At 37.3% G+C, this 71,836-nt stretch overlaps 1 protein-coding gene and 2 long non-coding RNA genes across 3 annotated transcripts; all 3 read left to right on the top strand.

Moving 5' to 3' along the window:
* Positions 1–20,997: 20,997 nt before the first annotated feature.
* Positions 20,998–35,989, top strand: LOC145132084 (GDSL esterase/lipase At1g28610-like). Its single transcript, XM_079066738.1, has 5 exons — positions 20,998–21,322; positions 21,872–22,105; positions 22,281–22,429; positions 22,560–22,836; positions 35,367–35,989. Exons 1-5 carry the CDS (start codon positions 21,061–21,063, stop codon positions 35,693–35,695), a joined length of 1,251 nt encoding a protein of 416 aa, XP_078922864.1. The 5' UTR covers positions 20,998–21,060; the 3' UTR covers positions 35,696–35,989.
* A 7,968-nt stretch (positions 35,990–43,957) lies between these two features.
* On the top strand, positions 43,958–44,849 carry LOC145132926 (uncharacterized). Its single transcript, XR_013718296.1, has 2 exons — positions 43,958–44,219; positions 44,647–44,849. It is a non-coding gene; the product is annotated as an uncharacterized LOC145132926 (long non-coding RNA).
* A 21,873-nt stretch (positions 44,850–66,722) lies between these two features.
* On the top strand, positions 66,723–71,332 carry LOC145132927 (uncharacterized). The gene is made up of 2 exons (XR_013718297.1): positions 66,723–67,333; positions 71,176–71,332. It is a non-coding gene; the product is annotated as an uncharacterized LOC145132927 (long non-coding RNA).
* The last annotated feature ends 504 nt before the right edge of the window (positions 71,333–71,836 follow it).

Below are 71,836 nucleotides of genomic sequence, written 5' to 3'. Positions count from 1 at the left end.
TCTGTAACTGTATTTGGTATGTACTTGACCCGATTGTGCATGGTCCTTTTGGCTTGCCTTCACCAAAGCAACTTGATAAGGTAATTTTAAGGAGAGAGAGAGGATATTATGGTTTATTAATATATTAGAAGAATAATATATTAAAGGAGAAATCATATTTGTTTAATTAGTATTAGTCATAAATTAATTAAGAATTAATTTGGTGACTAAAAGAGATTAATTAAGTAAAGGGGCTTAAACTGTCAAATGTGTGATAGTTGAGTTTTGGACTGAGAAACCTAATGGGCTAAAGCGGGAACGAAATTATGATGAAGGATCATCATATTTTCATCCAAGGCCTTATTCCAGAAGGTTCCTTGGGCTGCTTGGTGGCTAAGCTGTCCATTAGGGTTTAGACTGAAATCCTAGCAGCCTACAGTATAAATAGAGATCCTAGCCTTCAATTTTCGGCCACTTGCTTCCAAGAGAAACCCTAGGGCCAAAAATTAGCATCCTCCCTCCTCTCTCATAATTGCCTTCTTGCTTCTTGGTGTTTGTGAGCCATTAGAGGTACTACATTTGTGGTGCTTGCTTTCAAGAGTCTAAGAGATCAAGGAAATTAGTTGTTATTGAAATATAACAACAAAGGTGTGTGTTCTACTCTTCTATATGATTTTCGAAAATAGTAGGAGCATGCTAGGGTTCCTTATGTGTTCATAAAGTTGTATGTCTTATAGTGAAAACATAGATCCAATTAGGGTTGCATGCACACATAGGATTGTTTGTATAAAACCTATCAGTGGTATCAGAGCCTTTGGTTTTGTTTTCAATTGGATTTGATACATAATATGAACTTGACAAATTAGGGTTTATAGCTAGTAAACCCTAAGGCTTGGAAATTTTCGCAATTAGGGTTGCAAAACCCTAGTTGGCGATTTTTGATAGGGTTCTTAAACCTTTTTCCCTTGCCTCTATATTTTCGAAATTAGGGTTGTGTAACCCTAGGGTTTTTCGAAAATCACATGTCCCCAAGATAAGATCCCAAAATTTTAGGGATTTGGATAATGACATCTTTGTAATTATCAATTTCATTGTTTAAACTAGATAATTAAAGATTTTGAATTATCCCTTTCCATAATTTTCGAAATCTAGGGGATAAAGGGATTAGGATAAATTAATTGTTTAATTTAAAGATAATCCTTCAAGATTTAATAGTTTAAATTAATTGTTTAATTTTGGATAATTATTAAATCAAAGTTTTGGTGTTTAAAATTTTAAAATTAAATAGTTTTAATTTTCGAAAATTTTAAATATGATTAAAACACTAGTATTTTGAAATGTTTAAAATACACACTTATACAATTGTGATATTATAAGATTAATTATTATATATGTGTAAGAATAAGCTAGTCTTATCGCTAGTAGGCCTCATTCACGAAGCCGGTCTATAAGGTGGGTATAAGGTTGCTGCCTATAAAATGGCGCTTAATGAGTGTACACTCACACCCACCGCTTGCTTGACTGGTGGAGAGTCATTAGCCGAACGGATAGGATAGGGCACTTAATTCCTCATTATAAGTATAATGGAAATAATAAAGTAACTACAATGTTTTATAAATTCCCAATCTTAGTTACTTAAGGGTAAAATGTGAAAATGATGCTATTCCGTGGAATTACACTTTGTACCCTTGTCAAAAGTTAGTGGAGCGTGCGTGGCTAACCGACACACTAATTTGGGATTGACATTGGTGGCAAAGGTTTCTCGATGTTTATCATAGATCAATGGAGCGTGTGTGGCTATCCGGCACATTGATTAGGTGATAGAGACATTGAGTGCACCATGTTGATTCGCATGGTTATTCACAACTTGTTTGCGATCCTCGGCATCCCAGTCGCAAATTTGAAGTGCATATCGACATTTAAACATGCCATTGAAATGTTCAATGAATCTCAAAAGAAATCTAGGAATTTTCAAATACATTTAAGACTTAATCTATTTTCGTTTTTCATGGTGAAAATTAGTGAATCGTCATCCACTTACCTCCAAATTATTTACTTTTAGATTACGGCATCCCTTTTCTAAGTTGTAAATAATGTTGTTGGATCCTAGCCCTAATTTCTCATTTGGGTGTTTAATTGGGGATTCACTTCTAATCAAACTTTGTTCCTTTCTATTTCAGATGTCTAAAGGAAACGCAAACAACAACGCTTCAAGGTCATTCTCGTTGATGAACCTGTGTCAAAAGGTGACATTTGATGGGTCGAATTTCAACGAGTGGATAAGATACATTCGCATGATAACTCGCTACGAGGACAAAGAATATGTCCTCGATGAGAAACTAGAAAAGATCGACCTAGAAGTTGCTACTCCTGAAGAAATGGCCGCCTTTGAGGCTCACGAGCGTGATGCTACGAAAGTTCATTGCATCATGCTGGCCACCATGAACCTCGAACTCCAAAAGTCCTATGAGGACATGTATCCATATGAGATGCATCAAGATTTGCTGGACAGGTACCACCAAAGCGCGAGGCAAGAGCGCTATGAGATCATTACTAACATGATCACCGCTAGGATGGGGAGTGGAGAATCCCTAACCGCTCATTTGCAGAGGATGCAAAGGTATGTGGATCGTCTTCTCAAACTTAATGTTAAGTTTGATGAGGATTTGGCTATCGACATTATCCTCCACTCCTTGCTTTCCTGCTACAACTAGTTCAGACTGACCTACCACATGAACAAGGAAGAGGTCACCCTGAGTAAACTTCAAGGGCTCCTGAGGACTGCTGAGAGCAACCTCAAGGACAAATCTATTGCATCATCCTCTACTGTAGCTGCTCCTGTGTTGGCAATTGGCCAAGGAAAGTGTAAAAAGAGGAAGGCTCCTTCTAAGAGCCACCAAAAGGGTAAGACCCAAGATGGTTCCTCTTCTAGTAGGACCAAAGCAGGTTCTGTTAAGCCCTCTTCTGACCCCAAGGAAGCAGAGTGCTTCTATTGCCACCAAAAGGGCCACTGGAAACGAAGCTGCCCTAAATATCTGCAAGATATTAAGGATGGGAAGATAAAGCCGACCTTTGCAGGTATGTATTCAATTAAATCTAATAACTCATCACTTGCGACTTCATGGGTCCTTGATACTGGATGTGGTTTCCACATTTGTTCTGATTTGCATGGGCTAAGAGAAAGTAGGGAAGTGGAGCATGGGAGAATAAACTTGATCATGGGAAACAAGAAGTCATCACCAGTAACCAAGATCGAAGTTTATTCTTTAGTGTTGAGTAATGGGTTAGGACTAGATTTAAATAATTGTTGTTATTCGCCAGATATGGCAAGGAACATCATTTCTTTTCATGGATTATATAGACAAGGTTTCAAATATTCATTTGATAATAGCAATGGTTCTATTAATGTTTATTTGAATGGTGTTTTTTATTTCAATGCATTACCTTGTAATGGGATTTATGAATCTGTGTTGATTGTAGATAATTTAGGAAATGATGTGTTGAATATTGATTCGTCCAATAGTTTGGACAAAGCATGCTTGTGGCATTGTCGCCTTGGTCATGTTAACAAGAAACGCATAGCCCAACTCCAACAGGATGGAGTCTTGGAGTCATTCGACCTTAGGGACGATGACGTGTGTGAATCTTGTTTACTTGGGAAGATGACGAAGTCACCCTTTACTGGTACATGTGAAAGGGGTGAGGGTGTATTGGATCTCATACATACTGATGTATGTGGACCCTTTAGATCCACCACAAGGGACGCTTGTCGCTTCTACGTGACTTTTACAGACGATTATAGCAAATATGGATATATCACTTTAATCAAGCAAAAGTCAGAAACCTTTGAAAAGTTCAAAGAGTTTAAGAATGAAGTAGAGAATCAGCTGGGCAGGAAAATCAAGATGCTTCAATCTGATCGAGGGGGAGAGTACCTAAGTCTTGAGTTTCACGACTATCTAAAAGAATGCGGAATAGTTTCGCAATTGACGCCTCCTAGAACGCCACAATTGAATGGTGTGGCTGAGAGACGTAATCGAACCTTGTTGGACATGGTTCGTTCAATGATGAGTCGTGCTTCGTTATCAATCTCATTCTGGGGGTATTCCTTAGAGACTGCCGCCCATATACTTAACTTAGTTCCCACCAAGAAGGTTGCCAAAACACCTCACGAGATGTGGACAGGGAAAGCTCCCTCGTTGGCACATATCAGGGATTGGGGTTGTGAAGCTTTCGTAAGACGAGAGACTCACGACAAGCTAGAACCTCGTAGTGAGAAGTGTTATTTCATCGGCTATCCACAGAAGTCTTTTGGCTATCTCTTCTATAGACCAAGTGACAATGTTGTCTTTGTTGCTAGGAAAGGGGTTTTCAGAGAAAGAGAACTCATAAGTCAAGGAGATAGTGGGAGTCAGATTGACCTTGAAGAGCTTCAAGAGTCAGGAGATGAAGGAACCTCTGACACTGGTGTTCAACCTGAGGAGGAAACTCATGTTGAACCAATTGACCAGTCCTTACCTCTTAGACGTTCGAGTAGAGTTAGTGATCCACCCCAGTTGTATGGGTTCCATATTACTACTGAAGGGGATACGTTTATTAGTGATAGTACACTAATAAATCTGGACGAACCTAATAGCTACAAGGAAGCCATGGCAGGCCTAGAGTCTGCTAAATGGAAAGAGGCAATGGACAGCGAGATTCAGTCCATGTATGACAACCAAGTTTGGAATTTGGTTGATAATGTACCAGGTCGTAAGACAGTCGGGTGCAAGTGGATCTTCAAGAAGAAGACAGACATGGATGGGAAAGTGCACACTTATAAAGCACGATTGGTCGTGAAGGGCTTTACTCAAACTCCTGGAGGTGACTATGATGAGACCTTCTCGCCAGTTGCCAAGATAAAGTCCATTAGGGTAATGCTCGCAATAGCTGCGTTTCATGAAAATGAAATCTGGCAGATGGACCTAAAAACCGCTTTCCTAAATGGGAAGTTGGCTGAGGATGTTTACATGAATCAGCTAGAGGGGTTTGTCGATGAGAAGCACCCAAATAGAGTGTGCAAGCTTGAGAAATCCATTTATGGATTGAAGCAAGCATCTCGCAGATGGAATCTTTGTTTCGACGAGAAGGTCAAAGAGTTTGGTTTTATGCGAAGCGAAGATGAGTCATGTGTATATGTCAAGGCCAGTGGGAGTATAGTGAGCTTCCTCATATTGTATGTCGATGACATACTACTCATAGGAAACGATATCCCAACCTTGCATGAAGTTAAGTCCTGGCTTGGGAAGTGTTTCGCTATGAAGGACCTCGGAGAGGCTGCATATATTCTGGGAATAAGGATAGTGAGAAACAGAAGTAAGAGACTGATAGGACTCAGTCAGGATACATGCTTGGAAAAGGTACTAAAGCGTTTTAGTATGGAGAATTCCAAGAAAGGGGAGTTGCCAATTCAATGCAATACCAAACTGAGTAAGACTCAGAGCCCGAGTACAGAGGCAGAGATAGCTGATATGAGCCGAGTACCTTACGCTTCTGCAGTTGGCTTGATTATGTACGCTATGACTTGTACTCGCCCTGATGTGGTCTTCGCTTTGAGCATGGTCAACAGATATCAAGGGAACCCTGGTAGAGCACATTGGATTGCTGTCAAGAATATTCTTAAGTACCTACAAAGGACCAAGGAATGGTTTCTAGTCCTCGGTGGGAGTGATGACTTAAGGGTACGAGGGTACAGTGACGCTAGTTTTCAGACGGATTGGGATAATTACCGATCACAGTCGGGCTGGGTCTTTACCCTGAACGGAGGAGCAGTGACTTGGAAAAGTTCCAAGCAAGAGACCGTAGCTGATTCAACGTGCGAATCAGAGTACATTATGGAAAGCGAGGCGTCAAAGGAGGCTATATGGTTGAAGAACTTCATTGGAGACCTTGGATTTGTGCCATCCATAAAGGAGTCCATGGAAATTTTCTGTGATAATGAAGGAGCGGTTGCCTTAACCAAGGAACCAAGGGATCATGGCAGATCTCGACATATCGACAGGAAGTACCATTTTATTAGACATCGGGTAGAAGAGGGACTCCTCTTTGTGAAGAGGGTATCGTCGGAAGATAACCCAGCAGATCCCCTTATGAAGGGACTGAGTAGGGTCAAACATTTGCAGCACGCTAGGAGCGTTGGGCTAAAAGACGATATTAGTTTAGATTAGATAGGTAGGAAACTTGTAATGGATAATTTTGTATTCAACATTTGATGATTAAATAAAGGTGTGTTATTTATAAGAAAGTTACTATCTTGTGTTGATTATTTATCTATTGTTTCGATTTTGCATGTTTTGACTTCCTGAATAATAAGATTATTCGAACCGTCCACAATCGCTCATATGTTGGAAGTAGATATGAAAGAAGATTGTCATGTTTGTAGATTGTCTAAAAGGTTTTAGACATAGCAAAGGTTTGCTACAAAGTTTATGAGTGCTTATGAAATATGTTTTGAGCATTGGAATAAACCCGCACTTGCTAGTATCACTTCATGAAAGTTATCACAAGTGATCGCAAGATGATAATATCATATAATCTTTAAACCTAGAGATATGGTTATTGTTTGCTAGCTGATTATACATTGATAATGCGAAAACGCATCAGTAACTTGATGTTATAAAACGCATTATTGTGTGTGACTTAGCTAGTAAATGATAAAAGCATATAAGTCGAAGTTTTTCTGTTCCTTTTATTCTAAGAGAATAAAAGCGATATCTTGGCCACTCGATGATTTGGTTTGACTTATGTGTCGGGCCCAGTCAGGATGAAGTTGATGTGTTCAACTGAGTTCTATGTCGAACAAATTAGAGATCGAGGAACAAATGCTGAACAACTAGTATTGTCAACATGATATCTAGAACAGAGGATTGTACGATCCCTTATCTGAAGGACAGATTACTGATCAGAGTTGACAGCGGCTATTGAAAGCTACGATTGCTAATCGGATCCTGAAGTCATATGTGAGATATAGTTACTAGACTTATCCAAGTGGGAGACTGTTGGATTAGTGTTTAAGTCCGTAACTATATTTGGTATGTACTTGACCCGATTGTGCATGGTCCTTTTGGCTTGCCTTCACCAAAGCAACTTGATAAGGTAATTTTAAGGAGAGAGAGAGGATATTATGGTTTATTAATATATTAGAAGAATAATATATTAAAGGAGAAATCATATTTGTTTAATTAGTATTAGTCATAAATTAATTAAGAATTAATTTGGTGACTAAAAGAGATTAATTAAATAAAGGGGCTTAAACTGTCAAATGTGTGATAGTTGAGTTTTGGACTGAGAAACCTAATGGGCTAAAGCGGGAACGAAATTATGATGAAGGATCATCATATTTTCATCCAAGGCCTTATTCCAGAAGGTTCCTTGGGCTGCTTGGTGGCTAAGCTGTCCATTAGGGTTTAGACTGAAATCCTAGCAGCCTACAGTATAAATAGAGACCCTAGCCTTCAATTTTCGGCCACTTGCTTCCAAGAGAAACCCTAGGGCCAAAAATTAGCATCCTCCCTCCTATCTCATAATTGCCTTCTTGCTTCTTGGTGTTTGTGAGCCATTAGAGGTACTACATTTGTGGTGCTTGCTTTCAAGAGTCTAAGAGATCAAGGAAATTAGTTGTTATTGCAATATAACAACAAAGGTATGTGTTCTACTCTTCTATATGATTTTCGAAAATAGTAGGAGCATGCTAGGGTTCCTTATGTATTCATAAAGTTGTATGTCTTATAGTGAAAACATAGATCCAATTAGGGTTGCATGCACACATTGGATTGTTTGTATAAAACCTATCATAAACATGTGTTGATTTTATTCGGCCCAATAATCATGAAAGTGGGTCACAAAGGCCCAATAAGCATGATCGAGAATGTTGGGCCCAATCATTGTATCGTTTAGCTGTTTATTGATGTAAGTTTGTAGTATAAGAGTTGTTGTGTACCAAATGTTTACTTACCACGTTAAAATGTTGGACGATTGATTTATAACGACACTTTGGTTGTACATACGTATATATATATATATATATATATATATATATATATATATATATATATATATATACTTTTGAAACTACACGTTATAGATTTAATATCCTTGACCCAAATGTTTAAACATTATCATATTTGTCCCAAAATATTGATTTGACCATTTCAGCCAATTTTGCACATAAAGTTACGATTTCAGCCATTTCTTAGTAAAAATAACATTTTTAGTCCTTTTTGGTGAAAATTGACATTTTCTGTCCTTAAATCATTTTTCTTGACATTTTACAATTTCAGCCCCAAAATACAATGTTTGATACTTTCAGCCCAGATTTGTAAAAAAAAAATTGCACTTTTGGCCCAAATTCCGTAAATTTTACAATTTTGGCCCAAAATCCTAAAAGTTTGCATTTTTAGTCCAAATTTGAACTAAAATCGTTTTCAGCCCCAGAAATAGTTTATTTATGTTTTAGACCCATATTTTGATGAATTCTCAACTTTAGTCCTAAAAAATCTCTATTTTTCACCACTTTGGGCCCAAAAACCGTGAGGCCCAAATCTTTAGCCCATTAATCATAAATTTATGTTTTTAGCCCCTTGAGAAGTATTATTTCCATAAAATCCGATTTTTATATAAACAAATACCATTTTGTCCTTGTAAAACCGAAAAACATTTTAACCAAATCTTTGTTATTTTGCAAAAATGGCACATAGGAATATTTGGCTTTGTTTTTCACTTCTTAAACATAAAAACTCTTGGATCTTTGAAGTATGTTGTTTATTAGGTTATTTATTTATGTATCTTTCACACTTTAGCCATAGATTTCGAGATCTAGCAAATAATATCATGTTTTCACAACACAACCAAATAAATCACATATAACAAGCATACACACATAGATCAGCACATAGCACTTGTATTCTCCCCCAAAAAAAAAGTAAAAACCAAAAACAAGGGGGTATGAAACTCACCTTTGCTTTGATGTTTCGGTTTTGAAGAGAAATAAAGAAGATTTTTGGTCCTAGCAAGTCTCCTTGAGTTGATTTCGAACTTAAGGAGCTTCTAAGGTGTTCATGGAGTAAAGCTTTGTAAGAAAGAGTTCTAGATGTTGAAATGAAAGAAGATGTCTGTGTATGCTAGCACTTACCAAATATTGACGACACTTGAAGAAGATCCTTGAATCCAAGCTAATTTTCAAGATTTCTTTAAAGGAAGGAAGAGGATGATCTTTGAGAGAAATGGAGAGAATTTGTGTGGTGTGTGTTTGGTGGTTCTCGGCCGAAAAGAAGAAGAGAGGGGAGAGAGAGAGAAGTGAAGTGACTATTATGGATGCATGTTGGTCCATGCATGGATACATGGTGTGTAAAATGGAGGTTGCACCTCCCAAAGTCAACCCTCCCCATTTACTTCTTTTTTTTTTGTTTGTTTTCTACTTGGGCCAAAATTTTGAGCTAGGAGGAAGGAAATGAATTAATTTGGCCCACTTCTTATCTTGGTTCGAAATTATGAGTTCTATAAAGAAGTTTTCGGCCTATTGGGCCCTTAGGGTGGTTCACGGCCCAATTTGCATAAAAGAATGGATTCTTGGCCCATTAGAGCTAATTAGATTTGTTATGGCCCAACAAGGCCCATTAAAGATAAACTAATTCATATTTGATCCATTATGGCCCAAAATGTTAAGTTTCATGAAAGGGGGTCCAATTAGAGCTCATTTAAGATTTCTAAGCCCAAAATAGTCAAATTGGAAGCTTATTGGTCCATTAGGCCCAATAAGGAAATCCTAGTCCATATTGGACTTAACCCGAGATTTTTTGGGTTTCCAATCTTTTGTTGACTATTTGAAGTGTTTGTATAGAATGTTTGATGGAATTTTGTTGTCATTGGATAAACATCATGCATGCATTCAAGCTTTAGTTACAAATGTTATCCTTGTTAAAGTTTACAAAAGCATTAGAATTTTCTGGTTGTGACATAAGGAATCCAAGCTACAAGAAAGGTATGTCATTCTACTAGTTTTATATTACAAGTAGCCCATGCCATGCTAGTTAGGATGAGAAACCTTGAAAAATCAAATTTGCCTGTATATTAGAGAAAACATATATCCAAGGTCTCTAGGGTTGCATGTACACTATAGGAGTCTTAGAATGCTCAAATCCCATCAGAAGTCCCCTCAAGACCCTAGATATGAAGGGTTTGCCCACATGGGACGTCCAAATCCCAATAACCAACTTTCTTGGACCAAAACATGAAGAAAGCATCCTAAAAGTAAATCTAAGCATGCTAGAGGCATGGTAGAAGCTTTATACCTCAAATGAACCAGAAATGAGGCCTAACTTCTGGATCTGCAAGCTCTCTTCAAATCCTTGCTCCTTCTTCAAACTCATTGCTTTTCAAAACCACCAAACAACACCAAAATGCTCACAGTAAGCTCACAATCACCAAAAATGTCTTAGGGTTTCGTGATTAGGGTTTTGGATAGTGGGGGCTGGAAATGAGGCCAACTTAAGGTATTTGAATAGGGTGCAAAGTCCCAATTCTAGGGCTGGAAATGAGGCCAACTTGATTTCCAACACGTCGAGTTCTTCCCCATGGTAAGCAAGGTTGAAAATGGTATTTAAGTTTTATAGCATAGAGTTGAAATAATTTTATAAAAGAAAATGTTTCTAAGTTTTTCAAAAACGTGCCAAAATGGTAACCAAGGTTCAAAATGGTTTATATGCCCTTAAAAGCACATCTATCCATTGAAATGTAATTGAAATAGCAAGGTTAAAACCAATATTGGTTAAATTGAGTTTAGAAGAAAGGTGTTAAGTTAAAGCAAGTTGTCAAAAGATTTTAGCGAGAATATGGTATACATTGTTAGGAATTGTCTACTAAGTTGTATGAAGTGGTTATAAAATATTTTATCGATGATAAACAAAACCGATGAAGCGAAATAACTTTTCGATGGAAGATTAAAACTAAGGGATAGGTAGATTAGTGTAGATGATCGTACCTAAATACTAAGGCGAGTATAAGGCAAGTATAAGGCGAGTACTGATGTCTTTTCCCCAAGATAAAGGACAAGAAAAATTGTTTATGAAAATTGTTTGAAAAACGTTTTACGGTGTCAATGTAGTTTATGACCTTTTATAGAGGTCAAAGGGATATCATATGTTAAGTTTTAAGCTCAAGGTGGAAAAAACCTAAAGCTAAATTCGTAGCGTAGTAGAGAAGTCTCACATATGGGTTAAACCTCCGTGTCTCCTCGTGAGTCGAACTCAGAATGCCTGCAATGGAATCCAAGTGATTACTTAGTGGAGACTTATCTACCTCCTTACGTGATGCTCCAATTTTCATCTATGTCGGTATCAGAACGCTTTCCTAGTTGTAACTATAGTACGAAGACGATGAAGAGGTATTGAGGAATAATTGGAATAGGTTTCGACTTAAGATTATTATTATTATATATCTAGCTACTAACCTTACATCTAAAGTCAACAGATACCGAGGAATACTCAGACTCAGTACTAAGTGCATTGCTCCTAGAGTGGCTAGTGATATAACCTAAGTGGTTAACCTAGCACTTGATAATGGATAAGATTATTTCTAAATAAAGGCATTGTTATAAAAGTGCACGTAGTTTCTAAGTGTATCTAGATGAATGCCTATAATATGCAATGCCTGTACGCACACCGAAAATTTTTTGTTTTTCAAAAGATTAAGTTGAAAATTGTTTTGAACATAATTCTACTATAACCGTTACCAGCCTCACATTAACTTTCCTTAATTAAGCATAGTTGACCAGGATATACTTAATTAAAGTCTAATAATGTGTACTCGATTAGTTATACCAGTAGTATGTTCAATATTTTAAAAATGTTTTGAAATTTTTTGGCTATAGTTGTGGTTCTCCAAAGGAAAACCGGTATTCTCTATAACCTTCGGCTCTGATACCATTTCTGTCACACCCCGCTAAAGCTGAAACACGAGGCGTAGCAGTATAAAGGTTTTCATAGCAAAAGTTAAAAGACAACACCAACCATAGTATTAAAAATCATTACAAATTTACAATGGGTTTGAACAACTTTTAAAAGAAATTACAATGAAAATTGAAATACAACACATGCAAATGCTCGTAAAAGTGATGTGTCCCTAAGTGCCACTTACTCGATGATTCCTGAAAAAGCATGTAAAACGAGCGTCAACTATAAAAATAGTTGGTGAGTACTCACAGATAAAAAAAATAATATTGTTTTCATGAATCGAAATCAAGTTTTGATAAAAGTTTCCATAAATGAAAATATATTGTTAAAATGAGTATAATCAAGTTCATTGTTGTAAGGAGAAAACAATTTCATTGCTACAACATGTATATAAGTTTCCAATAATAAAATTTCTATGTTGTAATCAGAAACAAAGTTCATTCCTATAATGAGAAACAAAGTTCATTGCTATAATTAATAAACAAGTTTATTGCCATAATTAATAACAATTTTGTATGTGTATGAGCAAAAAATGAGTTCACAACCAAGCCTATGACTGATGCCCTATCAAGATCTATGCTTATCGTTCCATAGATTATATGGTATCATGCACTCCAGCAATCGGGCGAGTGAGGAGGTGTCAATTCCTAATAGCGCTATCCAGAATGACCTTTGGCTCAAAGAGTTAATGGTTGGAGTAAAGTATAAGGGAAGGGACTTAAGACGATAAGTTCTCATGTTTCGTGTTGCATAGACATACATAGCAGAATATAGCAAAATATAGCAATCGAGTTTGATACGAATCAATTTAAATACAACGAACAATAAATAGTTTTTCAGACATGCTTTTCCACCCCAAAACATAAAGACTGAAAATAGGGGAGTGCGTGAATACTCACAATATGTATTGAGATGATGCAAATGGTGCCTTGAACTACGCTCCACTCGTGCCACTATCGTTTTCCTACAATAATGGTATTCACTAGTGAGTCTCTAATCGAAATCTAACACTGGTATACTTACTACTACAATAGAATTATGCCAATATTGTGTCAAAATTTAATATTGATAAGTTACAAACATTTTTCTGTGAAAATTTATAACTTATGTGATTAAGATAATTTTGGATATCATTTTCCATATTTTTGTAATATTAATTGAGGGTATTTCAATACATTTAAAGGTATTTTAAACTCCTAAAAATCCAAAATATTATCAAACAGTTTCCAAAAATTGTCAAACTTTTCATTTTCATTCTAAATAAAGTAGAGGTCTTCCAGAAATTTTCCTTTGAATTTTTGATATGATTAACTATTTTTCCAAAATTTTAAGCATTCATATAAATATAATTCATGAAAAATAGCATCTAAATGATAAAAATTCCCAAACTTTTTATGATACTTCCATTAGACATACTTAAGCTGGGAAGAATATAAACATCAATTTCTAAACTGTTTAACCTAATTTTATGATTTTTGTGCTTTTATAATACTGTTATTAGACATTCTTAAGCTGGAAAAAAAAATATAAAAATGGATTTCTAAACTGTTTAACCCAATTTTATGATTTTTGTGTATTTATTCTAACAAAAATGGATTTAAGTGTATTTAATCTTGGGAAAATAGAAGAAAAATAGCTTACTAAAGAGAAAAATCATCAAAATTTTTATGTAGCATCCTAATATAATATAAGGTGTTCTGGTAAATTTTCATGAATTTTGGATGAGTAAAACTATTTTTCCTGTTTTTAGTCCATTATAAATACAAAAATCGGAGAAAAATAGTAATGCATTATGAAAACTTCTGAAAATATTTTTCTTAGTCTTCCACATAAGGTTTAAGCTGAGAAAATTATTAGATACCCTTTTAAAATTGTCTATAGTGGTTTTATGATTTATTGGGGCTAAACATAAAGAAAATTCAAAACCACGCTAATCAGTAACAAAATCGATGAAACTTAATGAGAAGTCATTATTTAGCATAGGGGTCATCCACGAATTTACCTAGGATTTATAGACCTCAGAAAGTATTTTATATGATTTATTGCCCTATTTTATTGGAATAATTATAATAATTCGAGAAAAATGAATTAGGTTCTGAAAATTTGTAGAGCATCTCATGTTGTTGGTGGAATACAGGGAAAAATCGTATTTGATCAGAAAAGAAGTTTTAGATATTTATTTGGGAATAAATCCTTTATGAACATATTTGAAACCTTTTAACAACAAACTTTGATCATCTCGCATCTAAGCTTGAAGATCTTCACATGCATGTTGGTTTGAAACGCATTCAAAAATTGTTTTTGAAAGAAAACTTAGGGTGCAGGTGGTGATTTTCCATAAAAACGTGTAGAAAAGTGCATTTTGTTGATTTTGACTTAGGTTTTGGTCCTTGGATTTCACCATTTACAACATGCATGTTGTTTTTGGGTGAAATCCTGCCACCATCATCATCCAAACTGAAGTGAATGAAGATGCTCACAAATTTTCTAAGAGAAAGGTGTAGAAGAAGAAGGAAATGCAAGAAAAACCTTGAAAACTTGAAGGAAAATGAAAGGAAATCGTGTTCTACGTTAATGAACACCACTAGATGATGAAGATTTTGAGTTTGAGGTGTGTTCTTGGACTTATTTTCTGGAAAATTTCGTGGGTATAGAGAGAGGAAGAGAGAAAATGGAGTGGTGAAGGTAGAGAGAAATGAGAGAAAATGAGATAGAAACTGGAGTGTGAGAGAGAAAGAAGTGATTATGTGTTTTGGGAAGAGGGGAGTGTCTTGGGAAGAGGGTGGCCGGTTTTGGGGGATAAGACATGGTTTCCCACTCTTCCATTTTTATAAAATTCAAATCTTTTATAAAAATATCAAACTCTTTTATAAAATGTGCACTAAAATCGAGTTTTTATTCATAAACCTTGATTTTTGATTCATAAATTAAGGGTAAATGTTAATGAATTAAATTTTATTATTTTCTTGAATGCATTTTCATAATTTTAATTATTATAAGAACATATTCTAAGGTTCATAACTATTTTTATAGACTTTTTAAGGTTAAATTTTATAAATTTAGGTTTTAGGGCATTTAAGGGTTTTGGAGTTTAATAAACTTTGAATATCAAAATAAATTGAATCTTTGAGACTTCAAATTATCTTATGGTATTATAACTCTTTTATGGTTATAAATAATGTTTGTAATTTACTTTTAGTGGTCATTGGCATTCTATGTAGTGATTCCGAGATTTAAGCGAAATTGAGGAATCAAGTATACTAGTCCTAGTCTTCAACTTTGACTTAAGTTTCTATGAGACTTTGACCTAATTTCTACTTCTAGGTCAAGTGCATGATGTGTGTATATGATTCATGAAAAGGTGTTCGAGTCAAAGAGTGACCCGAATTTGGATAGTCTCTACAGATAAGTAGTTGTAGAATTCACATACCAATGTGAAATCTAAGTACACTATCCTTCGATCTTACTTGTTTCCAAGTTTCTAGTAGGTTATAACTTAGCTTCTAATTACAAAGTGTAGTATGTGTCGTGCCTATAAGTGCAACTAAGTTTAGTCAAATCAAGAATCGACTCGAATTTTGACGATTTTCACATACATTTATGTGATGATCTCAATGGGTACCACAACTCTCGTTTAGGATGTTTTGGCTAGTTTTGACTTTCATTTTCATGCTAGCTAGGTTAAAAGTAAATTATTTTATAAAAATCATATCTCTCTCGTATGAACTCCATTTTCGGCAAACTTTTTCCTAAAGTTTATATCTTGAGGAGTACTGAGAAACTCCTTTTTTCACTTTTAGTCAAAATTCGACCGATCTCTAAGTACCGTTTTGACGTAATTAACTTTTATTATGTGGCTGATTTTCTATTTTTATAAAATCTGTTAACTCTTTGCTTTGGATTCGGATTTTTACGAATCATATATCATTGAGATCACGATAACAAGTGCTATCCAAGTATGTTAACCATATTAGGAAATGTTACAACTTTTTGGACGCTAATTGTTTAGCCTAGTGAACGTTTTTAACAATAAATGTAATGTCACATTTTATTCTTATTATCTCAATGATAAAATATTTCAATTTTATGCTATTACATCTGTTTTCCAACTCTTTCCTAATGGCGATTAGTGACAGAAACCTCTCGGTTGTCACAGTATAAGAGCCTTGGTTTGAGGGATTCCGGCACACAGTCGGGTATACCTGAACTCAAACCGAGGAATTTGAAATCTTTTTGAAAGAAAATGGATTTTATACATGGATTTTTTAAAGAAAGGGGTGTGATAAGTGTAATCATTCGTGCTCAAGTAAGGATATCCTAAAATACCCATGCATGTTTATAGTTTCAACATATGTGTATATGTGTAGCATGCAAGATTAGGGTTGAGGATTTGTTCGTAATTGGATGATAGAATTCTTGGAGAGATGCATTATATTTCAATTATATGAGCATTTAGTACTGCATCCTAATGTAGATTTAAGATGAATAGATGGAATGGCCGGATTAGGGGCAGTGCATTGGTTTAGAACACAATGCTCGAATGGTGCTAGGTTTGTGCTTCTAGGGACTCCGCTGCTGTCGAATAATTATTAAGTGAATGCGTTAAATTACATGTTATGGGGATAGGATAATTTTTGATGGTTAGATTCAACTATATTGAATAACTCTTTTTTTAGTCCAACCATTATAGGGTGGGATCTAGCATTCAAAAATTATCTGATGTTGATAACATGTAACTGTACTTGTGAGGCGGTTAGACGTGTTGGAGGAAGTCTCTCTTGCAGTTAATGTCAGTAGGTGATGGAAAAGGGAATCCTAGGAAAGGCTATGATAAGTCTTAGCGCATAGGGAGCTATATAGTGTGAGTGAAGTAATGGATAGTAGGAAGTGAGTTGGAGAATTCGAGACAGTCCTTGAGGAAGTTATAGATAGGTATGGATGGTAGTATTGGGCCCATACTACTGAAAACATAGGATCTATACCTAAGACAAGGAAGGTCTTGATGATTTCGAGAAACTTCCATAGTGTGAACCTCTTCATGTGTGTACTAATTGTTTAGGTATTGTGTCTCAACATGGTGATGACTTGTGGCGGAGCAGGAGGTTCGGGATCTAGATCGATATTGGATACGGGAACCAAACCAATTGATGAGGGGCTATAGTAGTTCATCACGTCTGAGAATACGTGAGGCATCCTTAATGCGACCCTAGTGATGTTCGGATCGATCAAGCAGCGTTTCATCGAGTTGAAGGGGGAGCCTTTCCGGGCCTTTAGATCCGAGCGTGATACAGGTCAATACGTAGCCCACACTCTTTCCTTCAAGGTTTTTACGAGATGTGGGGCACCAATGTTCTTTTGGGTGAAGGACAACATTTCCACCAAACGATGAACAATAGACATGGAGTGTGATGAACAATAGACATGGAGTCTGATCAGGTGACTAGCTTCTTCCCCGATGGGTCGAAGGTGAGGTTTATTGCAGGCTGTCTGAGGGAGCGAACCCAAGATTAGTGGGATGAGGTTGGTTATGCTCTTGGAACTTTGTCCATTAAGGGCATGACGTGGTCGGATTTTGTAACCCAGTTCTGAGGGGAGTTTGCACCGCCTGTTGAGGTGCAACAGCTGGTAAGGGAGTTCCAGGATATGCGGCATACCACTGAGACCTTGGCAGAGACTACCGCCAAGTTCCGAGAGAGAGGTTTATTGGTATCCCAGTATGCTGCAAATATAGAGATGAAGAAGAATCGTTAACATGATATGCTAAGATATAATATAAGGGAGTTTGTTAGCTATTAAGCTCGTCCAACATTAGAGGACATGATATCTAGGGTTTGGGAGTGGGAAATTGATTTAGAGCCCATCGGGAGGGGAAGTGTAACATCTGATTATCAGGTACTTTCATTTTTAGCCCTTGACCTAATAAAAAATTTCACATTTGGTCCCTTGTGGTTTAAGTTCCACCTTCCAGCCCGTACGTTGGGCGTACGTGAGGGTATGCAAAACGTACTCGTGAGAAGCTCGGGATCGCGGAAGCCATGCTAGTACGCTGGGGCATGCATGTGGTATGTCGGGCGTACTAGCCTAGCCTCTAAACCCTAAATTTTAGGGTTTCACCCCTATTTCAAGACATTAACTCGCCCTTGGACCTCCCATAATCAGCCTCCACTCCTTCCAAACCCTAATCTCGAGTGTATTCCTTGTGAGTGAAGATCTTGAAGCTTAGTGGTGATTTTGGTGGGCTTTTGCTGAAGTAGAAGACTAGTGAAGAAGGTGGTGTAAAGTTTATACCATTATGTGTTTCCTTCTAGATCTCCATAGATGAGTTTTTATGAGCTTTTTGTCCCAAATCTTGGACCTTTGTGAGTATGGAGTACTCCATAGCATTTCAGCTGTCATTTTAAGTGTTTTAGGCCTTGTAGATTCATAAAAATGGTTGCTTAATGGTCCTTTTATAGTTATGCAAGATTTTGGTGGTGTTGAGTATGTATTAAGTTAGAGTTTTAAGGTTTAAACTCTTTTTAGCCATGCAAAGGCTTAAAGTTTTGGACTTTATGGATTAAGACGTTCTAAGAAGGTCATATTTGTGTTTGGGATGCATGCCTTAACGTTTAAGACTGTTTTGGAGTAATTTTTGGGATCAGAAGGCTTACACCCCGCATACTTTTAGCTACGCCCAACGTAGCCTGACCAAATCCTGGCTGATTTTTTACTACGCCCTGTGTAGGAGGAGTGTACGCCCAACGTACGCGCTAGGTAGTTGACTTTTGCTGACTATTAACCTGTGGTCAAGAGTTAGGTTTTTGGACCATGGGAGGGGAAAAATGGTCTTTGGACTCGCAAGTTGAGTTATAGACCTTAATTATTAATTACGGTCAATTATTGTGTTATTAGGCGGAGCCTAGTTCCTACAGTTCAGGTGTGAGATTTATCTGTCATCAGTAGCAGGTGATTTTCCTCACTTATTTTTACATGTGTGGTACATTAGTTGTATTTGTGATGACGAATTGGGTCTAACTTTTATTTTGTATTATGTTGTTTATGTGCGACTGACACTGTGGCCTCCAGGGTTACTAATAACCCATATGGCGTGACTACTGCTAGTCCCCAGGGTTGCTGATAACCCATAGCTGTTTATTTATGTTGTGATGTATGTGGTATCTTAGAGAACTCACTAAGCTTCATGCTTACTTCTTGATTATATGTGTTTCAGGTACTTATAAGGATCGCGGGAAGGAGAAGGTCTAATTGTACACACTAGCTGAGAAATTTGTGACCGGGCATTTTGTGGCACTCTGTTATTTTGTGATGTTTTGTATTTGACACTTTTCTTTTCCGATGATTTGGCTTCTGAAAAATATTTTTGCGTAATTTAAAAATAAAAATTTTTGTATGAAATTTGAGGTTTACAGGAAGGCAGAGCGGGTGCACACATCTGGGTGTTCAGTGAGAAACCCAAAGTTTTTTAGTCTAGACCGATGGGCCAGCAGGGTCGGGGACGCCATGACAAGTGTGTTAAGATGCATGATGGGGTTTGGAGGGCGATTGGTTCAAGGTGCTATAAGTGCGGCAAGACACGGTACTTCCGTAGGGATTACACTACCACCACCACCACCCATGCTTCATGAATGATTTGTTTTCATTGTAATTAGAGGGGCCATAGGGAGGTCGATTGTCCGAGTTTGACGGTTGAAGCGGTTGCAGCACCGCTCCGGCGATGTTGAGGATCACAGATGGCCGAGAGGGCAACCAGGCGGCCCTTGTGCCGAAGAGCAAGGCTATTGAACTGACAACCGAGGCGACACATGTGACTCCTGACCTTATATAATAACTTATCCCAATTGATACAATAGATTTGATTTGATGTATGAACATATTGTTTATCAGAATAAGAGTTTAGATAAAAAGCTAAAAGTTAATTAAGTAATGATACAATGTAATCTAAGTGTCATTAAATTAGTTTTTATTTGATCGATGCGTTAAGTTGTTATATGAGGTGTTAAGTTGTTATATGAGGTGATTAAGCCTAAACTTATGTATTTTATTGAGGATTTCGTTCTTGGATTAAACGAGATTACAAGAGCAACAAGTAGGGTATGTTTTACAGCAACCAAAGGTGAGTAAGATTTTTTTGAGCACACATCCCTAAATGATTTTATTGTTTTTTTCTACGTGCTATGTGTTATGATTTTTTCTTTTTGATTGATTATATGATACGATGCGATGATATGACTGATACTTTATGATCTTATATATGTTTTTTACACGATATGATGTCATTACAACTTGTAATGACATTGTATTGTGTAATCAACATATATAAGATCATAAAATATCAACCATATCATAGCATTTTATCATATAATCAATCAAAAAAAAATATATAACACGTAGCAGGTAGACATATACAAAGATCATAAGATTCTTATTAATTTATGTGAATATATGTACGTTTCTTCTTTTCTTTCTTTAATATATTCCACTTAATTAAAAAACATAGTCGTTCATGTAGACTGATGGATTTGACGGCCGGAGTTGATTGCTTCTGTTAAACATGTGTTAAGAATCGAGGAAGGGTTTTCATAATTTCCATAAGCTTGGTTTTTTTACTAGCATTAAAGAAGAAATTTCAATTTCAAGTGCCCTTAACCCTTGACACCTAATTTCAATTTGAATAAGGATCTCATCCACAAAAAAATATTCTCAAAATGTCCAAAATGTGCACGTTTAAAACTCTTTTACAGTTTAGTATATTGGTTTCACATTACTCTTTAAATATTAACCCTAATAGAAAAGAGAAGAAAGAATCTAGCTAGAGAAAGGTGGAAAAAAAAACATTGTGGGTATGTTTTACCAAGAAAATGAAAAACATGTTCAAAATCCAAAAAACCATACATGTTTTTCTAATAAAATGAAAAACATGTTAAAAAATACAAAATTTTAATTGAATAACATGTTATTTCTCTTTTCATTATATTTATCCACATAAGTGATTTGTTTATATAATGGGAGCTCCATGCTATAACTTCCGCAGGAAATTTTGTTACCTTCTTTCTTTTCTTTTCAAACAGTATAAATATATTTGGAGCATCTTGTAATGGAGTTTTCTACATGTTCTTGGTCCATTACATTGTTCTTAATGATTTTGCAGGTGTTATGGAATACTAGCATGTATGTGAATGGATGTTATACAACCATTTTCAGCTTTGGTGACTCCCTGGCCGACACCGGAAACATTAAACAAATCGCCTCCATATCCCACACAGACGTTGATGCTCTTCGGTGGCCTTACGGAGAAACCTTCTTTCATCAACCCACGGGTCGTGCCTCCAATGGTCGCCTCCTCATCGATTTCCTAGGTAAGTCCTGTGTGTGTGTGAAACTAATAACTATCAAATGTGACTGGTAATGGTTGAGTCCTAGCTAGAACAATTTATATATCACAGTAAACGGCTAGATTTGATTGGACGTAGATCAAATTGGTTTGTCCCAGAATAGACTCGACTCAGAGTAGTTTTGTTTGATTGAGGATTCAATTTGACTTGTGGTTTAAGACTTTAAGGTATGTCTATGATAAATCAGATTCTAGTTGTCAGTACCATTGCATACATACATTGAATTTCGTTCATGCATTGACAAATACCTAAAGCATTTCACTCTGGACAAGCAAAATCCAGATGTGTAATGCTAAGCGTGAATTAAAAATTGTCCTACATCTTGGAGAAACCTTATCTTTGTTCCATGCAAGTTTCTGATCTAAGTTTACTTTTTTTTCCCCATGATTATCATAACTTCATATTGATTTCTTTGTACCAACCCTAGTGTTTGTTTTAGATATTTGACATCTTCTAGATAGTCTCTAATTAACAAACTATGTAGTTCATTTTGAGTTTTTGTTCTTCCTGAAGCTGAGAGTCTTGGGTTGCCATTGATACCACCGTTTCTGCATGACAAGGAGGATGACAAAGTGGTGGAATTTGGACAAGGACTTAATTACGCGGTGGTGGCTGCAACAGCATTGGATACATCGTTTCATGAAGCAAGAGGGACTGTTAATGCTGCAGCCAATGTTTCTTTAGGAGATCAATTGACATGGTTTAAACAATCACTGCCTTTTATTTGCAGCAACGCGTCAGGTTCAGGTAATCAAACATACATATGTGCTTCTACTGTATACAGTTGTGCTAACCATATGTGTGCATAATATTTGTTATATATTGGGATTATAATTTTCTAAAAAGTCAAAGATTCTTGTTTATAATTTTGAGATTCAAACAGTATTTAGTGAGTACTTGTATTGATTATAATTGTTGGCAGATTGTAGAAACATAATTGGGCGTTCTTTGATCCTAATGGGAGAGATTGGTGGAACCGATTACAACAATCCAATTGTTGATAATAAACCAATCGATGAGCTCAATTCATACGTTCCACTTGTTATTGATACCATCATCTCAGCAATTAATGTAACTACTCAAATCATTCAAACTATATGTTAATTTATGATCACTACCAACAACTTACCATGCATTCACAAATTTCTTTTTCTAGTTTATGATTTTCTCCTGGGATTGACTCTAATAGTTTTAAATACAGGAACTAATTAATATGGGGGCTCAAACACTGGTTGTTCCAGGAACTTTTCCAATTGGGTGTTCTGGTATGATTCTAACAAGCCATTTCTTTGAAAAAGAAGAAGAGTATGATAACAGAACCGGTTGCCTCATCAAGTTCAATACGCTTGCCGAATACCACAATGAACTGCTGCAAACAAAACTAAACCACCTCCGAGAGCTGCATCCCAGTGTCATCATCATCTATGCTGACTACTACAATGCTGCCATGCAGATTATCCGTTCTCCAGATAAATTTGGTACTTTTTTTTTCTTTAACAGCCAGATATATACTATAAGGATAATGAACCCCGAACAAAAACACATCTTACAAAGCGACACCACCTGTATATGAAGTTTAACAGTCCATTAGGAATATAAATACACCACTGATAGACTAACATATCATTCACCTATGACCACATAACAATCCAGTTCTATGCAAACCCCACAAATATTCTTGTTGCCAGAATCCTCTCGACCCCCGGTTTCGTGCATCATGATGCCCGGTCTAGTGATCCACGTACCCATGATAACCCAAATAGCTCACAATCAGAAATTGGTGAGTGTTAAAATTATGCTCGACAAAGAAACATTTTTTTGGACGTTGAAAAACAATCCAGTACTATATGAAATGTGATCACACCATTTTATCCCATAAAGACTTAAATCAGATGATAGCAACCAGAGACCAACTTCAGACTCTACTCCAGTAAGCTAGTAAGCCAGGAAGTATATTCAGCCAATCTTGTTCCCGTGATGGAATTACACACACATACACACAACACACAGAATGACAACACACGAAAGAATACACAAAACACCAAGTTTTCCCAATTTCCCAAATCTTCCCACCAAAAACAAAACACCTTTTTAAGGCAAAAAATATCTCACAGTAACACCCTTTGATCTCACAATTAAGACTGCACCCCAACACCAAGTTACTTTGAGGAGATAGACACCAAAACCTGAACACATTCTATGAGTTCCCATGCATCCAATCCACCCCGACCCATGTTGCAATTAATGAATGTGCATCCTAAGATTACTGTTTGAAATATTTTCATATAAAGATTTCCCACGAATTGAACAGTACACAAAGTCGATGCATCAAGAAACGATAACACGAAGAATCAATCCTTTTACATTCCCAAATAGAGGAGGTAAACTCTACCCTTAAACTGATAACCAGCTACAATTGTTGTGATGTTGAAAATGTGATCGAATGAATCCACATTACCTGGAACGAAATTAACGCCAAATATTTCACCCCTCTGCCCACATATAGTTTGCCACCAAACGTTTTACTAGTGCATGTTCCTTCCTTTCTTCTGCATTCTTACACAAAGGGCAGCTATGATCATCAAGTTATACGCCAATATCCACTTGACATTAGTAGTAAGTCGTTTTTTTTAAGAGTTCTCTAGATCAAGACATTAATTTTTCCAGGGATCAGGTTATTCCACTTCCACTTTGAGCAACAACCTCGAAAATTCACGTCATTTCATATGCCTTAACAATCTAATATTGAATCTTTTCGAAGGATGCAGAAAACTCTACCCCCTCAATATATTATTTTAATCTTTGGCTCACCACACAATCTCTATTAGCTTCAATTGCCAAGACTCTTGGAAACAGATCTGCAAAGGCTGTTTTATCAAACAATATTGTTAGTGGGTAATATAGCACAGAGTTTGTTGGAGTTGTTTAGGGTTTATGCTGGAGATCTGGATACCCCTTAGATCTTGTGAACATTTTCTGAACTGATATTTCTTCCTTATGCCTGGGTTGCAAGAAATTCAGCGTAGGTTAATCCAGGAGGATACTTACGAATCTAGACACGGAAATCGTATGCCAAATTGCTAGAAGGATTTCGTTTTAAGAAAGCTAATAGTTGTGAGTCTCTTCTCAAAGAGAAGAGTCGTTTATATAATAAACGAAATTAGATTTTGCCTCTTAGGGTTGGCCGTCATGGGTTGTACGTCAGCGAAACCCGAAATTTAATAAGGAAATCAATGGTTTTCAAAACTGATGAATTTCGTCACTTTAACCATAATCACCCACGCGGGACCCCAGGCAGGGGTTTTTCCCCTTGGACCACGCTAGGGGCGCTACCCTTAGACCCCCGACTTATCGTCGAACCGGCTTCTAATTCGATATTATAAATGCGTAAACTCCGCACATACCCGTACATATATTATAGTACAAATTATGAAGCCCCCTTCGCTCACATGTTAGTTCCAATTACATGAAATGACATGGTGACACTAAATTCGCTAACAAGTTTGTAATTATAAAGAACAATTTTCAGCACACTCTATTAGTTTTGATGTACCGGACCATGTAGCCAACACCATGCCTAAGCCAACGGATATAGAATGGAAGAAGATTGATGCTATTTTGAAACTCGATAAATATGGCACGGTCTTTCCAAACCTATCATCGTTGATTTGAACATGAACTTCACTGTTAAAGACGTCTCAGTGAATCTAAAAGGCTTGTTCTAAGTCAATAATGACGAAAAAGCAATGGAGGTGGATAATAGATTGTGTAATGTGTCCACTACAGATATCTTGGCCACAATATCTTCACAAAATCAAGACAATGACTGATTTAATTGAAAATATTAGGCCCCCGATACTAGATAAAAACCTAGTCTTCTTTACTATTAATGGAATATCATCAAAGTTTGATCATGTGGAAAGCATTGTAAGACACCGATCTCTCCTTCCAATGCTTCTTGAAACTCGGTGCACGATTCTCCTGGAAGAAAAAGGAATGGTTCACTCACAACTCACTAATGTCCCACCTCATCATGACAATACCTCATAATCCACTATTCTTCATTTCTTGTTATGTTTTGTTCGAAGAGTCTACATCTTCGTATAGTTCAGTTACACCCGAAGCACCACCCTCCTATGATTACCTACATGACAACCTTGACTCTTCTCATATTCTTCACTAATATTTCCTGGCTCCTTCCTCTCACCTAATCTTAATGGCTCCTCTCCAAATTCCTCTCCCTAGTTTCCACATCACCTCCTTCAACAAAGGCTATCAAGACTACATATCACACTTCACCATCTTCTGCCATTATCATTGAACCACCTAGACAAATCACCAATGATCCAATGATGATCCGCACAAAAAGAAGAGTCCAAGAATCCATTCAACGTTTAAACCTAATCACTTCCTCTATTTCCCATGTCGCGTGACCATATTTACAAGTTATGTAGGACCCTCACTAACATAAAGCCATAGATAGAGAGTTTTATGCTCTTATTTTGAATAGTACATGGACCCTTGTTCCCCCGACCGGGAGGGGTAAACAATTCATAGATTCATGTGGTTACTCAAGCAAAAATTTCATGATAATCGAACTCTTTCCATATACAAGGATTGCCTTGTTGCCAAAGTAAAAAATCTAACAACCAGGTATTGATTGCAATGAAGCATTTAACCTGACTAACCAATGACTAACTAACCGTATAACATACAGATTGTTCTTACGTTAGCTGTGAAGAATGCTTTTCTTCATAATTCTACTGGAGACAGTTTACACCGGACCCTCTACAGGACCGTTAGTTTACATTGGACCCTCCTTTTATTATTCATTTATGATATTGTTTTAGCTAGTCCATTTATAAAATTCTAACAACAAATCATTTCTTATTGGGAATGACAGTTTTCTACATAAATTGGGGGACTCTTAATTATTCCCATAGCATATCTTCCTCCTATAACTCCACCGTTTTACTTCTCTCAGAGCGAAAATATGTAACCAATATTCTTTAGCAGGCTAACGTGCTTATTGCGACCAATATTGTTATTCAATTGAAGCCATACAAAATCTAGACTTGAATGGTACCCGATGTTAGACCCCTCTCCCCACAGCAGATTGGAAGAGCCCTTTTGTACCTAACCTTCAACCATACGAACATTACATCTTAATTTCAACAAATATGCGTATATATGTACGATTTTCCAAATCCATAGTTTTCTGCTCTTAAGCGTATTTTGAGATTCAGATTTGGTGGGTGTCCAACCACTTGCCAGTCGACCTCTAGATATTGTGTATTACTACTCTATGACAATCTTGTCTCAACGCCATCCAAACGATAGGGTGTAATTTCCAATTCTACATTTGAAGTCCAATACATGGGATTCGTCAATGCAGTTGCATAATATTGTTGGGTGTAACTTACTTCGTTACCTCCAATGTCCTCCCTCACAGATGACTACTGTATTTTGACATCTCAAAATTCAAGACCAAAAATTTCGTTTTTAATTATGTATTTATAAAAACCAGTAGTCTAAAAACATCAATAGTATCATCACATATCATGATCAAAACCAATATCTCAATACCCAAAACATGTCATAATAAAAAATCATCAGAGCACAATTCCCAAAGATCTCATGTGCGGAAAATCATAGTGATGCGCTGCGATCATGCCAACTCCTTTCCTTTCAAAGAAGAAGTACCTGAAACCAAAACTGAAAACCGTAATCACAAAACTTAATGAGTTCCCCCCATCATACCACACACCATACAATAAACATACTGTCAGACATATCTGGGTGCCCGACCTACCCTGCTGAGCATACGTGGGTGCTCAACCTACCCATGTCAGGAATACCGGGGTGTTCGAACCACCCCTGTCAGGCATACCTGGGTACCCGACCTACCCATGTCAGGCATATCAGGGTACCCGACCTACCCTCCAGTTTATTTCAACCAGTTATGTAGTCTGTTTCACCCCTACCACTACCATATAATGTCATATTATAACCATACATAAACATATTGTCAGGCATATATGGGTGTCCGACCAATCCTCCGGTTTATCAACAGGATACAGGGTTTATTCCACCCCCAACCACTATCACATAATATCATGACACACTAGCACATAAATCATAACAGATAGTGGAATAACAGACGATTATCACAAATACAATCATCTAACTACAAACTCCTACTAGTGGGCCGGCCTTGGTGCTTTAGACCCACTTTTACCGGGAAGGTAACTCACCTCGAATGCTGTAAATTAGCTGAAGAATCCTAAGCTCTGAAATCAACCCAACTCAAACCCCTACACATAAAGTTTTCCTTTAATTACCCTCTCACACTCATAACCCCTTAGGGGTCAACTTTGGTCAAAGTCAATGACAATGTCAACACCCTCATCAAAGTCAAAGTCAACATTCCGAGTTAACTCAACTCGTCGAGTTGGCCCTTCAACTCGCCGAGTTCCATAAATCATAAAATCCTGAAGTCGCGATCCAACTCATCGAGTTCTTTAATGAACTCATCAAGTTCCTCCTATCAACAGGATCGAAAAATCTCAAATCAACCCGTTGAGTCGATCCTTGAACTCGTCGAGTTTTTTTCCTTTTAACAAAATCGGGACGCTTCGACCCAACTCGTCGAGTTCCTCAATGAACTCATCGATTTCTTCAGTCTGTTAAGCCTTCTTAAGGCATGAAGCCATTATTCTTCAAATCGAAGTCCCATATTCCATATCTGGGTCGAAAACACACCTAGGAGGGTAAAGTTTCCAACTTTACCCATTAAAACCCATCCTAGAAGAAATGAGCTCTAATCCTAACTCAAAATGGCTTGGATTCAACTCCAAAAGCCATAAAAACGTCAAGATAGACAATGAGGTCACATGTCTGGGCTCTAGGGACAATTTGGTTATGTAAAACTCCTACCTTCGCTTGCATTCATGACCTACTAGGGCTTAGAAGACCAAAAAGGTGGTCTAAAAGTTGCATGGGACTTCCATGGCCATAAAGTTGTCACCTTTATTCCATGAAGTCCCCTCAAGACCCTAGAGCTGAAGGGTTTGCCCACATACGACGTCCAAATCCCAACAAACAACATTCGTGTACCAAAACATGAAGAAAACATCCTAAAAATAGATTTAAGTATACTATAGGCAAGGTAGAAGCTTTATACCTCATATGAACCAGAATTGAGGCGTAACTTCTGGATCTGCAAGCTCTCTTCAAAATTTTGCTCCTTCTTCAAACTCCTTGCTCTTCAAAACCCCCAAACAACACCAAAAAGCTCAAAGTAAACTCACAATCACCAAAAATGGCTTAGGGTTTTGTGATTAAGGTTTTGGACAGTGGAGGCTGGACATGAGGCCAACTTAAGGTGTTTAAATAGGGTGCAAAGTCCCAATTTTAGGGTTTCCCAAACCCATTCCAACTTGTCGAGTTGGTCCCCTCCAAATCATCGAGTTGGTCTTCCAAAAACACGCGACCTTGATTTCCAGCACATCGAGTTCTTCCCCATGGACTAGACAAGTTGGCTTTCTAATTGAATACTTTTCTTTCCTTAATCGGCCTTCTATATTTTGGGTGTTACATGTATATTGTTAGGAAGTCAAGCAGATAACAACAAAACTGTAAGCACAATATTTACATGGTTCAGTCAAGGTGACCTACGCCCACGGACAGGAGGGGAATATTCTTTTATTTCAGAGTTCCCTATTTGTACTTGAGGGATCAGACCTAAAACACTAATGGACCTAGCCTATTGGCCAATAGTCCCATAAAAGTTTACAACCAATCACAATCCGCTATGCAACATCTTTTGGAACATTATTCCTTGCATGAGCATCAACAACACACATGATAGAGCATTATGATCCATAGTGGAAAATCAAAATACAAGAATGGCATATCAGGACGATCATGACATATCGACCATCATGGTGGCACATCAAGCAATAATCATTTAGGATCTTCAACTTTTGAGCTTCCTTGAACAATCTTGAGAAATATAGAGGAGTTCATAGCATGCGGCTCGTCAAGGGATACCATGTCATATCAAGAAACCAAGTGGCACATCCTTGCATCAAGATGAAACGTCATGAATGATGATAGTGCATCTTGATCAAGGGATATCACATCCTCTCCAAGGTTGTGATATCTACACATCCACTCCAAAATGGCACATCCACCTCATAAATGGCATAGCTAGTCACTTGGTGGCATATCCAGTCACTTCATGGCATATCATGTCACTTGGTAGCATATCCAGTCACTTGATGGCATATCATGTCACTTGGTGGCATATCAAGTCACTTGGTGGCATATCAAGTCACTTTGTAGCATATTAGGCCCCTTTGTGTTATATCAAGTGACTTTGTGGCATATCAAGTCAATTCGTGGCATATCAAGTTACTTCGTGGCATATCAATATCTAATAGTGATACACCTTGACATCTAAGTGGTGCATCCAATCGTAGAAGATTCGTTCCTTTGTTACTTGATCCCTTCCTTTGTTAGGAGATCCATCCACTTCCAGGTACTCCATACCTCCTTTTAGAAGATTGGTTCCTTTGTTACTTTATCCCTTCCTTTGTTAGGAGATCCATCCCTTTCTCAGATGATACGTTCCTTTGTTACATGCTCCATGAATCTCAAGTGCTAATTTTAGTTCCAAGTGCTCCAAATGCTGCATGAGAATGATCTAGATGCTCGTTTCACATTTATCAATCTCCACCTTGACTTGAGCGTCTTCTAAACTCTACCTCGAACAAGAACTCCCTCTCCCTTCCTGCCATCAAGCCCCGAAGTGGCTTACCTCCTGCAAACATCAACAAAGTCCAAGTAAAGCTTGAAATTCTCTATAGCCAATGATCTTGTCATCATGTCATCTAGATTCTCCTTGGCATCTGATTGCATAACCTTTCATAGAATATGATTGGTTTCTCCACCTTCAAAAGAAGACTTTGAATGAGATCGACCACCAATGATCTTCTTATTCGCAGATCAAATTCATGGTCTAAGTCTATCAATCCAACCAAATATGTATGTTGTGAATTAGCACCATACACCAGACAAACATCAAGACTTCCCTTCATGTGTCACTAGATCCACTTGATCACTACCCAATGAGCTTTTCCCTGATTTATTCGAACCGCCAAAGAAGCACCATCAAGTTTGGACCGATCACAATAGAATGACCGCAAGATTTTGTCAATGTAATGAGAAATGCACGACCATCCTGGTCTTCTATAACTCTGAATATCCATCCTTGATACCTTCTTTTCAACTCCTAAATCGTTCATCACAAACTCATTCTCCAGAAGCTTCTTCAAGGTTTCTTTCCCAACATCAACATCACCAGACACTTCTTCCCTAGGTTGAATAAGGGATTCCTCACGTCTAAGTTGTTCCATGCCTCCCTGTTGTTCCTCATTTATCACAAAACTATATGGGTTTTCTGTTTCAAACTCCACCATCTGGCTAGCACCCCGATCGTTCCTGGCAACACTTGTACCACCTCATCTCTTGTTACACATAGCAGATTCAAAGTTCACATCTATGCTAATAACGAATTTTCAAATGTGATCTTCTGTGTACCATAGACGATGACCTTTCCCACCAGATGCATATCCTAGAAATATGCACTTCATTTTCCCGTGCTCCAATTTACCATCATTCACACGAGCATAAGGAGAGCATCCAAACATTCATAAACCAGTGTTCTCAGAGGGTTTCCGAGGCCAAATGAGAGGGACCCCATACATCTGAGTGAACACTCTCAAGATTATCCTTGCTTGAGTTTTGAACCGAACTGAACTTCACCCTTCTTTGTGTCTCTTGAACTCAAGCTTCATCAGGTTCAACTCTTCCAATTTCATCTCCACCAAACAACCCCTTCTTGTTCACATGTCCCAACATATGATGCCAAAACTTCCTTTCATCGTCATACTGATCCAAGGGTTGGGATACAGTCACTGTTCCCCTAACTGTATAGCCTTTCACAATATAAATCCCATGAGGACTCATCATTCCCTTCATAACTACAAGAGCACCCTTGGAAACTCTTACCCAGTCACCCTCTTGAGAATATTTCAGTCCATGCTTTTGCCAGCGTTCTAAGAGAAATCAAGTTATTTTAAAGTTCAGGGACGAACCATCAATCCAGTCTCCTGACCATACCATTATGCATCTTGATCTGCATCGTGTCGCTGCCCTTGATATCGCTCCTGCAATCATCACCAATCATGATTGTGCCATTCAAATCTTTGAAGGAGTCGAACCAATTGTGATTTCATGTCATATGATAGGATGCTCCAGAGTCCAAGACCCAAGAATCAACAAAACTAGATATACAAGCTGTCAAAACTTCACTATCATCCCCTTCATCAGAATTTCCGTGAACCACAGCAACATTGTTGTTGCTTGGTCCAACACCATTATTCATTTTCTTCAGCAATGGGCAATCCCTTCTGAAGTGCCCCTCTTCCTAGTAGTTATAACATTTAATCTTGGCTTTAGATTCAGAACATGAATTCCTTTTGTTACATGAACCTCTCTGGGATGCTCTTTGTCTGCCTACGAAAAAACCGAACTAGAAACTTATTCTCCAACTGAAACTTTTCTTTTCAGATTGTTGGACATCAAAAAATCATTCGCATCATTCACAGTGATCGTTGTCCTACCATACAACATGGTATCAACGAAATTCTAATAATAATTCGACAGCGAACATAATAGGATAAGTTCTTGATCTTCATCTTCAATCTTTACATTCACACCTTGTAAGTACAAGATGATCCTATTGAAGTTTTCCAGATGATCCTTCACTTGGGTGCTTGGCGAAATCCTAAGAGTATAGAAATATTGCTTCTGATATAGCATTTTCGTCATAAAGTTGTTCTGATACTTGTCATAAACTTTACCCCAGAGCCCAGAAGCAGTTGTTTGATCCACGACCTCTCTTTGTACTTCATCTGTCAAACTGAATAGAATAGCGCAATGTGATCTTTCAAGAATATCTACCTTTCTTTCAGCCACCATGTGCACAAGACACAATATTTACATAGTTTGGTCAAGGTGACCTACGTCCACAGACAGGAGGGGAGTATTCTTTTATTTCAGATTTCTCAAACACCACAAGTTCAACTACATTGCGATTTTCATATCACACTAGAATACAAGATACAACACACACTAATTACTCTGCATGCATCCCTATTTATACTTGAGGGATCAGACCGAAAACTGTACTCGGCCAAGCGCATTGGCCCATAGGCCTATGTAAGGTTTCAACCAATCACAATCCGCCATGTAGCATCTTTTAGAACATTTATCATTACATGAGCATCATCAACACACATGAACATTTATCATTGCATCATCATCAAACTGTGGGGGTGTTTATGAGAAATATAGCCTACAATTTATATTTTGTTAATAGCCCACTTATAGCTAGCCTACACATCGGTAGCCTGAATTTTGGAATGTAGTAATGAAGGTTCATGTTAGTACATGATAACATGTGATTACTCTTTGAGATAGTGATCCATAACCCCCACCCCACCTCCACCGCATGATGGATCATAAATCCCAATTTAGCCTTAGTGTTGTGAGTATATATTATTACTCATGTCGAAACTACCACAACTACTTTCTTAAGAAAGCATAATTGATGTCATTTAGGCTACCGATGATGAGTCCACTTTGTCTTTACTCCTTTCACATAATTTGTTTAAGAGGTTCTGATCTCCAAACATAGGACCACTTTAAGTCTCGAAAACAAGACATTCGTAATTATTTTACAGACACAACAAATAAGATCGGTTGGTCTATATGTACTCACCAAGAATTAACAGTTTTTCAACCTTCTAGACTAAAGCGATGAATGATAAGCTAGATCCTTTGTCAATGGATAAATGTCTTTCAAAGTGAGTAACTGATAAAAGTCTATCATTACCTTCATGAGGTAGATCCTTTGTTAATGGATGAATAGTAACTAACTCTTTTAAGAAAGCAAAGGACAATCTGTTGGGCTAGGTGCTTTATCTCTACTATACCCTCGTACCGACTTCTTGACTTCGTGAAATGATAATAAGATTTCTTGAGCCGTAGCTTATGATATTGATAGTTTCCTAAGTTTACTACTAAAAAGTCTAGGTGTTGAAAAGTTATTGTCCAACCATTTGGACTTAAATAATTCAAACACAACCACCTTAACGTACAGATAAACAATCCAACTTCTGTTAATGGTACGCTTGTGGATGCTATCAATCCTTCTTTTTTTTGTTTCTAGTTCTATGCAAAAAGGCATGTTTTCGTCCCCCTCGACCCACTATTTCACCCTTTCCTTTGGTTTCAAGTCAAACGATGAGTTCCTCCTTATGTATGCGATTTTGATTTGGTGAAGCTTTCTCTCAAACCCATTTATTTCTTATTATATTTTTCTTGAAACCATTAACAATCTCATCCGTCATATTCGATAACTTTATAATTTTTTCCAAGACGACAACGAAAGGATATAAGGTAGTGGGATCCATCTTCCTCATAAACCATCTACTTGAAACCACCACAACTAAATCCTTATATGTTAACCAATAGTTAGATTTTTTAAAATCACTAGGACTGAAATCTACCTTATCAATCCGTCAACATGATGATCGGGAAACGATCTGATAGAAACGTTTCATGGAAGTGGATTATGCATCCCGGAATTCAAAAGAAAAGAATCAAGAAACAAAGGCTTTGTATATCTTACTTAATTTAGCTTCATCAGTCGACATTCTTGTAAATCCGGTCCTGCCATATTCAGATCTACAAAAACAACATTTTCTATGAATTTATCAAAGTAGCATGCACTGGTAGGGAAAATTAGCATATCCTTTCACCGACTTTTCTAACATCTTTAAATCGTTGAATATTAATCATCAAAATTTCTTGTTATTGTCAATCAACCTACTAATTTCTTCCCACAATAATTTATTATCGGATCAAGCTTCTGGAGCATAGAAACTGATGAACTAATTTTTTTTGTACCCATATGCTTTTTACTGCTAGGAAGAAATCTTTCATTAGACCTTCAAACTTGTGGAATAACAAAGGGTTTAAATTGAAAATAGACCACCCGATTTCCGGTTTGGAATTACAAAGTAAAATTCCATGTTATATCTCCCCAATAAGATCTACAATGCTTAATTAAACTTTTCATACCCTATTTTCTAGGCATAACTCAACTATTTTATTTTGTTTGGCCTCATAACCCCCTCCTAATTCGGATAGAAAGAGCATTCTAGAGGTGAATTTTTAACACAACTCCCTTTTTCACAATTCCTAATATATCATATGTATTACTACACATAGTGAAACCTTTTTCGATAGCAATTTCAGTTATTGTTCTAACATCTGCATTTACATGATAAATTGAGATTTCACAATTAGCCATAGATGGGACTAAAGTATTTTCCATGTCGTTGGCCTTATTTATTTTGTTGATTCGAATGATCTTTGATTTAGTTAGAGAGGCACACCATCTCTCTATGAACCAAAAAACAACACTAATTGATCAGAGTTCTCTCTTCTTTTTTTTTGCTACCTTTCTTGAATGTTAATTCACTAGGCTTCTTTCTCTTTCTTTTGTTTCTAGCCCTATTCTTTTTGGTTTTTAATTTACTTATATTTTTCAATCAACCTTAACAAGATATATGAAAGGGTAGCCATCTTTAGATCCGTACTAGTTTTCTTATCTCTACTTCGTTTATTTTTTCATGAATGATCCGGATTAGATGAATAGGCATTTTGATTATTACTTTCCAATATGTTATAAGCTCGAATCACTTTCTTTTACATCGATGGGAGCCAAGTGGTTGATACCCAAAATTCCAAAAAGCAGATCCGGTGTTTAGATATTGGAACAGCCAAAATATTGCTAGTGATACACAATTTACCATATTATTTGTTAATTTAGGATCTTGATTTTCTTCTTGTGATGGAATCGAAAATATTGCAGGATTCAGAAAAATGGTTTTGAAGTCATGCTGTGGAGGAGGAGGTCCATATAATTACAATCCGTTGGCGACATGTGGACAATCATTTGCGACTGCGTGTGATGATCCCAATATGTATGCTTACTGGGATGGAATACACTTTACAGAAGCGGCGTACCTAATAATCTTCAAGAGTTTATTTCAAGGCCCATATACTACACCCCAATTTAATTTGTTGTGTCCTACATTAACATCACAAGTTAGAGTTGGGTTATCGGGTTCACAAATGCAACACAGACCTATTAGAACTGGAGCCGCAAAGGGAGATGTGCATTTTCTAGAAAAAATGTAATATATAGTTAAAATAAATATTGAGAAAGAGCATCCACATTCACAGTTAGTGGAAAAGTGAAGGGAGCGGAGTGTATTATAAGAAATAAACAATTATGGAGTTCAATGGTCATTGCATCATTGGGAAATAATAAAGTGTTTTAAGGGGGCGTTTCGTTTGTTTGATTATTTACGTGGGATACGGAAAGTGGCAAACCATTTGGAGTTAGATGGATTTAAACTTACAAAGACTCGGATAGTTTTGTGTGTTTGTATAATATTTTGAACATAATTAAAATTCATTATGCTTACAATATTGTTTGGTTTGCAAAGGATGTTGAATGTATTTATGCCATGGTTCTAAAAGTCGCGTCATGACGTGCCATCGCTACAATGCTTATACTCGATGCCAAGCCTTGAAAAAATATCATCTAAAGTGATATATGTATATACAATGAATTATAGTAGAAATTACATATAAAACTATTAATTATACATAAAACTCCGACTTTTAGTCACGCCTTAACAAAACGACATAACTGTCCACGACTCATAATGCTTGAGGCATGACATTGCCGCCATGACAGACTCACGCTATTTAGAATCTTTCTTTATGTTAGACATAAATGACTTTTAAATGATTTTTTAGAACCGGAAAACCAGACCGGAATCGGAATCGGACTGGAACTGTTAGAACCAAAATATATAGAACCGGTTTTGATTCCGGGTTTAAAAATTAGCTTTTTCCAGGTTTTGGGTAATCCGGGTTTGGGTCAATCGGGTCAGGGTAAACCGGGTCTAAAATCCGGAACCAATGGTAAGAACCGGAACCACTTTTAGGGCTGGAACCGGTTTTTGTGAAACGTTTAAATGTTGCATATCTCATTCGTTTCAACTCCAATTGACATGCGGTTTTTTCCAACGTGTACTTCAGAGTTTGTACATGATTTCAGACTATAAATTTGTCATTTTTAGTTTTATATTCATTGACTTACAGTCCCCCAAAATCGAGATATCAAAGCTGAAAGTTTTTAGTTTTTATGTTTTTTTGTATTCTGTGAAAGTTTTAAAACATGCATATCTAATTCGTTTGAAGTTGGATTGACATGTGGTTTTCCAGCTTGTAGTTTAGAGTTTGTACGTGAGTTTAGACTATAAGTTTGTATAGTCCCCCGAAGTCGGGATATCAAAACTGGAAATTTTCAACTTTTCAGCTATTTGTTTTTGTATTTTGTATTCTGTGAAAGTGTTAACACATGCATATCTCATTCGTTTAAAGTCGGATTGACATGTGGGTTTTTTCTCATAGTGTAGTTTAGTGTTTTTCCATGATATTAGACTATAATTTTTTCAATTTTGGTTTCATTTTCAATGAGTTACAGTCCCCCAAAGTCGGGATATCAATATGAACATTTTCAAAGTTCAGCCCACTATGTAGTAAATAATTACCAAAAAAAGTCCGGTTTTTTTTGGTTTTCCGGTTCTAAACCCACTTTATCCGGTTGCAACCTATCCACGTTCTAGACCCACTTTACCCGGTACCATACCCGGAACCGAATCGGAACATGTTCCTATATACTGGTCTGGTTTCCGGTTCTACAAAATCCCGTTAACCGGTTCCGGGTTTTCTGGGTCCGGGTCCATCCGGTCCAGCTTTAGACCCACTTTCATATATATATATATATATATATATATATATATATATATATATATATATATATATATATATATCAACTTTGATGCGGAGGACATAAATGATTTAGCGGAAGGTCTTATCGACAAGTGGGAAAAAGACAAACGGGCCAAAAGGGACGCAACCTGAGACATAGCTTTTAATTCATAATGAATTTTGAGATGTACGATATATAGATATAAGTTCATGTGTGGATGAACATCTCTTCTGTTGACATAGGAACCAATAAAAAATTAGAAAAAATAAATCGTTAATTAAATCTATAAGGGTATATTAGTAATCTTAGCTATGATTAATTATGGTAAATAGAGAAAATCTTTAATTACCTTTAAATTTGGGAAATCAGTTTATGAACCTTAAAAAACGACCCACCGACCTCCTTTATAACAATCCATCTTCTTCCTTCCTACACAACCTCTGCATGCGATTCTTTTTTCCCACGACATCATTAAGTACCAACGTGGTGTCGTCCAACATCGTCATCAAGCCGAACACCATCATCTACCGATCTTCATATTCTCATGTAAAAGATTAGAAGTCACTCGACAATTCACATTATAAATCAAATATCTATTTCTTTTTTAAAATTTTATTCAAACTGATTTTTTTTTCGTGTACAAGACACTTAGCATTTTAATAAATTTAGATTCGAAAAATTATTTTGTGTGATTTGTTTTCTTTTCTCCACATGTTCTTACGTTTATTATTTTTCCTCAACATATATAAAGAAATTATGATGTTACTCTGATGGAATAGGCACCCCAAGTGTTTGATGTAATGTCCCAAAGAAGGTTGATTTTTAGTATAAAGTTTAATGGCACCCGAAGGTTTGATTTTTAGTATACCAATGGTTTTTTCGGTTCTCAATGCTTTTAAATAAAAAAAATTGATGACATCTTTTTTTCTAATACGCCATGTAGACAAATCATTCTTCTAGAATGTTGTGATCATCTCTCACATGATGGAGTGGAATGTTCATGCATGGGAAAAGTGATTTGTTTTCTTTTCTCCACATGTGGTAGTTTTATGGAGTAATTTGTGATGACTAGTTAGCTAGCATTGATGACAATTCTTAGTCATTACGTTTCCTTACCGTTTAAGTATTTGTTCATATAAATAGGTGTGTTACATGAATATAAAAAAAAAGTGAAGTAGTACGAAATAAAAATATAGGGCAATGTCAATCATTTAAACAATATCCGCGCTGTTTTGTGAGAGTAATTCTAGTCTACCTTCTTTCTTTATAACCACCGACAAGTGACATCAGTTTTGTTCAGCTACTATACGATAGCGAATATGATTTAGCTGCAAATCCCTAAATTGATGGAAAAAATTATGGGAACCAGAGTATTAAAGCTGCCACATGTCACTTTACCGGTCGGCCACGTCTCTCGCAATCTAAGCGATCTTTATATTTATGTGATGGTCTCAATGGGTCCTATAACTGTCCTTTAGGATGTTTTAGCTAGTTTTGATTTTCATTTTCGTGCTAGCTGGGTTAAAAGTAAATTATTTTATAAAAATCATATATCTCTCGTATGAACTCCATTTTCGGCAAACTTTTTCCTAAAGTTTATATATCGAAGATTACTAAGAAACTCCTTTTTTTCACATTTAGTCAAAATTTAACCAATCTCTAGGTACCGTTTTGACGTAATAATTTTTATTACGTGGCAGATTTCTATTTTTATAAATTCCATAACTCTTTCCTTTGGATTCGGATTTTTACGAATCATATACCCTTCAGATCATGTTAACAAGTACTATCCAAGTATGTCACGTATCTTAGGAACTGTTACAACTTTTCGGATGGTAATTGTTTAGCCTAATGAACATTTTTAGCAATAAATGTAATGACACATTTTATTCTTATTATCTCAAAGATCAAATATTTCTATTTTATGCTATTACATCTGTTTTCCAGCTTCCCAATGGGAATCAGTGATGGAAACCTCTCGGTTGTCACAGTATCAGAGCCTTGGTTTTAGGGATTCCGGCACAAAGTCGGGTATGTCTGAACTCAAACCGAGGAATTTGAAATCTTTGTGAAAGAAAAAGGATTTTATACATGGATTTTTTTTAAAGAAATGGGTGTGATACGTGCAATCAGTCGTTCTGAAGTAAGGATTTCCTAAAATACCCATACATGTTTATAATTTCAACATATGTGTATTTGTGTAGCATGCAAGATTAGGGTTGAGGATATGTTCGTAATTGCATGGTAGATTTCTTGGAGAGATGCATTGTATTTCAATTGTACGAGCCTTTAGAACTGCATGCTATTATAGATTTAAGATGAATAAATAGAATGGCCTGATTAGGGGCAGTGCATTAACTTAATTATTAAGTGAATGCGTAAGATTACATGTTATGGGGATAGGATAATTTTTTAAGGTTAAATTCAACCATATTGAAATAGCTCTTTTTTGAGTCCAACCATTGTAGGGTAGGATTTAGCATTCAAAAATTATTTGATGTCGATAACATGTAACTGTATTTGTGAGGCAGTTAGAGAAGTTGGAGGGAGTCTCTTCTACAGTTGATATTAGCAGGTGATCGAAAAAGGGAATCCTAGGAAAGCCTACGATAAGTGTTAGCGCATAGGGAGCTATATAGTGCGAGTGAAGTAATGGATAGTAGGAAGTTAGTTGGAGAATTAGAGAGAGTCCCTGAGGAAGGTATACATAGGTACGGATGGTAGTATTGGGCCCGTACTAATGAAAACATAGGATCTATACCTAAGACAATGAAGGTCTTGATGATTTCGAGAAACTTTCGGAGTGTGAACCTCTTCGTGCGTGTACTGATTGCTTATGTATTGTGTTTCAACATGGTGATGACCTATGGCGGAGAAGGAGGTTCGGGATCTAGATCGAGATTGGGCATGGACACCAAACCAATTGATGAGGGCTACAGTAGTTTATCGCATCAGATATTACGAGAGGCATCCATGATGCAACACCGGTGATGTTCGGATCGATCAAGCAGCGTTTCATCGAGTTGATGGGGGAGCGTTTCCGGGCCTTTAGATCAGAGGTAGCTACTGGTCAATACGTAGCCCACACTCTCTCCTTCAAGGTTTTTAGGGGATGTAGGGCAACAGTTTTCTTTTGGGTGAAGGACAACATTTCCACCAAATGATGAACATCAGACATGGAGTGTGATCAGATGACTAGCTTCTGCCCCGAGGGGTCGAATGTGAGGTTTGCTGCAGGCTGTCTGAGGGAGCGAACCCGGGATTAGTGGGAGGAGGTTGGTTATGCTCAGGGAACTTTAGCCATTAAGGCCATGACCTGGTCGGATTTTGTAACCCAGTTCCGAGGGGAGTTTGCACCTGCTGTTGAGGTGCAACAGCTGGCGATGGAGTTCCAAGATATGCGGCATACGACTGAGACCTTGGTAGAGACCACCGCCAAGTTCCGAGAGAGACGTTTATTGGTATCCCGGTATGCTGAAAATGAGGATATGAAGAAGAATCAGTAACATGATATGCTAAGATATAATATCAGGGAGTTTGTTAGCTATTAAGCCCGTCCAACATTAGAGGACATGATATCCAGGGATTGGGAGTGGGAAATCGATTTAGAGCACATCGGAAGAGGAAGTGTAAAATCTGATTATCAGGTACTTTCACTTTTACCCTTTGACCTAATGAAAGTTTGTACATTTTTTCCTTTGTGGTTTAAGTTCCACCTTTTATCCTGTACGATGGGCATACATGAGGGTACGCGCAGCGTACTCGGGAGAAGCTCGGGATCGCGGAAGCCATTTGTACCCTGGGGCGTGCATATGGTATGCCGGGCGTACTAGCCCAGTCTCTAAACCCTAAAGTTTAGGGTTTCACCCCTATTGCAAGACATTAACTCACCCTTGGACCTCCCATAATCAGCCTCCACTCCTTCCAAACCCTAATCTCGAGTGTATTCCTTGTGAAGGAAGATCTTGAAGCTTAGTGATGGTTTTGGTGGCCTTTTGCTAAAGAATAAGACTAATGAAGAAGGTGGTGTAAAGTTTATACCTTGATGTGTTTCCTTCTAGATGTCCATATATGAGTTTTTTATGAGCTTTTTGTCCTAAAGCTTGGACCTTTTTGAGTATGGAGTTCTCCATAACATATTAGCTGTCTTTTCAAGTGTTTTAGGTATTGTAGATTCATAAAAATGGTTGCTTGATGGTCCCTTTCTAGTTATGCAAGATTTTGGTGGTGTTGAGTATGGATTAAGCTTGAGTTTTAAGGTTTAAACTCTTTTTAGCCATGGAAAGGCTTGAAGTTTTGGACTTTATGGATTAAGAAGTTCTAAGAAGGTCATATTTGTGTTTGGGATGCATGTCTTAACGTGTAAGACCATTTTGGAGTAATTTTTGGGATCGGACGGCTTACGCCCCACATACTTTTGACTATGCCCAGCGTAGCCTGACCAGATCCTGCCTGATTGTTTAGTACACCTTGTGTAACAGGAGTGTACGCCCAACATACGCGCTAGGCAGTTGACTTTTGCTGACTTTTGACCTTTGGTCAAGAGTTAGGGTTTTGGACCATGGGAGGGGAAATGGTATTTCTTCCCTTATGGGGGCTTAGTTGTGCGATTTTGACTCACAAGTTGAGTTACGAACCTTAATTATTAATTACAATTAATTATTATGATATTATGTGGAGTATAGTTTCGGCAGTTCGGGTGTGAGATTTATTTGTGATCAGTATAAGGTGTGTCTCCCCACTTATACTTACATGTGCGGTACACTAGCTGTATTTGTGATGAACAGTTGGGTCTAACTTTTATTTTGTATGATGTTTTTTATGTGTGACTGAGACCATGGTCTCCAGGATTGCTGATAACCCATATGGCATGACTACTGCTAGTCCCCAGGGTTGCTGATAACCCATAACTGTTTATTTATGTTGTTATGTATGTGGTATCTTAGGGAACTCAGTAAGCTTCAAGCTTGTAGTTATTGATTATATGTGTTTCAGGTACTTCTGAGGATCGTGGGAAGGAGAAGGTCTGATTGTACACACTAGCTGGGAAATTTGTGACTAGGCATTTTGTGGCACTCTTATATTTTGTGATGTTTTGTATTTGACACTTATGTTTTCCGATGACTTGGCTTCTGAACAATATTTTTGGGTAATTTAAAAATAAAAATTTTGGTCTGAAATTTGAGGTGTTACAGGAAGGCAGAGCGGGTGCACGTATCTGGGGGTTCAATGAGAAACCCAAGGTTTTTGAGTCTAGATCGAAGGGCCAGCAGGTCGGGGTCATCGTGGCTAGTGCGGAAAGATGCATGATGGGGTTTGCAGGGCGGTTGGTTCAAGTTTCTCTAAGCGCGACAAGACAAGATACTTCGGCAGGGATTGCACTACCACCACCACCCATGCTTCATGAATCATTTCCTTTCATTGTAATCAGAGGGGCCATAAGAAGGTCGATTGTCCGAGCTTGGCGGATGAAGCTGTTGTAGCGCTTGCTCCGGCGACATTGAGGATTACATATGGTCGAGAGGGCAACCAGGCGGTCCTTGTGGCGAAGAGCAAGGCTTTTTAGCTAACAACCGAGGCGGCGCATGCAACTCCTGACCTTATATAATAACTTAACCCAATTGATACAATAGATTTGATTTGATGTATGAACATATTGTTTATCAAAATTGTAGTTTAGATAAGAAGTTAAAGTTAATTAACTAATGATGCAATGTAATCTAAGTGTCATTAAATTAGTTTTTATTTGATCGATGTGTTAAGTTGTTATATGAGGTGATTAAGCCTAATCTTATGTATTATATTAATGATATCGTTCTTGGATTAAAGGAGAATACAAGAGCAACAAGTAGGGTATGTATTACAGCACACAAAGGTGAGTAATATTTTTTCGAGCACACATCCCTAAAAGATTTTTTTTGTCTAGGTGCTATGTGTTACGATTTTTTCTTTTTGATTGATTATATGATACGATGCTATGATATGATTGATATTTTATGATCTAATATATGTTTTTTACACGATATGATGTCATTACAACTTGTAATGACATCGTATTGTGTAATCAACATATATAAGATCATAAAATCTCAACCATATCATAGCATTGTATCATATAATCAATAAAAAAAATCATAACAAGTAGCAGGTAGACATATATAAGATCATAAGATTCTTATTAATTTATGTGAATATACGTACATTTCTTCTTTTCTTTCTTTTCTTTCTTTAACCCTAATAGTAAAGAGAAGAAACAACCTAGCTAGAGAAAGGTGGAAAAAAACATTGTGGGTATGTTTTACCAAGAAAATGAAAAACATGTTAATCCAAAAAACCATACATGTTTTTCTAATAACATGAAAAACATGTTAAAAATCCAAAATTTTAATTGAATAACATGTAATTTCTCTTTTCGTTATATTTATGAACATAAGTGATTTGTTTATATAATGGGAGCTCCATGTTATAACTTCCACATGAAATTTTGTTACCTTCTTTCTTTTCAAACAACATATATATATATATATATATATATATATATATATATATATATATATATATATATATATATATATATATATATATATATATATATATATTCGGAGCATCTTCTAATGGATTTTTCCACATGTTCTTGCTCCATTACATTCTTCTTAATGATTTTGCAGGTGTTATGGTATACTAGCATGTATGTGAATGGATGCTATACAACCATCTTCAGCTTTGGTGACTCCCTGGCCGACACCGGAAACATTAAACAAATTGCCTGTATATCCCACACAGACGTTGATGCTCTTCGGTGGCCTTACGGAGAAACCTTCTTTCATCAACCCACGGGTCGCGCCTCCAGTGGTCGCCTCCTCATCGATTTCCTAGGTAAGTCTTGTGTGTGTGTGTGTGTGAAACTAATAACTATCAAATGTGACTGGTAATGGTTGAGCCCTAGCTAGAACAATTTATATATCACAGTAACGGCTAGATTTGATTGGACGTAGATCAAATTGGTTTGTCCATGAATAGACTCGACTCAGAGTAGTTTTGTTTGATTGAGGATTCAATTTGACTTATGGTTTAAGACTTTAAGGTATGTCTATGATAAATCAGATTTTAGTTGTCAGTACCATTGCATACATGCATTGAATTTCGTACATGCATTGACAAATACCGAAAGCATTTCACTCTGGACAAGCAAAATCCAGATGTGTAATGCTAAGCGTGAATTAAAATTTGTCTTATATCTTGGAGAAACCTTATCTTTGTTCCATGCAGGTTTCTGATCTAAGTTTACTTTTTTTTTTTTCAGGATTATCATAACTTCATATTGATTTCTTTGTATCAACCCTAGTGTTTGTTTTTGATATTTGACATCTTGTAAATAGTCTATAACAAACTATGTAGTTCATTTTGATTTTTTGTTCACTCACAGGTCACTTATTGTGACAACCCGGAACTTCTATCCTGTACACTTAGTCAATTCAATCAATATTCAACTTGTTTTTTTTGGTACTGTTTAAGGGTTCATTTAAGTGTTCTAAGCTTAAATTTAACCAAGGTTGAGATTAGGAATGAGTCAGCGTGTCACATAGTGAGAAAACTGGGCCATACACACCTCTTGGAGGAGTGTACGACCGTACACATGGGCGTGCGGCCGCACACTCATTCCTTGGCCACACACTCACTTTTTGGTAGCACTCTCTCCCATATATAAATGGTAGACTCCTTTCCCCTTCATTTTTTTCACTCCTTGGCAGCACACTACCCTATTCTCTTAAATTTCTCCAACCTTGAACCCTCCAAAGCTTCAACAACGTGAGTAATTCATCCTCTAGCTTCCAATCCATGAAAGACCACTCTATCTAAGCCTTAAGTGTACAAAAATCGACATGTTCTTCGTGATTGGAAGTGAGTGCGGCCGCAAACCCTCTTAGGGTGGCCGCACACCCTTAAAACACCCTCCAAAGTGAGAGTTTGACTTCCATATTCGAGATAGACATGCCCCTAGCCTTGTTGCACCTTGGAATATACATTTTGGACATCATCTTGTGGGGTGTACGACCGCACACACCTGTGTACGATCGCACACACCCTTGTGCGACCACACACTCAAGTGTGCGACCACACACCCTAGTGTGCGACCACAAACTCTAGTGTGCGACCACACACTCATCATAGGGCCGCAAACCCACTTCTAGGACCCTTAACTTGCAGTACAATTGAGTATAGACCTAGAACACTTCGTGGATGAAAGTATGGACCTTGAGCACACTTTAAAGGCATCTTCTTTCATGAGTGTACGACCGCACACCCGTTAGGCCGCACACCCATGGCCGCACACACACTCAACGTGGGCATACACTCCCCATACTCAACCCTTCAAGGTTCTATCACTTTGTGCAAGTAGTTCCAAGTCCCTAGAGTGATTCTCTATGGTATTTAGTAGGGAAATACCTTCATTTGACTCCTATGTGTATCATTACATGTTATTAGGATCAAATTGAGTTCGAGGTTTCACTCGTCACTCAGCATCTCGTACCGGTCTTTTGTTCAAACCACTCGCTCAAGATGAGTTCATACCCCAACACTTTTATTGGTTTTAAAACGTTTTCAGGGGAGCTAATATAAGCTAAACCATAAATGCTTTTGTAAATTAATACAAAGAGCTTTTAACAAATATAAAACTCATGCAATTCTCATACTTTAACCCTTTTGTACTATGTTGAGCATAAGGGAAGTTTTTCAACTTATCACTAAATTGCATAGTTTTTCGGACTCGATATTCACTATGCTATACATGTAAACTATAATCGGTATAGTTTGGGATTTTCGAAACATAACAAGTACACAAACTTTCACTACTAAACATATATCACAGATTTAGTTATAGTTTACATCACAACATGAACATGGAATTCATAACTGTAATTGTCACCACATACAATATACATACGGATTTCACTACGGTATAACGCTACAACACTACATGTAAACTGGATTGTACGATACTGTGAGGCTCTACTTCAACATTGTACCGTTAGGTGTACATGGATAAATCATATCATAGTATAACCAGAGTCCACTGGAGGGAGAGCGTGAGATTTGTGAATAGATCTATTCGGGACTGACAATCCCACACCCGAACTGCTAGCTACAGTTAGGCAGGCATGCCTGGGGTGACAAATATCATTTAACTCGACACCTGAAGAACGTTGGAAAGGTGTCTGGTCATATCAAGTATGGTTATACGACTCACAATATGTATAAATCTCCTTTAGTTTACAAGTTGGCACTCTTCAACAGTTTTATTTATACTAAATAGAACTAATACACACTACAAGTGGAGAATTTCTAGGGTTTTCAAATAGAACCGATCATACAATGGTTTCACGTACAAAATACTTATACATCATGATTAGCATTAGTTAGTCACATGAAGTATTATTTTCGCATATCACTACAGTTTCCAGTAACGAACATTCATGGTTTTATACAGGATTGAAAACACTACATTTTCATTAAATAAAATATCGGATTTTCTTGAAACTATACGAACACCTTTACATGCTCATCAACAAGTTTTCATTACAAAATACCGCTTATGAACTCACCAGCTTTATGCTGATATTTTTCAAACTGCTTGTCTTCTCAGGAAATCAGTAGGTAGGTACCTGCTGGATTTTTGAGGAGCTGGAGCAATAAGAGTTTTATGTTTATATTTTACATACTATTTGATGTAATTCAAACAAGTTTCAGAAAAAGTTCCAAACTGGTGTAATCATTTTCATTTAAGTATTCACTGTAATGGTTGTGTTGTTATGATTGCTATTATTCATTGGTTGTGATGGTATACATGACGTCCTCCACCCCAGAACGTTTCCGCCATTCTGGTTTTGGGGTGTGACAGATTGGTATCAGAGCCCTTGTTTATAGCGGACTAGTATACCGAACCTTACGTGGTATACAACTATAAACACTAAGGGGCCTAATTGCTCTACACTAAAAGTATACTTTAAAAAATATATGTATTTTTATAAAAAATATACGAGCATGCATACATAATAGAATTCGTGTCATTAGTAGAACAAAACAAATAGTATTTGGATGTTGGGGCACTGCGGTTAAAGCTGGGCGGTTATGTAATCATGTTTAGGGTGAATATAGCCTGATCAACTATATTTAGTCAAGACATGACCAACATGTGCTTGGGAATGACGGTGGTGTTACAACAGGCCTAAAACTTACCGAAAACATTCATCATAAATTACTATAGGAGTATTTTTCTAGAGCCAAATTATGTGAGGAGATTCATTCTTAGTGTTGCTACCTATTCGTTTCTCAGCGATAACTTACTTGCATTAGTAACCTTTCATTGCTTGTCGCTTGGTAGAACACTTTATTATCAGGATGAGATATATCTTGTTTCATATATCTTGACGACTTACCATCCTCTTCTTCCTGATTGTTTCTAGAACAAGATGCCTCTCGAAAAAAGGTCCAACCGAAGGAACAACACCCTGCCACCACCACCACCCCCTCAGTTCGACCCCGTCATGTTCCAGGCAGCAGTTACCGTCGTCGTAACTGCAACAATGGCACAAATGAACGCTGGAGGGACTGGAGGTGGAACCGACCCTCAAAGACAAGACGAAAGTCAGGGACAACAAAAGGAGTGCTCCTACAAGGACTTCATGACTGCAAAGCCCAAGTCCTTCGACGGAAACGGAGGAGTCATCTCTCTGACTCGATGGTTCGAGAAGATCGAATCCATCTTCGAAATTTGCGCCTGTTCCGAAGCCAACAAGGTGAAGTTCGCCACCTGCAGCTTCACCGACCGAGGCTTGACCTGGTGGAATGGTCAAGTTAAATCCCTAACCCTTCAAGTGGCTAATTTCATGGGTTGGGAAAGACTGAAGGGACTCATGCTTGCTGAATACTGCCCGAGGGCCATGGTGCAAAAGTTGGAGCATGAACTTTGGAATCTGAAGATGAAGGGATTTGACATCGCTGCCTACACTGCTAGATTTTGTGATCTGGCTCTCCTTTGTCCGGGAATGGTCACCCCGGAAAACAAAAGGAACGAGAGGTACATCTGGGGGCTGACGGCCCCAACCAAAGGGAACGTCTTGGCTGCTAGACCGACTACATTTGATCGCGCCAAGTGCCTGGCGCAGACTCTGATTGATCATGGACTGGATCTAGATGAGGTGGCAGCTGTCTCTGAGCCACAAAAGGAAAGTGGTGGGAAGAAGAAGAAATCCTGGAACAAGCGGAAGAGCCATTGTTCGCAGAAGCCTTCCAAGAAACAACATACGAACATTACATTTTATTTTCAGCAAATATGCGTATATATGTACGATTTTCCAGATCGCTACTTTTCTGCTGTCAAGCGTATTTTGAGATTCAGATTTCGTGGGTGTCTAACCAATTGTCAGTCGACCTCTAGATATTGTGTATTACTACACTATGACAATCTTGTCTCAACGCCATTCAAACGATTGGGTGTAATTTCCAATTCTACTTTTGAAGTTGAATAGATGGGATTCGTCATTGCATTTGCATAATATTGTTGGGTGTAACTTACTTCGTTACCTCCAATGTCCTCGCTCACAGATGAATATTGTATTTTAACATCTCAAAATTCAAGACAAAAAATTTCGTTTTTAATTACGTATTTATAAAAACCAGTAGTCTGAAAACATCAATAGTATCATCACATATCATGATCAAAAACAATATCTCTACACCCAAAACATGTCATAATAAAAAATCATGAGAGTACAATTCCCAAAGATCTCATGTGCGGAAAATCATAGTGTGATGCACTGCGATCATGCAGGCTCCTTTCCTATCGAAGAAGAAGTAACTGAAACCAAAACTAAAAACCGTAATCACAAAGCTTAGTGAATTCCCCCCATCATACCACACATCATACAATAAACATAATGTCATACATATCTGGGTACCCTTCCTACCCTGCTGAGCATACCTGGGAGCTCAACCTACCCATGTCAGGAATATCGGGGTGTTCGACCTACCCCTGTCAGGCATACCTAGGTGCCCAACCTACCCATGTCAGGCATATCTAGGTACCCGACCTACCCTCTAGTTTATTTCAACCAGTTACGGAGTCTGTTTCACCCCTACCACTACCACATAGTGTCATATTATAACCATACATAAACATATTGTCAGACATATATGGGTGCCTGACCTACCTTCCGGTTTATGAGCAGGATACGGGGTCTATTCCACCCCCTACCACTATCACATAATATCATTATATACTAGCACATAAATCATAACATATAGTGGAATAATAGAGGATTATCACAAATACAATCATCTAACTACAAATTCCTACTAGTGGGTCGGCCTTGGTGCCTTACACCCACTGTTACTGGGAAGAAAACTCACCTCGAATGCTGTAAGTAGCTGAAGAATCCTCGGCTCTGAAATGAACCCAACTCAAACCCCTACACATAAAGATTTCCTTTAATTACCCTTTCATACTCATAACCCCTTAGGGGTCAACTTCAGCCAAAGTCAATGACAATGTCAACACTCTGATCAAAGTCAAAGTCAACATTCCGAGTGACTCAACTCGCCGAGTTGAACCTTCAACTCGCCGAGTTCCATAAATCATAAAATATTGAATTCGCCATCCAACTCGTCGAGTTCTTTCATGAACTCGTCAAGTTCCTCCTATCAACAGGATCGGGAAATCTCAAATCAACCCGTTGAGTCCATCCTTGAACTCGAGTTTTTTCCTTTTAACAAAATCGGGACGCTTCGACCCAACTCGTCGAGTTCCTTTACGAACTCATCGATTTCTTCAGTCTGTTAAGCCTTCTTAAGGCATTAAGCCATTATTATTCAAATCTAAGTCCCATATTCCATATGTGGGTCGAAAACACACCTAGGAGGGTAAAGTTTCCAACTTTACCCATTAAAACCCATCCTAGAAGAAATGAGCTCTAACCCTAACTCAAAATGGCTTGGATCCAACTCCAAAAGCCATAAAAACTTCAAGATAGACCATGAGGTCATAGATCTGGGCTCTAGGGACAATTTGGTCATGTAAAACTCCCACCTTGGCTTGCATTCATGACCTACTAGGGCTTAGAAGACCAAAAAGGTGGTCTGAAAGTTGCATGGGACTTCCATGGCCATAAAGTTGTCACCTTTATTCCATAAAGTCCCCTCAATACCCTAGAGCTGAAGGGTTTGCCCACATACGACGTCCAAATCCCAACAAACAACATTTTTGTACCAAAACATGAAGAAAACATCCTAAAAATAGATTTAAGCATACTATAGGCAAGGTAGAAGCTTTATATCTCATATGAACCAGAAATGAGGCCTAACTTCTGGATCTGCAAGCTCTCTTCAAATCCTTGCTCCTTCTTCAAACTCATTGCTCTTCAAAACCACCAAAACAACACCAAAATGCTCAAAGTAAACTCACAATCACCAAAAATGGCTTAGGGTTTTGTGATTAAGGTTTTGGACAGTGGAGGCTGGAAATGAGGCCAACTTAAGGTATTTAAATAGGGTGCAAAGTCCTGATTTTAGCATTTCCCAAACCCAGTACAACTTGTCGAGTTGGTCCCCTCCAAATTGTCGAGTTGGTCTTCCAAAAACACGCGACCTTGATTTCCAGCACATCGAGTTCTACCCCATGGACTCGACAAGTTGGCTTTCTAATTGAATACTTTTCTTTATTTAATCGGCCTTCTAGATTTTTGGGTGTTACATGTATATTGTTAGGAAGTCAAGCAGATAACGACAAAACTATAAGCACAATATTTACATGGTTCAGTCAAGGTGACCTACGCCGACGGACACGAGGGGAATATTCTTTTATTTCGGAGTTCCCTATTTATACTCGAGGGATCAGACCTAAAACACTAATGGACCTAGCCTATTGGCCAATAGTCCCATAAAAGTTTACAACCAATCACAATCTGCTATGCAACATCTTTTGGAACATTCATCCTTGCATGAGCATCAACAACACACATGATAGAGCATTATGATCCATAGTGGAAAATCATAATACAATAATGGCATATCAGGACGACCATGACATATCGACCATCATGGTGGCACATCAAGGAATAATCATTTATAATCTTCAACTTTTGAGCTTCCTTGAACAATCTTGAGAAACATAGAGGACTTCATAGCATGCGGCTCATCAAGGGATACCTTGTCATATCAAGAAACCAAGTGGCACATTCTTGCATCAAGATGACACGTCAGGTTGGAGGATAGTGCATCTTGATCAAGGGATAAAACATCCTCTCCAAGGTTGTCATATTTACAAATCCACTCCAAAATGGCACATCCACCTCATAAATGGCATAGCCAGTCACTTGGTAGCATATCCAGTCACTTGATGGCATATCATGTCACTTGGTGACATATCAAGTCACTTGGTGGCATATCAAGTCACTTGGTGGCATATCAAGTCAATTTGTAGCATATTAGGTCCCTTTGTTTTATATCAAGTGACTTTGTGGCATATCAAGTCAGTTCGTTGCATATCAAGTTACTTCATGTGTCACTAGATCCACTTGATCACTTCCCAATCAGCTTTTCCCTGATTGAGTCGAACCGCCAAAGAAGCACCATCAAGTTTGGACCGATTACAATAGAACGACCGCAAGATTTTGTCAATGTAATGAGAAATGTATAACCATCCTGGTCTTCTATAATTCTGAATCTCCATCCTTGATACCTTCTTTTCAACTCCTAAATCGTTCATCACAAACTCATTCTCCAGAAGCTTGTTCAAGATTTCTTTCCCAACATCAACATCACCAGACACTTCTTCCCTAGTTTGAACAAGGGATTCCTCACGTTTAAGTTGCTCCTTGCCTCCCTGTTGTTCCTCATTTATCACAAAACTATACGGGTTTTCTGTTTCAAACTCCACCATCTAGCTAGCATAGCAGATTCAAAGTTCACATCTTTGCTAATAACGAATTTTCACATTTGATCTTCTTTACACCATAGACGGTGACCTTTCCCACCAGATGCATATCCTAGAAATATGCACTTCATTTCCCCGTGCTCCAATTTACCATCATTCACACGAGCATAAGGAGAGCATCCAAACATTCATAAACCAGTGTTCTCAGAGGGTTTCCGAGGCCACACCTCTTGAGAAGTCTTACAATCAATTGCAGTTGATGGAGATCTATTCGCCAGATAGCAAGCAGTATTGACTGCTTCCTCCCAAAATTGATTTTATAAATCAATTGATAATCGCATGCACTAAGCATGCTCCACTAGTGTTTGGTTCATATGTTCCGCACTCCACTTTGTTGTGGTGTTCTCTTTGCAGAACTCCAACCCGTTTTCTGTCCTGAGTGACCTGACATGGTTCCTAATCTGTTTCTCAACCATCCTAGTCCATTCCTTGAACCGCCCAAACACTTCATCTTCATTCTTTGTCTTTAGAAAATACACTCAGGTCTTCCTTGGGTAATCATCGATACAAGTGACAAGGTATTGACATCCACCATGAGACTTCACATGAGAGGGACTCCATAGATATGAGTGAACACTTCGATAATATCTTTGCTTGAGTTTTGAACCGAACTGAACTTCACCCTAATTGTAAAGCCATTCAGAATATAAATCCCATGAGGATTCGTCATTCCATTCATAACTACAAGAGCACCCTTGGAAGCTCTTACCCAGTCACCCTCACGAGAATATTTCAGTCCATGCTTTTGCCGACGTTCTAACAGAAATCAAGTTATTTTAAAGTTCAGGGACGAACCATCAATCCAGTCTCCTGACCATACCATTATGCATCTAGATCTGCATCGTCCAGCTGCCCTTGATACTGCTCACACAATCATCACCCATCTTGATTGTGCCATTCGACTCTTTGAAGGAGTCAAACCAATCGTGATTGCATGTCATATGATAGGATGCTCCAGAGTCTGAGACCCAAGCATCAACAAAACTAGATATACAAACTGTCAAAACTTCACTATCATCCCCTTCATCAGAATTTCCTTGAACCACAACAGCATTGTTGTTGCTTGGTCCAACACCATTATTCATTTTCTTCAGCAACGGGCAATCCCTTCTGAAGTGCCGCTCTTCCTTGCAGTTATAACATTTAATCTTGGCTTTAGATTCAGAACATGACTTCCTTTTGTTACAACAACCTCTCTGTGATGCTCTTCCTCTGCCTACGAACAAACCGAAATTAGAAACTTATTCTCCAACTGAAGCTTTTCTTTTCATTTTGTTGGATATCAAAGATTCCTTCGCATCATTCACAGTGATCGTTGTCCTACCATACAACATGGTATCAACGAAATTCTAATAAGAATTTGGCAGCGAACATAATAGGATAAGTGCTTGATCTTCATCTTAAATCTTTACATTCACACCTTGTAAGTCCAAGATGATCCTATTGAAGTTTTCCAGATGATCCTTCACTTGGGTGCTTGGCGAAATCCTAAGAGTATAGAAAGATTGCTTCTGATATAGCATTTTCGTCATAAAGTTGTTCTGATACTTGTCATAAACTTTTTCCCAGAGCCCAGAAGCAGTTGTTTGATCCACGACCTCCCTCTGTACTTCATCTGTCAAACTCAACAGAATAGCGCAATGTGCTCTTTGAAGAATATCTACCTTTCTTTCAGCCACCATGTGCACAAAACACAATATTTACGTAGTTTGGTCAAGGTGACCTACGTCCACAGACATGAGGGGATTATTCTTTTATTTCGGATTTCTCAAACAGAGGCTACAAGTTCAACTACATAGAGATTTTCCTATCATACTAGAATACAAGATAGAAGACACACTAATTACTCTACATGGATCCCTATTTATACTTGAGGGATCAGACCTAAAACTGTACTCGGCCAATCGCATTGGCCCATAGGCCCATGGAACGTTTCAACCAATCACAATCCGCCATGTAGCATCTTTTAGAACATTTATCCTTACATGAGCATCATCAACACACATGATGGAGCATAATGATCCATATTAGCATCTTCTAGACATCCACTCCACAATCGCACATCCACCTCATAAATGGCATATCCAGTCACTTGGTGGCATATCCAGTCACTTGATTGAATATCATCTCACTTAGTGGCATATCCAGTCACTTGAAGACATATCATGTCACTTGGTGGCATATCAAAGTCACTTCGTGGCATATCAAGTCACTTCGTTGCATATGAGGTCACTTTGTGGAATATCAAGTTACTTCGTGGCATATCAAGTCACTTCGTAGCATATCCAGTCACTGTTTGGCATATGAAGATCAAATAGGGGTGCACCTGGACTTCTAAGTGACGCATCCAAGCATAGGATGCTCCATTCCACTTCCTGGTGCTCCATACCGCCATTTAGAAGATTCATTCCTTGGTCACTTGATCTGTTGCTCTGTCAAGGGATCCATCCCTTTCTCAGATGACCTGTTCCATTGTTACATGCTCCATGAACCCCAAGTGCTCCATTTAGTTCCAAGTGCTCCAAATGCTCCATGAGAATGCTCCAGATGCTCGAACCACATTTAACATATACTATGCAAATACAAGTGATGTGTATAAATCTTCTAATCCTGTGCAACACCAACGAACCAAACACATAGATATTTATATACATTTCTTTTGGAACCAGGTTAACACATGTGCCATTCGAATTTTTAACGTCCCTTCTTCATCACAGTACACAAACATTTTTAATAAGGGAGTACCGACTGCTTTATTTTTTTTTATAATTTTAAATGAATTTTGAACTTCTGTAAACCTCCCAATCAAACTGTGGGGGTGTTTCTGAGAAATATAGCCTACAATTTATATTTTGTTAATAGCCCACTTATAGCTAGCCTACACATCGGTAGCCTGAATTTTGGAATGTAGTAATGAAGGTTCATGTTAGTACATGATAACATGTCATTAATCTTTGAGATAGTGATCCATAACCCCCACCCCACCTCCACTGCATGATGGATCATAAATCCCAATTTAGCCTTAGTGTTTTGAGTATATATTATTACTTATGTCGAAACTACCACAACTACTTTCTTAAGAAAGCATAATTGATGTCATTTAGGCTACCGACGATGAGTCCACTTTGTCTTTACTCCTTTCACATAATTTGTTTAAGAGGTTCCGATCTCCAAACATAGGACCACTTTAAGTCTCGAAAACAAGACATTGGTAATTATTTTACAGACACAACAAATAAGATCGGTTGGTCTATATGTGGTCACCAAGAATTAACAGTTTTTCAACCTTCTAGACTAAAGCGATGAAAGATAAGGTAGATCATTTGTCAATGGATAAACGTCGTTCAAAGTGAGTAACTAATAAAAGTATATCATTACCTTGATGAGGTAGATCCTTTGTTAATGGATAAATAGTAACTAACTCTTTTAAGAAAGCAAAGGACAGTCTGTTGGGCTAGGTTCTTTATCTCTACTATACCCTCGTACCGACTTCTTGACTTCGTCAAATGATAATAAGATTTCTTGAGCTGTAGCTTATGATATTGATAGTTTCCCAAGTTTACTACTAAAAAGTCTAGGTGTTGAAAAGTTATTGTCCAACCATTTGGACTTAAATAATTCAAAAACAACCACCTTAACGTACAGATAAACAATCCAACTTCTGTTAATGGTACGCTTGTGGATGCTATTAATCCTTCTTTTTTTTGTTTCTAGTTCTATGCAAAAAGGCTTGTTTTCGTCCTCCTTATGTATGCGATTTTGATTTGGTGAAGCTTTCTCTCCAACCCATTTATTTCTTATTATATTTTTCTTGAAACCATTAACAATCTCATCTGTCATATTCGATAACTTTATAAATTTTTCCAAGACGACGTCGAAAGGAGATAAGGTAGTGGGATCCATCCTCCTCATAAACCATCTATTTGAAACCACCACAACTAAATCCTTATATGTTAACCAATAGTTAGCTTTTTTAAAGTCACTAGGACTGAAATCTACCTTATCAATCCGTCAACATGATGATCGGGAAACGATCTGATAGAAACGTTTCATGAAAGTGGATTATGCATCCGGGAATTCTAAAGAATAGAATCAAGAAACAAAGACTTTGTCTATCTTACTTAATTTACCTCCATTAGTCGACATTCTTGTAAATCCTGTCCTCCCATATTCAGATCTACAAAAACAACATTTTCTATGAATTTATCAAAGTATCATGCACTGGTAGGAAAAATTAGCATATCCTTTCACCGACTTTTCTAACATCTATAAATCGTTGAATATTAATCATCAACATTCCTTGTTATTGTCAATCAGCCTACTAATTTCTTCCCACAATAATTTCTTATCGGATCAAGCTTGTGGAGCATAGACAGTGATGAACTAACTGTCCATTTTTTTGTACCCATATGCTTTTTACTGCTAGGAAGAAATCTTTCATTATACCTTCAAACTTGTGGAATAACAAAGGGTTTAAATTGAAAATAGATCATCCAATTTCCGGTTTGGAATTACAAACTAAAATTCCATGTTATGTCTCCCCAATCAGATCTACAATGCTTAATTAAACCTTTCATACCCTATTTTCTAGGCATAACTCAACTATTTTATTTATTTTGGCCTCGTAACCCACTCCTAATTCGGATAGAGGTGAATTTTTAACAAAACTCCCTTTTTCACAATTTCTAATATATCATTTGTATTACTACACATAGTGAAACCTTTTTCGATACCAATTTCAGTTATTCTTCTAACATCTGCATTTACATCATAAATTGAGATTTCACAATTAGCCATAGATGGGACTAAAGTATTTTCGATGTCGTTGGCCTTATTTATTTTGTTGATTCGAATGATATTTGATTCAGTTAGAGAGGCACACCATCTCTCTATGAACTAAAAAACAACAGTAATTGATCAGAGTTCTCTCTTTTTTTTTTTTTGCTACCTTTCTTGAATGTTAATTCACTAGGCTTGTTTCTCTTTTTTGTGTTTCTAGCCCTATTCTTTTTGGTTTTTAATTTACTTATATTTTTCAATCAACCTTAACAAGATATATGAAAGGGTAGCCATCTTTAGATCTGTACTAGTTTTCTTATCTCTACTTCGTTTAATTTTTCATGAATGATCCGGATTAGATGAATAGGGATTTTGATTATTACTTTCCAAATCATCGCAAAAACTAGTACACAATATGTTATAAGCTCGAATCACTTTCTTTTAAATCGATGGGAGCCAATTGGTTGATACCCAAAATTCCAAAAAGCAGATCCGGTGTTTAGATATTGGAACAGCCAAAATATTGCTAGTGATACACAATTTACCATATTATTTGTTAATTTAGGATCTTGGTTTTCTTCTTGTGATGGAATTGAAAATATTGCAGGATTCACAAAAACGGTTTTGAAGTCATGTTGTGGAGGAGGAGGTCCATATAATTACAATCAATTGGCGACATGTGGACAAGCATTTGTGACTGCATGTGATGATCCCAATATGTATGCTTACTGGGATGGAATACACTTTACAGAAGCGGCGTACCTAATAATCTTCAAGAGTTTATTTCAAGGCCCATATACTACACCCCAATTTAATTTGTTGTGTCCTACATTAACATCACAAGTTTGAGTTGGGTTATCGGGTTCACAAATGCAACAGAGACCTATTAGAACTGGAGCCGGAATGGGAGATGTGCATTTTCTAGAAAAAATGTAATATATAGTTAAAATAAATATTGAGAAAGAGCATCCACATCCACAATTAGTGGAAAAGTGAAGGGAGTGGAGTGTATTATAAGAAATAAACAGTTATGGAGTTCAATGGTCATTGCATCATTGGGAAATAATAAAGTGTTTTAAGGGGGTGTTTCGATTGTTTGATTGTTTACGTGGGATACGGAAAGTGTCAAACCATTTGGAGTTAGATGGATTTAAACTTACAAAGACTCGGATAGTTTTGTGTGTTTGTATAATATTTTGAACATAATTAAAATTCATTATGCTTACAATATTGTTTGGTTTGCAAAGGATGTTGAATGTATTTATGCCATGGTTCTAAAAGTCGCGTCATGACGTGCCATCGCTACAATGCTTATACTCGATGCCAAGCCTTGAAAAAATATCATCTAAAGTGACAATGCTTATACTCGCTACAATGCTTATACTCGCTACAATTCATTATGCTTACAATAGTAGAAATTACATATAAAACTATTAATTATACACAAAACTCCGACTTTTAGTCACGCCTTAACAAAACGACATAACTGTCCACGACTCATAATGCTTGAGGCATGACATTGCCGCCATGACACACTCACGCTATTTAGAATCTTTCTTTATGTTAGACATAAATGACTTTTAAATGATTTTTTAGAACCGGAAAACCGGACCGGAACCGGAATCAGAACAGAATCCTTACAATCAGAATATATAGAACCGGTTTCGGTTCCGGGTTTAAAAATTAGCTTTTTCCAGGTTTCGGGTAATCCGGGTTTCGGTCAATCGGGTCCAGGTAAACCGGGTCTAAAAACCGGAACCAATGTTATGAACCGGAACCACTTTTAGGGTCGGAACCGGTTTTGCTGAAACGTTTAAAAGTTACATATCTCATTCGTTTCAACTCCGATTGACATGCGGTTTTTTCCAACGTGTACTTTATAGTTTGTACATGATTTCAGACTATAAATTTGTCATTTTTAGTTTTATATTCATTGAATTACAGTCCCCCAAAGTCGAGATATCAAAGCTAAAAGTTTTTAGTTTTTATGTTTTTTTGTATTCTGTGAAAGTTTTAAAACATGCATATCTAATTCGTTTGAAGTTGGATTGACATGTGGTTTTCCAACTTGTAGTTGAGAGTTTTTACGTGAGTTTAGACTATAAGTTTGTACAGTCCCCCGAAGTCGGGATATCCAAACTGGAAATTTTCAACTTTTCAACTATTTGTTTTTGTACTTTATATTCTGTGAAAATGTTAACACATGCATATCTCATTCGTTGAAAGTCGGATTGACATGCAGTTTTTTTCGATAGTGTCGTTTAGAGTTTGTCCATGATATTATACTATAATTTTGTCAATTTTGGTTTCATATTCAATGAGTTACAGTCCCCGAAAGTCGGGATATCAATATGAACATTTTCAAAGTTCAGCCCACTACATAGTAAGTAATTACCAAAAAAATTCCGGTTTTTTCGGGTTTTACGGTTTTAAACCCAATTTATCCGGTTGCAGCCTACCCACGTTCTAGACCCAGTTTACCTGGTACCGTACCCGGAACCGAACCGGAACCTGTTCCTATATACCGGTCCGGTTTCCGGTTCTACAAAATCCCGTTAACCGGTTCCGGGTTTTCTGGGTCCGGGTCCATCGGGTCCAGCTTTAAACCCACTTTCATCCCTATATATATATATATATATATATATATATATATATATATATATATATATATATATATATATATATCAACTTTGATGCGGAGGACATATATGATTTAGCAGAAGGTTTTATCAACAAGTGGGAAAAAGACAAATGGGCCAAAAGGGACCCAACCTGAGACATAACTTTTAATTCGTAATGAATTTTTAAATGTGCGATATATAGATATAAGTTCATGTGCGGATGAACATCTGTTCTATTGAAATAGGAACCAATAAAAAATTAGAAAAAATAAATCGTTAATTAAATCTATAAGGGTATATTAGTAATCTTAGCTATGATTAATTATGGTAAATAGAGAAAATCTTTAATTACCTTTAAATTTGGGAAATCAGTTTATGAACCTTAAAAAACCACCCACAGACCTCCTTTATAACAATCCATCTTCTTCCTTCCAACACCACCTCTGTATGCGATTCTTTTTTCCCACAACATCATTAAATACCAACATGGTGTCGTCCAACATCGTCATCAAGCCGAACACCGTCATCTATCGATCTTCATATTCTCATGTAAAAGATTAGAAGTCACTCGACAATTCACATTATAAATCAAATATCTATTTCTTTTTTAAAATTTTATTCAAACTGATTTTTTTTTCGTGTACAAGACACTTAGCTTTTTAATAAGTTTAGATTCGAAAAATTATTTTGTGTGATTTGTTTTCTTTTCTCCACATGTGCTTACGTTTATTATTTTTCCTCAACTTACATAAAGAAATTATGATGTTACTCTGATGGAATAGGCACCCCAAGTGTTTGATGTAATGTCCCAAAGAAGGTTGATTTTTAGTATAAAGTTTAATGGCACCCCAAGGCTTGATTTTTAGTATACCAATGGCTTTTCGGTTCTCAATGCTTTTAAATAAAAAAAACTTGATGACATGTTTTTTTCTAATACGCCATGTAGACAAATCATTCTTCTAGAATGTTGTGATCATCTCTCACCTGATGGAGTGGAATGTTCATGCATGGGAAAAGTGATTTGTTTTCTTTTCTCCACATGTGGTAGTTTTATGGAGTAATTTGTGATGACTAGTTAGCTAGCATTTATGGCAATTCTTAGCCATTATGTTTCCTTACCGTTTGAGTATTTGTCCATATAAATAGGTGTGTTACATTAATATAAAAAAAAACAAGTGAAGTAGTACGAAATAAAAATATAGGGCAATGTCAATCATTTAAACAATATATGCACTCTTTTGTGAGAGGAATTCTGGTCTACCTTCTTTCTTTATAACCACCGACAAGTGACAACAATTTTGTTCAACTACTATAATATAGCGAATATGATTCAGCCGTAAATCCCTTAATTGATGGAAAAAATTATGGGAACTGGAGTATTAAAGCTGCCACATGTCACTTTACCACTCGGCCACGTCTCTCGCAATCTAAACGATCTTTATATTTATGTGATGATCTCAATGGGTACTACAAATTTCATTTACGATGTTTTAGCTAGTTTTGACTTTCATTTTCGTGCTAGCTGGGTTAAAAGTAAATTATTTTATAAAAATCATAGATCTCTCGTATGGACTCCATTTTCGGCAAACTTTTTCCTAAAGTTTATATATTGAGGATTACTAAGAAACTCCTTTTTCACTTTTAGTCAAAATTCAACCAATCTCTAGGTACCGTTTTGGCGTAACTAATTTTTATTACGTGGCAGATTTCTATTTTTATAAAATCCATAATTCTTTCCTTTAGATTCGGATTTTTACGAATCATATACCCTTGAGATCATGTTAACATGTAATATCCAAGTATGTCACGCATGTTAGGAAATGTTACAACTTTTCGGATGCTAATTGTTTAGCCTAATGAACGTTTTTAACAATAAATGTAATGGCACATTTTATTCTTATTATCTAAAAGATCAAATATTTCTATTTTATGCTATTACATCTGTTTTCTAGCTTCCTAATGGGAATCAGTGATGGAAACCTCTCGGTTGTCACAGTATCAGAGCCTTGGTTTTAGGGATTCTGGCACACAGTCGGTATGTCTGAACTCAAACCGAGGAATTTGAAATCTTTTTGAAAGAAAATAGATTCTATACATGGATTTTTTTTATAGAAATGGGTGTGATACTTGCAATCAGTCGTACTCAAGTAAGGATTTCCTAAAATACTCATACATGTTTATAGTTTCAACATATGTGTATATGTGTAGCATGCAAGATTAGGGTTGAGGATTTGTTCGTAATTGCATGGTAGAATTCTTGGAGAGATGCATTGTATTTCAATTGTATGAGCCTTTAGAACTGCATGCTATTATAGATTTAAGATGAATATATAGAATGGCCTGATTAGGAGTAGTGCATTGGTTTAGAACCCAATGCTCGAATGGTGCTAGCTTTGTGCTTCCAGGGACTCCGTTGCTGCCGGCTAATTATTAAGTGAATGCATAAAATTACATGTTATGGGGATAGGATAATTTTTGAAGGTTAGATTCAACCATATTGAAATAGCTATTTTTTGAGTCTAACCATTGTAGGGTAGGATTTAGCATTCAAAAATTATCTGATGTCGATAACATGTAACTGTATTTGTGAGGCTGTTAGAGAAGTTGGAGGGAGTCTCTTCTGCAGTTGATGTCAGCGGGTGATGGAAAAAGGGAATCCTAGGAAAGCCTATGATAAGTCTTAGCGCATAGGGAGCTATATAGTGTGAGTGAAGTAATGGATAGTAGGAAGTGAGTTGGAGAATTCGAGAGAGTCCTTGAGGAAGGTATACACAGGTATGGATGGTAGTATTGGGCCCGTACTACTGAAAACATCGGATCTATACCTAAGACAATGAAGGTCTTGATGATTTTGAGAAACTTTCGTAGTGTGAACCTCTTCGTGCGTGTACTGATTGCTTATGTATTGTGTTTCGACATGGTGATGACATCTGGCGGAGCAAGAGGTTCGGGATCTAGATCGAGATTGGGCATGGACACCAAACCAATTGATGAGGGCTATAATAGTTTATCGCGTCAGAGATTACAAGATGCATCCTTGATGCGACACCGGTGATGATCGGATCGATCAAGCAGCGTTTCATCGAGTTGATGGGGGAGCGTTTGCGGGCCTTTAGATCTGAGATTGCTACTGGTCAATACGTAGCCCACACTCTCTCCTTCAAGGTTTTTAGGGGATGTAGGGCACCATTGTTCTTTTGGGTGAAGGGCAACATTTCCACCAAACGATGAACAACAGACATGGAGTGTGATCAGATGACTAGCTTCTGCCCCGAGGGGTCGAATGTGAGGTTCGCTGTAGGCTGTCTGAGGGAGCGAACCCGGGATTAGTGGGAGGAGGTTGGTTATCCTCTGGGAACATTAGCCATTACGGCCATGACCTGGTCGGATTTTGTAACCCAGTTCCGAGGGGAGTTTGCACCTGCTGTTGAGGTGCAACAGTTGGCGATGGAGTTCCAGGATATGCGGCATACGACTGAGACCTTGGTAGAGACCACCGCCAAGTTCCGAGAGAGAGGTTTATTCGTATCCCAGTATGCTGAAAATGAGGAGATGAAGAAGAATCGGTAACATGATATGCTAAGATATAATATCAGGGAGTTTGTTAGCTATTAAGCCCGTCCAACATTAAAGGACATGATATCCAGGGATTGGGAGTGGGAAATCGATTTATAGCACATCGAAAGAGGAAGTGTAACATCTGATTATCAGGTACTTTCACTTTTAGACTTTGACCTAATCAAAGTTTGCACATTTTCTCCCTTGTGATTTAAGTTCAAGCTTTCATCCTGTACGCTGGCCGTACATGAGGGTACGCGTAGCTTACTCGTGATTAGCTCGGGATCGCGGAAGCCATTAGTACGCTGGGGCGTGTATATGGTACGCCGAGCATACTAGCCTAGTCTCTAAACCCTAAATTTCAGAATTTCACCCCTATTTCAAGACATTAACTAACCCTTGGACCTCCCATAATCAGCCTCCACTCCTTCCAAACGCTAATCTCGAGTGTATTCCTTGTAAAGGAAGATCTTGAAGCTTAGTGATGATTTTGGTGGCCTTTTGCTGAAGAAGAAGACTAGTGAAGAAGGTGGTGTAAAGTTTATACCTTGATGTGTTTCCTTCTAGATGTCCATAGATGAGTTTTTGATGAGCTTTTTGTCCCAAAGCTTGGACCTTTGTGAGTATGGAGTACTCCATAACATATTAGCTGTCTTTTCAAGTGTTTTAGGTATTGTAGATTCATAAAAATGGTTGCTTGATGGTCCCTTTCTAGTAATGCAAGATTTTGGTGGTGTTGAGTATGGGTTAAATTTGAGTTTTAAGGTTTAAACTCTTTTTAGCCATGGAAAGGCTTCAAGTTTTGGACTTTATGGATTAAGACGTTCTAAGAAGGTCATATTTGTGTTTGGGATGCATGTCTTAACGTGTAAGACCATTTTGGAGTAATTTTTGGGATCGGACGGCTTACGCCCCGCATACTTTTGACTACGCCCAATGTAGCCTGACCAGATCCTGCCTGATTTTTTAGTACGCCCTGTGTAGGAGGAGTGTACGCCCAACATACGATCTAGGCAGTTGACTTTTGTTGACTTTTGACCATTGGTCAAGAATTCGGGTTTTGGACCATGGGAGGGGAAAATGGTCTTTTTTCCCTTAAGGGGGCTTAGTTGTGCGATTTGGACTCGCAAGTTGAGTTACGAACCTTAATTATTAATTACAATTACTTATTATGATATTACACGGAGTATAGTTGCGACAGTTCGGGTGTGAGATTTATTTGTCATCAATATCAGGTGTGTCACCTCACTTATACTTACATGTGCGGTACACTAGTTGTATCTGTGATGACCAGTTGGGTCTAATTTTTATTTTCTATTATGTTGTTTATGTGTGACTGAGACCGTGGTCTTCAACGTAACTGATAACCCATATGGCATGACTACTGCTAGTCCCCAGGGTTGCTGATAACCCATAGCTGTTTATTTATGTTGTTATGTATGTGGTATCTTAGGGATCTCACTAAGCTTCAAGCTTGCAGTTTTTGATTATATGTGTTTCAGGTACTTCTGAGGATCATGGGAAGGAGAAGGTATGATTGTACACACTAGCTGGGAAATTTGTGACTGGGCATTTTGTGGCACTCTGAAATTTTGTGATGTTTTGTATTTGACACTTATGTTTTCCGATGACTTGGCTTCTGAACAATATTTTTGGGTAATTTAAAAATGAAAATTTTGGTTTGAAATTTGAGGTGTTACAGGAAGGCAGAGCGGGTGCACGTATCTGGGGGTTAAGCGAGAAACCCAAGGTTTTTGAGTCTAGATCGAAGGGCCAACACGTCGGGGCCGTCGTGGCAAGTGCGGCAAGATGCATGATGGGGTTTGCAGGGCGGTTGGTTAAACTTGATATAAGTGTGGCAAGACAAGATACTTCGAGAGGGATTGCACTACCACCACCACCACCCATGCTTCATGAATCATTTGCTTTCATTGTAATCAGAGGGACCATAAGAAGGTCGATTGTCCGAGTTTGACGGATGAAGCAGTTGTAGCACCAGCTCCGACGACGTTGAGGATTACATATGGCCGAGAGGGCAACCAAGCGGCCCTTGTGGCGAAGAGCAAGGCTTTTGAGCTAACAACTGAGGCGTTGCATGCAACTCCCGACCTTATATAATAACTTAACCCAATTGATACAATAGAGTTGATTTGATGTATGAACATATTGTTTATCAAAATAGTAGTTTAGATAAGAAGCTAAAAGTTAATTAACTAATGATACAATGTAATCTAACTGTCACTAAATTAGTTTTTATTTGATTGATGTGATAAGTTGTTATATGAGGTGATTAAGCCTAAACTTATGTATTATATTGAGGATATCGTTCTTGGATTAAAGGAGAATACAAGAGCAACAAGTAGGGTATGTTTTACAGCAAACAAAGGTGAGTAAGTTTTTTTTGAGCACACATCCCTAAAATATATTTTTTTTTGTCTACATGCTATGTGTTACGATTTTATCTTTTTGATTGATTATATGATACGGTGCTATGATATGATTGTTATTTTTTGATCTTATATATGTTTTTTACACGATATGATGTCATTACAACTTATAATGACATCGTATTGTGTAATCAACATATATAAGATCATAAAATATTAACATATCATAGCATTGTATCATATAATCAATAAAAAAAATCATAACAAGTAGTAGATAGACATATATAAGACAATAAGATTGTTATTAATTTATGTGAATATATGTAGGTTTCTTCTTTTCTTTCTTTAATATATTCCACTTAATTAAAAAAACATAGTTGTTCATGTAGATTGATGGATTTGAGTGATGGAGTTGATTATTTCTGTTAAACACATGTTAAGAATTGAGGAAGGGTTTTCATAATTTACATAAGCTTGGTTTTTTTACTAGCATTAAGGAAGAAATTACAATTTCAAGTGCCCTTAACCCTTGACACCTAATTTCAATTTGAATAAGGATCTCATCCACAAAAAAATATTCTCAAAATGCCCAAAATGTGCATGTTTAAAAAGCTTTTGCAATTTAGTATATTGGTATCATTTTGCACATTACACTTTAAAATATTAACCCTAATAGTAAAGAGAAGAAACAACCTAGCTAGACAAAGGTGGAAAAAACATTGTGGGTATGTTTTACCAAGAAAATGAAAAACATGTTAAAAATCCAAAAAACCATACATGCTTTTTTAATAAAATGAAAAACATGTTAAAAATCCAAAATTTTAATTGAATAAAATGTTATTTCTCTTTTCATTATATTTATCAACATAAGTGATTTGTTTATATAATGGGAGCTCCATGCTATAACTTCCACATGAAATTTTGTTACCTTCTTTCTTTTCAAACAACATATATATATATATATATATATATATATATATATATATATATATATATATATATATATATATATATATATATATATATATATATATACATTGAATCTTTTCATTATATTTATCAACATAAGTGATTTGTATATATTCAATTTGACTTATGGTTTAAGGTATGTCTATACGATAAATCAGATTCTAGTTGTCAGTACCATTGCATACATACATTGAATTTCGTTCATGCATTGACAAATACCTAAAGCATTTCACTCTGCACAAGCAAAATCCAGATGTGTAATGCTAATCCAGATGTGTAATGCTAAGCATGAATTAAAAATTGTCCTGCATCTTGGAAAAACCATATCTTTCTTCCATGCAAGTTTCTGATCTAAGTTTACTTTTTTTTTCCAGGATTATCATAACTTCATATTGATTTCTTTGTATCAACCCTAGTGTTTGTTTTAGATATTTGACATCTTGTAAATAGTCTGTAACAAACTATGTAGTTCATTTTGATTTTTTGTTCTTCCTGAAGCTGAGAGTCTTGGGTTGCCATTGATACCACCGTTTCTTAACATGTTCAACACACTTGCCGAATACCACAATGAACTGCTGCAAACAAAACTAAACCACCTTCGAGAGCTTCATCCCAGTGTCATCATCATCTATGCTGACTACTACAATGCTGTCATGCAGATTATCCGTTCTCCAGATAAATTTGGTACTTTTTTTTCTTTAACAGCCAGATATATACTATAAGGAAAATGAAGCCCGAACAAAAACAAATATTACAATGCGACACCACCTGTATATGAACACACCAATGATAGACTAACATATCATTCACCTATGAACACATAACAATCCAGTCCTATGCAAACCCCAAACATATTCTTGTTGCCAGAATCCTCTCGACCCCCGGTTTCGGGCATCATGATGCCCGGTCTAGTGATCCACGTACCCATGATAACCCAAATAGCTCACAATCATAAATTGGTGAGTGTTAAAATTATGCTCGACAATGAAACATTTTTTTGGACGTTGAAAAACAATCCAGTACTATATGAAATGTGATCACACCATTTTATCCCATAAAGGCTTAAATCAGATGATAGCAACCAGAGACGAATTTCAGACTCTACTCTAGTAAGCCAGGAAGTATATTCAGCCAATCTTGTTCCCGTGATGGAATTACACACACATACACACACAACACACAGAATGACAACACACGAAAGAATACACAAAACACCAAGTTTTCCCAATTTCCCAAATCTTCCCACCAAAAACAAAACACCTTTTTAAGGCAAAAAAATATCTCTCAGTAACACCCTTTGATCTCACAATTAAGACTGCACCCCAAGACCAAGTTACTTTGAGGAGATAGACACCAAAACCTGAACACATTCTATGAGTTCCCATGCATCCAATCCACCCCGACCCATGTTGCAATTAATGAATGTGCAATACACAAAGTCGATGCATCAAGAAACGATAACACGAAGAATCAATCCTTTTACATTCCCAAATATTTTCATCCAGAGAATTCTACCCCCTCAATATATTATTTTAATCTTTGGCTCACCACACAATCTCTATTAGCTTCAATTGTCAAGACTCCTGGAAACGGATCTGCAAAGGCTGTTTTATCAAACAATGTTGTTAGTGGCTAATATAGCACATAGTTTGTTGGAGTTGTTTAGGGTTTATGTTGGAGATCTGCATACCCCTTAGATCGTGTGAACATTTTCTGAACTGATATTTCTTCCTTATGCCTGGGTTGCAAGAAATTCAGCGTAGGATAATCCAAGAGGATACTTACGAATCTAGACACGGAAATCGTAAGCCAAATTGCTAGAAGGATTTCGTTTTAAGAAAGTTAATAGTTGTGAGTCTCTTCTCAAAGAGAAGAGTCGTTTATATAATAAACGATATTAGTTTTTGCCTCTTAGGGTTGGCCGTCATGGGTTGCTTTGGAAGCATCTCAGCGAAACCCGAAAATTTAATAAGGAAATCAATGGTTTTCAAAACTGATGACTATTGCATAATATTGTTGGGTGTAACTTACTTCGTTACCTCCAATGTCCTCCCTCACAGATGACTATTGTATTTTAACATCTCAAAATTCAAGACCAAAAATTTCGTTTTTAATTACGAATTTATAAAAAACCAGTAGTCTGAAAACATCAATAGTATCATCGCATATCATGATCAAAACCAATATCTCAATACCCAAAACATGTCATAATAAAAAATCATCAGAGTACAATTCCCAAAGATCTCATGTGCAGAAACTCATAGTGTGATGCGCTGCGATCAAGCCAGTTCCTTTCCTTTCAAAGAAGAAGTACACGAAACCAAAACTGAAAACCGTAATCACAAAGCTTAGTGAGTTCCCCCCATCATACCACACATCATACAATAAACATATTGCCAGACATATTTGGGTGCCTGACCTACACTGCTAAGCATACCTGGGTGCTCAACCTACCCATGTCAGGAATACCGGGGTGTTCGACCTACCCCTATCAGGCATACCTGGGTGCCCGACCAACCCACGTGTAACAACCCGATATTTTTCAAATCAATGTAACATTCAAAAAGTCAAATATAATGACCTATTTGGAATCAACGAAATTAGCGTGTTAGATATCGTGCCAAGGTTTCCAAAAATCTTAATTGGGATGCATAACGTGTTAGATATCGTGCCAAGGTTTCCAAAAACGTAAAGAACACTCAAATCCGAGTTATAACGAAGGAGTTATGACCAATCGAAAATCCATGACACACCCGGTAAAACACTGTTAAACGTAAAAAGTGAAACTTCGATAAAATACTTTTTAGCCTTAGGTATCTAAACGAAAGTCGTAGATTTCGTTAAACCGTGAGCATACATAAAAAGAACGCCCAAATCTGACTTCGTATGAGGAAGTTATGATTTTTCTAAGTTTCGGAACAGCGGTAGACAGCTAAAAACTCGAAATAAAGACCGAGCGATTTTTAGCCAACGCAACCTAAACAAGAGTTGAAGGTCTCTTCAATAGTAGCTCAATGGTAAAAAGACAGACGAAAACGGACATCGGATATAGAAGTCATAGATTTTTAACGGAATTATTGTGTCCCGGCCCATTAAATAAAATATAATTAAAAATAAATTCAAAACTAGCTGACGAAGTCGAAATGAAAGTTGTAGAGTATATTTTCACCTACGCGTGCATATAAAGAACGTCAAAAACGGAGTTTGTATGCGAAAGTTACGGATTTTACAAGTTTGAGATGCACAAACCGAGACGATTTACGCCCAGCGTACCCTCGTACGCCCAGCGTACTCGGATGCTAGGCTCCGGATCGTCTACGTCGCCCCTCTACACCTCTATGCCCATCCCATCCGAAGTCCGGCAGACGAGGATGTGGTAAGCGATGATGCACGGGTACGCCTCGCGTAACCTCGTATGCCCAGCGTATTGAGGGTCTTCAGCCCCTATAAAAGGAATGCGAGGGTTCCGGGCATAAGTGCTCATTTCCTCTCTTCCTCTTGCGTTTTTACTCCGTTTTGCGTGCAAGAAATATCCCGAAGCCGCGGTTTTCATACCTCAGCCCCGACGAAGGTCTGAAGCCCCGAGATTCCCGAGAATGTCACCACTTTCTGGACGAAGTGCCGCCCGAGAAAAATCTCATTTTCTTCGAATCATCACACTTTCCAGGTGAGTTCATACCCCTACTTTTTCACGTCTTTTCATGTTTTAGGGGGGGGGGGAATACAAGTGCAATACGAGAAAAACTTATCGTTTTATACGGATTCACATACATCACCTACATTTTTATAAATGTTAAAATAACTTTGATATCAACGTTATACTTTACATGCAAAGTTAGTATTACATCGAGTTTTTATCGCCAAATGGAACACACTTTCGGAAAAACTATAATGGGTATAGTTTGCGGGTTATTCATTACATCTTTACGTAAACATTGTGAAAATGAAATACTTTCATCTACACGAAATATAGACTTTTCTTTCGTAAATCTATTAAATACTAAGAGTTGTGAGACATTCAGCTTCAACGTACTCTCAAGTACGTATTTCAAGTCCTGTATTATAAACCATAATCTCTTGGAGGGAGAGCGTGATACTTGTGTATAGATCTATACGGGATTGACAATCCCGCACCTAAATTGTTATCTATAGTTAGACCGGCAGGTCTGGGGTGACAAACGTCATAACACTACAATGCCTGAAGAACGTTGTTACAGGCAGTCTGGGTCAATAGCATGGTTATAAAACTCACATGGAAGTATTAAAATAAGTTTGATTTACGAGACTTTTGATACATTCAGTAAATACATTATTTGAGTATAAATACACTAATCTATTCGAGCACGAAAGACACCATTGTACTCCAGCCTTTGGAACTTTTCAAACTATATGTAGAAAATATCGGATTTTCTGGGAAACACGTTCAGTTATTTTTACTCAAGGACATACAAATTTCAGTACAAAAACGCTTATGAACTCACCAACTTAATTGTTGACACTTTTTCAAAACTACTTGTATTTCTCAGGGAATCAGTAATACAGGTAACCATCAGCTTTTGGAGAAGGAACGCTAAGGCGTCTATTATCAAAACATTTTAAATCATCATATTTGTAATATTTTTTTGAAACATGTATTACTCGCAACAATGTAAGTTTTTATTATATTTATGATGGTTGTGTTTACTTTCTTTACAATATTCAACTGTTATGATACTACGTGAAGTCATCCGCCCTCGAATGCTTCCGCCATTCTGGTTTGGGGGTGTGACACCATGTCAGGCATATCTGGGTACCCGACCTACCCTCCAGTTTATTTCAACCAGTTATAGAGTCTGTTTTACCCCTACTACTACCACATAATGTCATATCATAACTATACATAAACATATTGTCAGACATATCTGGGTGCCCGACCTACCCTCCGGTTTATCAACAGAATACGGGGTCTATTCCACCCCCTACCACTATCACATACTATCATGACATACTAGCACACAAATCATAACAGATAGTGGAATAACAGACGATTATCACAAATACTATCATCTAACTACAAACTCCTACTAGTGGGCCGAGCTTGGTGCCTTAGACCCACTGTTACCGGGAAGGTAACTCACCTCGAATGCCGTAAAGTAGCTGAAGAATCCTCGACTCTGAAATCAACCCAACTCAAACCCCTACACATAA

Source organism: Lactuca virosa, chromosome 8 (assembly GCF_052849685.1).
Source record: "Lactuca virosa cultivar CGN04683 chromosome 8, Lactuca_virosa_CGN04683_v6, whole genome shotgun sequence".
NCBI lineage: Eukaryota > Viridiplantae > Streptophyta > Magnoliopsida > Asterales > Asteraceae > Lactuca > Lactuca virosa.
The sequence above is the reverse complement of the archived record's forward strand: the minus strand, read 5'-3'. Positions and strand labels throughout refer to the sequence as shown.

Bases quoted from the DNA above. Each gene is read 5' to 3' on its own strand.
- LOC145132084 (XM_079066738.1), top strand. From the start codon at position 21,061: ATGGAGTTTTCTACATGTTCTTGGTCCATTACATTGTTCTTAATGATT. The intron at 22,106-22,280 runs GTAATCAAACAT...AATTGTTGGCAG, and splicing joins CAGCAACGCGTCAGGTTCAG to ATTGTAGAAACATAATTGGG. The intron at 22,837-35,366 runs GTACTTTTTTTT...AAAATATTGCAG, and splicing joins CCGTTCTCCAGATAAATTTG to GATTCAGAAAAATGGTTTTG.